The 72,089-nt window shown below is 40.9% G+C and overlaps 2 protein-coding genes across 5 annotated transcripts; one reads left to right on the forward strand and one right to left on the reverse strand.

The window, feature by feature from the left end:
* Positions 1-20,834: 20,834 nt before the first annotated feature.
* On the reverse strand, positions 20,835-39,922 carry LOC104117803 (suppressor protein SRP40-like). 4 transcript variants are annotated; one of them, XM_018778126.3, is made up of 13 exons: positions 39,068-39,917; positions 35,368-35,472; positions 35,225-35,267; positions 34,833-35,008; positions 34,464-34,562; positions 34,085-34,375; positions 33,880-33,993; positions 33,696-33,725; positions 33,254-33,343; positions 32,911-33,177; positions 32,713-32,826; positions 32,380-32,506; positions 20,835-21,116 (listed from the first exon to the last, which is right to left on the reverse strand). In XM_018778126.3, the coding sequence occupies exons 1-12, from the start codon at positions 39,785-39,787 to the stop codon at positions 32,504-32,506; spliced, it is 2,052 nt and encodes a 683-aa protein (XP_018633642.2). In that variant the 5' UTR covers positions 39,788-39,917; the 3' UTR covers positions 20,835-21,116; positions 32,380-32,503. The 4 variants fall into 4 exon arrangements, with proteins under 4 accessions (XP_018633642.2, XP_018633646.2, XP_070052725.1 ...); XM_018778130.3 differs by lacking the exon at positions 32,911-33,177 and having other exon boundaries at positions 39,068-39,922; XM_070196624.1 differs by lacking the exon at positions 33,696-33,725 and having other exon boundaries at positions 39,068-39,920.
* On the forward strand, positions 22,457-24,594 carry LOC138906929 (uncharacterized). The gene is made up of 3 exons (XM_070196593.1): positions 22,457-22,622; positions 23,400-23,680; positions 24,019-24,594. The coding sequence occupies exons 1-3, from the start codon at positions 22,457-22,459 to the stop codon at positions 24,592-24,594; spliced, it is 1,023 nt and encodes a 340-aa protein (XP_070052694.1).
* Positions 39,923-72,089: the final 32,167 nt, after the last annotated feature.

Genomic DNA, 72,089 nt, shown 5'->3' on the forward strand with positions numbered 1-72,089 from the left:
TTTGAAATGTCACACCTTATCTGTTAATTAAAGTGCCTACAATATATTAAAACTTTTTAGAGGAATTGTGAAAGATTGTTAATGGAATATGTACTACGTTGTGTGCTAGCCTTTAATAACGTTAAGTCAAATGCTTACAAAGTATCCTCTCTTCTTGTGGAGCGGGCCGAACGCCTCGGCAGTAGATAGATGCATTTATGGTTCGTGCCACTCGACCCTCGGCAGTGTACACATTATTCTGGATCGGGCCATACGACCTCGGCATAATCGTGAGTTTAATTATATATTTGATATCATTTCATGGCTTGAAATGTTAAAATTATACATGATGGAATTAATCTAGGACTTACCATGTGTGAAATAAATTCATTGCTTCTTTATTGTTATTTAGTTATTATCTTGATTACATAACCCATGTTATTTAGAACTTATGTACTTTTATTGGTTGCCCATAGTAAGTATCGATGTCGACTACTCGTCACTACTTCTTCGAGATTAGACTTGATACTTACTGGGAACATGTTGTTTATGTACTCATGCTATACTTCTGCACTGACCGTGCAGGATCTGAGGCAGGTGCATCTGGCGGTCCTACCAACGCGCGTCCCACATATCCTAAGGCCTAGTGGTGAGCTGCTTCCCGAGCCACTCTGCAGCCCCTAGAGTCTCTCTTTTGTATTTATATTCTGTCTACTTTATTTCATATAGCAGTTAGAGTTTTGTACATTCTACTAGTTGCTCATACACGTGTGACACCAGATCATGGCACACACTCTAGTAGACTTTATGGTTTTAGGGTATTTACATATTTATGCTTGTATTCAGACGTTTTTATTTTAATCATTTAACTCTCAATTATTAAAATTTCTAAAACCAATGGGAATTAATTACTTGGAAATTGTTTAAATGAAGAAATCATGTAGTAAATTTGTCATAGGCTTACCTAGCGGCGACGTTAGGCGCCATCACGACCTATAAGAGAAATTGGGTCGTGACAACATGGCATCAGAGCCCTAGGTTCACGTAGGTCTCACGAGTTATGAGCAGGCCTAATAGAGTCTTACGGATAGGTGCAGAGACGTCCGTACTTATCTTTGAGAGGCTATATGGTGTTAGGAAACTATTCTTTCTTCATATCCTATCGTGCAGTTGATGTAGTACTAAGTATTTTTCTATCTTTCTCTCACAGATGGTGAGAACGTGCACGGCGGATGTACCAGACCATGGAAGAGCTGCTCCCCTTGTTGCTAGAGGCTGAGGGAGGGCTCTGGTTCATGGTGGAGGATGAAGGAATCCTAGAGTTGCTCCAGTTACACCACCAGTGGATCCAGTAGAGGATCCCATTATTGAGGAGCAGGGCGAGGTGCCTGCAATAGGACAAGCCCTAGTGGATTTCATGTCCGCACCAGGATTCCAGGAGGTCATGGGCCGCATGCTACAGTTCATGGATTCTATGACTCAGACAGGTTTATTTCCAGCAGACCCTGTCACTTCTCAGGCGGGAGGGGGAGCACATACCCCTACCGCTCAGACTCTAGCGCACACAGCTGCCGTATATTAGACCCCGGGCGCACTACCCGTGGGCGGAGCTCAGCCAGTTGCAACAGCTATACCTGAGCCCATACCAACTGCGGTTGGCAATTCGCATAGGCTATTGGACAGATGGACCAGGCTACAGCCTCCTGTCTTTGGAGGTGAGCGACACGAGGACCCCCAGGACTTTATTGACCGGTATAGGGGCAGACTGCACAACATGAGGATACTGGAGTCTCATGGGGTGGATTTTACCACTTTCCAACTGGAGGGCAGGGCCCGTAGGTGGTGGCAGTCATATCTTCTCGACATACCAGCAGGTTCTCCTCCCATGACTTGTGTCAGGCCCCGAACCTAGGAGCGAGACAAGCACCCGGTGCCTCACCTAACCTAGCGTACCAAATTGCGACTAAGGGACTCTGAACACATAATGTCATACTTTGGCCATGGGGCCACCTTGCAAGACAATTTGCGAAGCAAAATATAAAATTGAATGGAAACTAGCGCTAACTAAACATCAATATAAAGCTAGGCTGAAAAGGCCGTCATAGCTACTACAGCTGACAAACCACCAAATTATACATACCAGGCCTACAAACCCAACATACTGCACTAACCAACAGGATATGTCTACAAGCCTCTACTGATAGATATATTGTGATCGGAACAGGGCCCCGACCTACCCATATTATATATATAATTACATACATAAGATGCACACAAAAACTTAGACCCGATAACTCCGAAGGATGTGGAGCTTACCGATCAGGCTAAACTCTGGAAACACCTACTGAGGAGGTCTACTCGTCTGTCTATCTGAACCTGCATGCATGAAATGCAGCGTCCCCGGAAAAGGGACGTCAGTACGAAATAATGTACCGAGTATATAAGGCGATAACATAACTGAAAGTTGAAACTGAACTGATAATATAATAACTGAAAATAATTGGGAGTCAAAGATGATCTGGAGATATACTTACCTGTTGATACTGACTCAACTCCTTCAATATAGTAAGTAAAATAATTGTACGGCCTTATAAGGCTCGGTATATATAACTGCTCTGCCGTAGTAGGCTCGCTCATAGGCGCTCGGCCATACTAGGCTATGTATCTCGACCATGCTGGGCTCGCTCATAGGCGCTCGGCCACAGTAGGCTCGGTATATAACTTTCCATCTGATCAGAGGTTGCCCAATAGGGGCCTGCCCATCGATTATAGCTCGATGGTAATGAAAATACTGTAATACTATATATATAGGCTTGCTGCTCTCTTGACTGGAAGAAGACAATACTAAATTGAATATAGAATCTCGATAAGGAATAATATTGTAACTTATGAGACTAGAATAGTGTGAATAAATTCATGAATATGAACTTCTCTTTTTGTCTCATTACTAACACATGTAGCTACGAGATCATGCCAAAATGAAGGAAGGCTTAGCCTTAACATACCTTATCACAATCTTTCCAATCACCAAGTTGAACTCACCTCTTCGCACCTTAATCTACAAGAATGATAATAATACTATCGTTAAGTTACGAAAGTTACAACTATCGCACAACGAACGACAAACTTATTTTGTATTAAAACGGGCAGCATCTCACCTATAATCCTTACTTCCTCCAAATTCAAGATAACACCAACAATACAAGAACAGAACAATGACAACATATATACATCATTTTCCAGCCCTATATACACCATCAAATACTACAAAACAGCCCAACACACCCCAATCTCTTCATACACAAAACGACCACCGTAGTAGTGTCAAACGACCCGAAAATGTTATGACGAACGACCAGCCAACCACCCTACATTTATATGGTGTTTCTACACCCCCTTCCTCCTCCAAAACTCCACAAAATAGTAGTAAAACACGCAGCTCAACAGCAACACAAAACAGTCCACAAAACAGTCCGTTACAAGTGAATAACTCGAACTCACGGCTTTCGATCACCGTCCCGTGAGTTCTCACAAGTATAGAACGACTTACCATGAATTTATAGAAGAAAAACTGGATGAAAGAGAGCAGTAAACTCACCTTATTTGTTGGATAACTCAGCTCCTATCTTGGTTCTTCAAACTCTAGGTTTTACCTCCAATTAGAACTTGAAAGGGAGAGAAAATCAATTAGGGTTTGTGGGAAATTTTTGGGAGGATTCTTTGCAGAGCTTATGTCTGGTTATTATGCTCTATTTTAAGTCTAATATATGAAGAAAATAGGCCTTTAAAAGGCCTCTTTGGACGACCCGAAATGGCCCATTTTTGGGCTTTCATTTAAGCAAGTAGGTGACACACCTACTTGTCACCTAGCAGCTTGCGCAGTATCGCAAACATGCCCATATCTCACTACTCCGATGTCGTATTGACAAACGGTTTAATGCATTGGAAAATAGACTCATAGATCTTTAATTTGATGGGTGGAACACCCCATAACTCTAAGTATATTGGGAGAAAATTGCAGTTAGATTTGACCTAAAGTTTCAGTAAAACTTATGAGTGTAACTTGTGATGACTTTCATCGACTTTTGTTCCACAACTCGCTTGACATTAAAACATAACACACGGATGTCATACGACTAATATAAATCATAACATAATCTCCTTATCATGTTAATCACCCTAGTCTCACCCCAAAGGTACATATTATAACATTCCCAACTTGTCGACTTTCGACGAAACATTGTTTTATTCAATTGCTTTAGCTTCTGAACTGTCCAACCCTCTTTGTACTTGTTGTTCATGATCTTCAATATTTGTAACCTCATAGGTAACATGATTAACTTACTTTATATACTTTTAAATATTATCTCATTTTTGGTCCTTACATTAGTTTGCTTACGACGCATTTTTACGTACAAAAATATAGGGTGTAACATCACTCCCCCCTTGGGAACATTCGTCCTCGAATGTTTACTCTTAGAGACTTTGGAAAATTTTGCCAGAGTATCCTTCGTACACTAGGTTAAAACCAACCTGCACGCAGCCAGAAAACATACTATGCATGCCACACATGGCCAATCTTTATAAATAGCAGCAATTTGCCTCACCGACCGTAAATCATAAATATTGAAAGTGAAAAATAAAAGCTTACCTGATGACCTGCTAGCCTACATAGAGCTATGTTGTAGCATCCCATCTCGAACCATATCTTCAGTTTGAAATAGGTGGGGGTATTTAGACTTCATTTCTTCCTCCGATTCCCACGTCATCTCTTCTACATTCTTGCTCCTCCATAAAACCTTCACAGAAGCTACCTCCTTATTTCGTAGCTTGCGAATTTTTCGGTCTAGGATGGCAACTGGAATTTCCTCGTATGACAAGTCCTCTGTAATCTGTACATCATCTGTGGGCACCACTCGGGTAGGATCGCCAATGCACTTCCGTAGCATAGATACGTGAAAAACCGGATGGACAGACTCCAATTCTGAGGGCAACTCTAACTCATAAGCTACTTGGCCCACTCTCCGAATGATCCTATAAGGCCCAATATACCGTGGGCTAAGCTTGCCTTTCTTGCCAAACCTCATCACGCCCTTCATAGGTGATACCTTTAAGAATACCCAGTCATTAATCCTGAACTCTAAGTCTCGTCGCCGCATGTCAGAATATGACTTCTGATGACTCTGAGCTGTCAACAGTCGCTCCCGGATAAGCTTTACTTTCTCTATGGCCTGTTGAACCAGGTCTGGCCCATGTAACCCAGATTCTCCAACATCAAACCACCCTATAGGAGATCTGCACTTACGCCCATACAAAGCCTCGTATGGAGCCATCTGGATACTGGAGTGGTAACTGTTATTATATGCAAACTCGATAAGAGGTAGATGTTCATCCCAACTTCTTTTAAAATCCAACACACATACTCGTAACATATCCTCGAGCGTCTGAATTGTGCGCTTGGCTTGTCCATCAGTCTGTGGATGAAAAGCTATGCTGAGATTCACCTGAGTCCCTAGACCTCTCTGAAATGACCTCCAAAAATGTGCTGTAAACTGAGCCCCACGGTCAGATATAATAGAAACCGGTACTCCGTGTAGCCGCACTATCTCCTTAATATATAACTTTGCATAATCTTCTGCTGTATATGTAGATCTGACCGGTAGGAAGTGAGCTGATTTCGTGAGCCTATCGACTATCACCCATATGGAATCGAACTTATGATTAGAACGAGGTAAACCCGTGATAAAGTCCATGTTTATCGCCTCCCATTTCCATGTCGGGATCTCTATAGTCTGCATTAGCCCTCCGGGCTTCTGGTGCTCTACCTTCACTTGCTGGCAACTAGTACATTGGGCGACAAACTCAGCAATGTTCTTCTTCATATCGTTCCACCAGTACACATCCTTAATGTCATGATACATCTTCGTCGATCCAGGATGGATAGAATACCATGAATAATGTGCCTCTGACATAATCCTGTCTCGTAGCCCTGCTACATCTGGAACACACGAACGACCCCTGTATCTGAGAACCCCATCTCCCTTGAGCTCTAACAATGGCTTCTTCTGCTGCGGAACTCGCTCTCTCAACTCGACCAACTCTGGGTCCTCATACTGCCTTTCCTTGACTTCAGCTATGAGGGATGATTTTGCAGTGTTTTGGAGTACAACTCCACCATCCTCAGAATCTACTAACCGAACCCCCAACGAAGACAATTGATGAATCTCTCTAGCTAATTGTCTTTTCTTGGGCTCTACATGTGCTAAGCTACCCATAGATCGGCGACTTAAGGCATCTGCTACAACATTAGCTTTCCCTGGATGGTAGAGAATGTTAACATCGTAATCTTTCAATAACTCAAGCCATCGCCTCTGTCGCAAATTCAACTCTTTCTGCTTGAAGATATATTGTAGGCTTTTATGATCAGTAAATACATCAACATGAACACCATATAAATAATGCTGCCATATCTTAAGTGCATGGACAACCGCAGCTAACTCGAGGTCGTAGGTCGGATAATTCCTCTCGTGCTTCCTCAACTGCCTTGAAGCATACGCAATTACCTTCCCATGTTGCATCAGGACACATCCTAACCCGACACCTGATGCATCACAATACACGGCATAACCCTCTAGACCCTCTGAAGTGTTAGAACTGGAGCTGAGGTCAACCTGTTCTTAAGCTCTTGGAAACTCCGCTCGCAAGCCTCTATCCATTGAAACTTAGTTTCTTTCTGTGTCAACTTCGTCAATGGTGCCGAAAGGGAAGAAAAACCCTCTACGAACCTCCGATAGTATCCTGCTAAGCCTAGAAAGCTACGAACCTCTGTCGGAGTGGTAGGTCTAGGCCAAGATTTCACGGCCTCAATCTTCTGAGTGTCTACCTTTATCCCTTCATCTGATACAATATGCCCCAAGAATGCTACAGACTTCAACCAGAACTCACATTTAGAAAACTTAGCATACAACTTACGATCACGGAGGGTTTGGAGTACCGCTCGCAGGTGGTCCGCATGCTCATCCTCTGAACGGGAATAAACCAGAATATCATCAATAAATACTATCACGAACAGATCTAAAAATGGCCGGAATAGGCTATTCATCAAGTCCATAAATATGGCGGGTGCATTAGTCAACCCGAAGGACATGACAAGGAACTCGAAGTGGCCATATCGGGTCCTGAAGGCTGTCTTTGGAATATCTTTTTCCCGAACTCTGACCTGGTGGTACCCCGACCTCAAATCTATCTTTGAAAAGCATCTAGCCCCCTGCAACTGATCAAACAAGTCATCGATCCTTGGAAGTGGATACTTATTCTTAATAGTTACCTTGTTCAGCTGCCTATAATCGATACACATCCTCAGCGAGCCGTCTTTCTTCCGCACAAATAGTACCGGTGCACCCCAAGGTGAGGTACTGGGCCTGATGTAACCTTTCTCCAGCAAATCTTTTAACTGCTCCTTCAACTCCTTCAATTCAGCAGGTGCCATTCTATACGGAGGGATGGATATTGGTTGAGTTCCTGGAAGTAAATCGATGCTAAAATCAATCTCTCGCTCTGGAGGAATACCTGGAAGCTCATCTGGAAACACATCTGCATACTCTTTGAATACGGGAATAGACTGAAGTGTAGGTATCTCAGCATCTGCATCTCTAACTCGCACAATATGATAAATGCACCCTTTTGCGATCATTTTCCTCGCCTTCAGATAGGAAATAAACCTACCTCTGGATGTTGCTGTATTACCTACCCATTCAAGGACTGGCTCACCCGAAAAATGAAATCTGACTGCCTTTGCTCGGCAATCAACTGTGGCATAGCAAGCTGCCAACCAGTTCATGCCCATGATAGCATCAAAATCCATCATCTCTAGCTCAACTAGGTCAGCTGAGGTCTGACGACTACAAATTGTCACCGTACAACCTCGGTAAACCCGTCTAGCAATAATCGATTCTCCGACCGGTGTAGATACTGCAAAAGGATCACTTAGTATTTCAGGCACTATACCAAACTTCCTCGCGACAAATGGGGTAATATATGATAAAGTTGATCCTGGGTCTATCAAAGCATAAGCATCGTGAGAGCAAATGGTTAATATACCTGTCACAATGTCTGGTGAAGACTCCTGGTCCTGTCAACCCGCTAAAGCATAGATACGGTTCTGATTACCACTTGAACTGGAACCTCTACCTCTGCCCCGACCTCTACCAGCCGAAGATTGAGACTCGCGCCCTGAAGGATGCACAGACATAGATGATCCTGTTGCTGAACTCGCTGGTTGTGCCATTCCCCCCGAATCTCTATTTGGGCAATCTCGCATCATATGCCCTAGACGCCCACATGTATAACAAGCATCAGAACCTGCTCGGCATTGGCCCAAGTGTCCTCTACCACAGATGTCACACCGTGGAGGAAATGACCATGTCTGCGCAAATCCTCATTGTCGCTGCAAACCCGACGCCCGTGAGCTCTCACCTGGTCCTGACTGAGTATAGCGGTCATACCTGTAACCCTGTAACTGAGGTGGCGGAGGCCTAGGTGGCCGTCCGAAGTACTGGGTCCTATAACTACCCTGAGATTGCTCCTGAGACCTGGGAAATCTCATCCTCTTACGTTGCCCTTGCTCAGCCCTCTCTGTACCCTGCTGCCGACGCCTACCCCTTTCTATATTCTGGGCGAATGCCTGAATCCGGGAGATATCCATACTATCCTGCAATGCAGCGGTGGCACATGCCTCGGTTAACTCTGGGGCTAACCCTGCTATAAACCTGTGAATCCTGTCCCGCATAGTAGCAACTATGGATGGTGCATATCTGGCCAATGAGTCAAAACGGAGACTATACTCTCGAACACTCATATTACCCTGCTTGAGGGCTAGAAACTGATCGACTCGAGCCTGTCGAATCTCCCGCGGTAAGTACTGGTCAAGGAAAGCATCTGAAAAATTCTCCCAAATAGCTGGAGGTGTATCACGTCCCCTGGACCTCTCCCATCCCTCATACCAAAGGATGGCTATATCTCGGAGTCGAAAAGCTGCTAGCTCAACTGCCTCTTTCTCCGTGGCATGCATAACATGAAAGATCCTGTGAAGCTGATCTATGAAATCCTGCGGGTCCTCCCTCTGATCTGTCCCCGTGAACTCTGGGGGACTCAAAGCAATAAACTCTCGGACCCTTGAACTCCCAGACCCCTCAAAAGTTCCTGCACTAGCTGATGCCCTAGCCTGTTGCTGGGTAGCTACCAACTGTGTCAACAAATGCACCGCACTTCTCAAGTCTTGATATGATGGAAGTGGAGGGGGAACTGGATGTGCGGTTTCCCTAGGAATCTCCGTAGTCAGTGGAGGAGCCGGTAATGGCTGAGTAGGGTCTCACCTTGAGCCTCAGACTGGGCCCCATCTACTGGGGGTACCCTGCTGGTCCCCTCACCTACTGCTGTATCTCTCCTCTGGCTAGCCGTAGTCTTCCTAGTCACCGTCATCTGTGCATGCAAACACCAACACATAAGTTTAATTCAAATTTCCTATAACTCAGTTCTGTAGCACGATTTAGATTTCAAAGAAGGGTAACCAACTCCTAAATGCCCTGTAGTGCCCTGCTTATATAATGTGGTGCACAACACATCTATAAACAAGACCCTACTAGACACGGCTTGTAGACTCCCTAGGACAGAACTGCTCTGATACCAAGTTTGTCACGCCCCGAACCTAGGAGCGATACAAGCACCTGGTGCCTCACCTAACCTGGCGTACCAAATTGCGACTAAGGGACTCTGAACACATAATGTCATACTTTGGCCATGGGGCCACCTTGCAAGACAATTTACGAAGCAAAATATAAGATTGAATGGAAACTAGCGCTAACTAAACATCAATATAAAGCTAGGCTGAAAAGGCCGTCATAGCTACTACAGCTGACAAACCACCAAATTATACATACCAGGCCTACAAACCCAACATACTGCACTAACCAACAGGATATGTCTACAAGCCTCTACTGATAGATATATTGTGATCGGAACAGGGCCCCGACCTACCCATATTATATATATAATTACATACATAAGATGCACACAAAAACTTAGACCCGATAACTCCGAAGGATGTGGAGCTTACCGATCAGGCTAAACTCTGGAAACACCGACTGAGGAGGTCTACTCGTCTGTCTATCTGAACCTGTATGCATGAAATGCAGCGTCCCCGGAAAAGGGACGTCAGTACGAAATAATATACCGAGTATATAAGGCGATAACATAACTGAAAGTTGAAACTGAACTGATAATATAATAACTGAAAATAATTGGGAGTCAAAGATGATCTGGAGATATACTTACCTGTTGATACTGACTCAACTCCTTCAATATAGTAAGTAAAATAATTGTACGGCCTTATAAGGCTCGGTATATATAACTGCTCTGCCGTAGTAGGCTCGCTCATAGGCGCTCGGCCATACTAGGCTATGTATCTCGACCATGCTGGGCTCGCTCATAGGCGCTCGGCCACAATAGGCTCGGTATATAACTTTTCATCTGATCAGAGGTTGCCCAATAGGGGCCTGCCCATCGATTATAGCTCGATGGTAATGAAAATACTGTAATACTGTATATATAGGCTTGCTGCTCTCTTGACTGGAAGAAGACAATACTAAATTGAATATAGAATCTCGATAAGGAATAATATTGTAACTTATGAGACTAGAATAGTGTGAATAAATTCATGAATATGAACTTCTCTTTTTGTCTCATTACTAACACATGTAGCTACGAGATCATGCCAAAATGAAGGAAGGCTTAGCCTTAACATACCTTATCACAATCTTTCCAATTACCAAGTTGAACTCACCTCTTCGCACCTTAATCTACAAGAATGATAATAATACTATCGTTAAGTTACGAAAGTTACAACTATCGCACAACGAACGACAAACTTATTTTGTATTAAAACGGGCAGCATCTCACCTATAATCCTTACTTCCTCCAAATTTAAGATAACACCAACAATACAAGAACAGAACAATGACAACATATATACATCATTTTCCAGCCCTATATACATCATCAAATGCTACAAAACAGCCCAACACACCCCAATCTCTTCATACACAAAACGACCACCGTAGTAGTGTCAAACGACCCGAAAATATTATGATGAACGACCAGCCAACCACCCTACATTTATATGGTGTTTCTACACCCCCTTCCTCCTCCAAAACTCCACAAAACAGTAGTAAAACACGCAGCTCAACAGCAACACAAAACAGTCCACAAAACAGTCCGCTACAAGTGAATAACTCGAACTCACGGCTTCCGATCACCGTCCCGTGAGTTCTCACAAGTATAGAACGACTTACCATGAATTTATAGAAGAAAAACTGGATGAAAGAGAGCAGTAAACTCACCTTATTTGTTGGATAACTCAGCTCCTATCTTGGTTCTTCAAACTCTAGGTTTTACCTCCAATTAGAACTTGAAAGGGAGAGAAAATCAATTAGGGTTTGTGGGAAATTTTTGGGAGGATTCTTTGCAGAGCTTATGTCTGGTTATTATGCTCTATTTTAAGTCTAATATATGAAGAAAATAGGCCTTTAAAAGGCCTCTTTGGACGACCCGAAATGGCCCATTTTTGGGCTTTCATTTAAGCAAGTAGGTGACACACCTACTTGTCACCTAGCAGCTTGCGCAGTATCGCAAAAATGCCCATATCTCACTACTCCGATGTCGTATTGACAAACGGTTTAATGAATTGGAAAATAGACTTATAGATCTTTAATTTTATGGGTGGAACACCTCATAACTCTAAGTATATTGGGAGAAAATTGCAGTTAGATTTGACCTAAAGTTTCAGTAAAACTTATGAGTGTAACTTGTGATGACTTTCATCGACTTTTGTTCCACAACTCGCTTGACATTAAAACATAACACACGGATGTCATACGACTAATATAAATCATAACATAATCTCCTTATCATGTTAATCACCCTAGTCTCACCCCAAAGGTACATGTTATAACATTCCCAACTTGTCGACTTTCGACGAAACATTGTTTTATTCAATTGCTTTAGCTTCTGAACTGTCCAACCCTCTTTGTACTTGTTGTTCATGATCTTCAATATTTGTAACCTCATAGGTAACATGATTAACTTACTTTATATACTTTTAAATATTATCTCATTTTTGATCCTACATTAGTTTGCTTACGACGCATTTTTACGTACAAAAATATAGGGTGTAACAACTTGGGACTAGTTCACACGCCTCTTCTTGGACAAGTATATTCCACCCTCTCAGAGGGAAGAGTTGCGATTTCAGTTCGAGCAACTCCAGCAGGGCCAGATGTCGGTGACCGACTATGAGGCGAGATTTTTTGAGTTGTCTCTCCATGCACTTATGATACTTCTAACCGATGCAGAGAGGGTGCGATGTTTTGTTGCAGGTTTGCACTGGGCTAGCCAGGCCACTATGACCCGAGAGGTTGAGATGAGGACTTCTTACGAGCTAGTTGTAGAGATAGCTCGAAGGATCGAGGGTGCACGTCAGCGTGGTAGGGAGCGGGATAAGCGGTTCCGGTATTCTGGAGGGTTCAGTGGTGTCCCGGCTGGGGGAAAGGGTCAGTTCGTGAGGGGTCAATTTAGCAGGCCCACATATTCAGCACCACCGCCACCTCGGGGTACTCCAGTGCAACTTTATTTCAGTGCCATGCCAGAGAATTCTTATCATCCGCCAGCTATTCAGGGTTCCTCTAGTGGGTATTCATGCCATCAGGGTCAGACTTTAGGTCAGTAGTCCATCGTACCGAGAGGTTGTTTTGAGTGTGGGGATCTTAGTCATGTGCGGAGTTTCTGCCCCAGGCTTCGGGGCAAGGCTGTACAGCAAGGTCGGCAGCCTATTCTTCCAGCACCAGCTCACCGTATTCTCCGCACCATGGGTATTGTAAAAGTGAGAGGAGTTGCCTTTACTACATTTCAACTGTCAGGCGCATCGTATCGGTGGTGGCAAATCTATGAATAAGGTAGACCAGCCAATGCAACACCACCAACTTAGGCTCAATTTTCGGAAAGGTTCTTGAAAGAGTTTCTTCCCCAGACTCTCTGAGATGCGTGGCGCACAGAGTTTGAATGGTTGCGTCAGGGCACTATGATAGTGTCAGAATATGCTATCAGGTTCAGTGAGTTAGCCTATCATGCACCTATCTTGGTTCCTACAATCAGAGAGCGGGTCTGCAGATTCATTGAGGGGCTCGAATATTATATTAAAATATGCATGGCTCGAGAATTGCAAACTGATACTCCATTTCAACAAGTAGTGGAGATTGCGAGAAAGATGGAGGGTGTTTTAGGCGAGGAAAGAGAGTCTAAGGAGGCCAAAGGTTCTCGAAGATCTGGAGGGTTCAGTGGATTTTACTCTTCAGCTAGGACCCATTATAGCAGAGGCTCGATCAGTCGGCCAGCTCAGTCCGCATATCAGATTACTCGGAGTGCTCCAGTAAGTTCTTACAATGCACCACCGACACGAGATTTCTATAATGATTATTTCAGTTATCTGGCATAGACTTAGTACGAGCAACCGCGACCTCAGAGGGGTTGTTATGAATGTGGTGATACTAGGCACATCATGAGAGATTGTCCCAGACTTGGGAGGGGTGGATTTCTTCAGAGCACTCAAGCTACAAGCTTTATTCCAGTTAATACTCCACGTACACAGTCAGCTAGAGGTGGAGGATAAGCGGGTGGAGGGCGCCTAAGAGGTGGAGGCCCGACCCGTTGATATAATTGCTATGATTTGGCTGAGGCCGATACACCAGATGGTGTCGTTACCGGTACGATACTGATTTGTTATAAAAGAATATTTTCCCTTAATTTGATTCGGTTCTGAATATTGAGGTGAGTCCTCCTATTATGCTCCGCTTATGGGTGAGATTCGTAATTTTTGTGACCCACTTATATGTTTATCCCTGTTGGGAGATTTGAAGATGTGAGCCCGTGTCTGTCATTTTATTTTTGTACACTATTGAGGGCTATAAGTTCAAAAGTAATTTTTATTATTCATTACAGTGGGTTTAAAGTGTTTTGGAATAATTAATTCCAATTTTTATGAATTATATACCCTACCAGTATGAGGGTTCATTATGGGTTGTGAAAATTGTTTATGAAATATATTGAAAAGAAAAAAGAAAGGAAAATGACATTTCAGTTGGCACAATGTGCAGAATACTTGTGATATGGAGTTGAGGACGAGATCCTCGTATTTATTTTTATGATATGAAATGATTAAACCGGGCTACAAGCTACGGTGGAAGTTATATAAGGACGAGGTACTTGTGGTGAAATATTTATGAGTTTAAAATTCTCCATTTGTGAAATTTAATTTGTACAATAATATTAATAGGTAGTCATGCCTGTTAGGCTTATTTGATAATTCTTGTATATTTTCTGTACATATTCAGCCATTTTCTTGCTGTAAACATTGACTTTTAGCCTATGAGATGAGTGCCCAGGTGGCGTTAAATGTGACTCATTAATCTGAGTAAGTAATCATGAGGTCTTCATGCCTCACATTCTGTTGTCAGTGTTGTGAAAATTCGAAATGAGGTGGTAGTTAATATGAGGTTAATTGATGATGCTGGAATTAATTATGGACAACTTTTAAGACCAGAGATGTGGTGATGAGCATACATATGATGTGCTTCATGTCCTGATATCATTATGATAATGCAGTGCTTGTAATGCTGAGATTAGTGTTATTGATGTATACATTGTGGTACCTTGTTGGATTGTGGATGTGTTGTTAGGAGTTGTTTTGATGTTACTCTGGCAGGTGGATAGGCCCAATTACAGGGGAGACTTTGCCGAAAATTCTGAAAAATTTGGGAGTTAGTGAAAATTTGGGGGATTGAGACGTGCAAAAGAAGAGATAAATTATGTTATGTGTTTGAGGGCGAATGATCCTAAGCGGGGAAGAATGAAACACCCAAATTTTTTTTGAAGTACTTCGACACTACCAAAAAAGTTGATGTGTGCGTAGGCACGAATTGCTATAGCCAGTTGAGACTAATACCGTGCGTTGTTGTAAAAATTAGGCCTTTTAAAAATGTTGGAGTGTAAGAAATTGATCTTAAAGTTTACAAATATGGATAAAAGAAATAATCTCAAATGAGATGGTGTTGTTGGGCTTATCTCCAATGCAGTAATGAATCAACTGTGAGTATATGTGTAAAAGTAAAAATCATCAATTTGGTAACCTCAGAATAATTCTTAGCACGTTCGAGGACGAACGTTTGTTTAAGAGGTGGAGAATGTAACGACCCGACTTGTTGTTTCAAGAATTTAAGTCCCGTTCGGTGGCATAAGGCCCTGAGCAGCTTCGTATTACGTGTATTGACTTGCGTGTGTGGTTGAATTCAGTTACCGGATGATTCAGAGTGATTTGGGACACTTGGTTCCTAAAACGGAAGCTTAAGTCTTACGATTTTGACCGTAGTTGTAACTGTGTGAAGACGACTCCGGAATGGAGTTCTGTCGGTTCCGTTAGCTCTGTTGGGTGATTTTAGACTTAGGAGCGCGTCCGGACTGTGAATCCGAGGTTTGTAGCTGATTTAGGCTTGAAATGGCGAAAGTCGAATTTTTGGAGATTTGGACCGGAAGTGGACTTTTTGATATCGGGGTCGGAATCCGATTTCGAAAGTTGGAGTAGGTCCGTAATGTCAATTATGACTTGTGTGCAAAATTTGAGGACAATCGGACATGATTTGATAGGTTTTGGCATCGATTGTAGAAGTTGAAGTTTCAAAGTTCATTAAGTTTGAATTGGGGTGCGATTCATGATTTCGATATTGTTTGATGTGATTTGAGGTCTTGAGCAAGTTTGAGTTATGTTATGAGACTGGTTGGTATGATTGGACGGGGTACTGGGAGCCTCAAGTGTATTTCGGATGGGCTACGGGCCATTTTCTTATATTTTTGAACTGCTGAATCTGTCATCTAGTTTCCTTCATCACGGCCGTGTCATCTCCTTCGCGTTCGCGAAGTGTTATTGTGTAGGAGGAATTATTTGTTCTATGCATTCACGAGCCTCCATCCGCGATCGCGAAGGTCTTCCTTTCCCTTCTTGGCGTTCACAGCTCCACATTCGCGTAGTAGAAATTGTGAGCTGGGGAATGGTGATCATTTCCTCTATGCGTTCGTATTCTTCTGTCTGCGAACGCGTACGTATGCCTTTCCCTATTTCGCGTTCGCCTGCTTCTTTACGCGTTCACGTAGCTCAGTTCGTGGGCACCAGATTTTCCTTCTTCGCGATCACATGAATCTGTCCGCGATCGCGTAACACCTTTTGGGCAGTAGCCACTTTCCTTCTACGCGATCGAATTCATTCTTCCGCAATCGCGATGCTTTGATGCCTGGGCAGAATTAAAAGTCCCAAAAATGGGGGTTTGAGTTCATAACACAAAAATCAAATTGGGAGCTCGGTAGAAAGTGATTTTTGGAGAGATTCTTGCGTGTGGGTTTGGGGTAAGTGATTCTTATCCAGTTTTGATTAATTTCCATAATTATGCCTTTGTATCCATCATTTAATTCGGATTTAAATGGAGGAAAATCAAGATTTTTGTAAAACCTTCCAAAAACGAAAATTTAAGATTTGGAGGTTGAGTTGTTATTGGAATTAGATAAAATTGGTATGTTTGAACTCGTATCGGAATGGGTGTTCGGATTTCATGAAAAGTATGTCGGGTTCCGAGAGGCGCGCGCCCCGTGTTGACTTTTGTTGACTTTTTGAAATAAATTTTTAAGTCGACGTATTATTATCCGGAATTATTTTTGATGAATTTTAATGAAGTTATACAATTAATTTGGATAGATTTGAGCTATCCGGAGGTCAATTCAAGCAAGAAGCCTATTTTGGAATATCGGCCTAACTTCAAAAAGGTAAGTGTCTTGCCTAACCTCGAGTGGGGGAATTACCCCTTAGGCATCGAGTCTTATGTGCCATTTGTGAAATGTGAAAAGCCGTGTACGCGAGGTGACGATTACGTACTCGGGCTTATATGTGCAAAATTCATTGAGATAAAGTCTTAGGCATATTGTGTAGTAAATTGGATAATTATTGGCATATATTTAATCATCTATTTGTCGTGCCTAAATCCTTGTTGTTAAATCTGTTGTTATATGATAATTTGATGTGATTGTTACTTGATTATTTGTGTAACTCCGTGAATTTGTTGGTTTGATAATTATTGAAATTTAATTTCATTATGGATTTTCCCTCTGCAAATAATTAATTAAATGAGCTTAAGAAGAGGTGTTTATATAATTATTGAGAATTTGGATTAATGAAGGCTTTGCTTTATGCTGAGTAATTTCTATCTCTGTTGATTATTTTTGGGGTGTTATACACATTGTGTGGAGCCTTCGGCTATTTATTGTGAAATTAATTGACTTGATTGTATCTTTGGAACTTTGGTTGTGGCCATTGGCAAATTGTAAAATGAATTAATTTTTGTTATGTTGTCGTGATAATTTCTCGTGTAAATTGTTGTGTTGTGTGAGTTATTATTTTGAGGAGATAAGGGTGGCATTTCACCGTTGATATTATGTGGGTATAAGGGTGGCATTTCACTGTTCTTGTGTTTGTTGGAAAATTGTCTGGGTGGAGCGATAAGGGCAACTATATGAGCGATAAGGGTGGCAATATGAGCGATAATGGTGGCTATTGGTATTGTCAGAGCGGAGGGATATGGGTGGCTATAGGAGATATAAGGGTAGTTATTGTCAAGGATGGTATGTGATGATGAGGAGTGGTTGCATTGGTGATTTTTATGTGATGTTGTGAGTTTCCTTGTGTTTATTTTTATAACTTGTGCAATTTATCTTGTTGTTGGTAAATTGAAAATAATCTGATTTATGTTGAAATTGGGAGCATGTGGCTATGCCAGGCGGATTATAAAATAAAATGTGGGCACGAGGTGCCGTGAGTAAATGATAGTGATACTTGGCACGTGAATTGTCCGTGCAGTTGTGATATGAAATGAGGGCACGAGGTGATGGGAAAATATGATGATTTAATTATGGGCAAGAAGTACCGTGAAAATATAAAAAATGGGCCGAGACCCGTATTTATGAAAAAATATAAAAATGGGCTGAGACTCAGTGATTGAATGATTATGAAATGAAGTGTCACATGGTAACTTTTTAATTGAAAGAATTATATTCAAAATATTTAATTGGAAGGATTTTTATGCAAAAAGATTTATTGGAAAGGATTACATTCGCAAGATATTTATTTAAAGAAAATATATTTGAGAGAAATTTATTTAAAGGAAGTATATTTGAAAAATGTTTACTTGAAGAATTTATATTTGAAAGACATTTATTTGAAGGATTTGATTTAATTGGGTATAATTATAATTATTAATTGTTGCGCGATATTAATGGTGTTCTTGTTGTCTTGTTGTACATATCACTAGTTGTTTCATGTTGCCCTTATTGTTATCTGTTTCCTATTATTTTGTATATCATATTGCACCGGCTATTAGACTAGTGAGTGTCTTGACTGTACCTCGTCTCTACTCCACTGAGGTTAGTCTTGATACTTATTGGGTATCGACCGTGGTATACTCATACTACACTTCTGTATATTTTTGTGCAGAGCCATGTATTGGAGATATCAGACTTGAGCAGAGCTAAAGCGGGATCTTAAGGATTCAAGGTAGAGATGCTTGGTCGTCGCAGTCCCTTGGAGTCTTTTTATTTCATTGTACTGTTAATTTTTAATCAAACAGTATTGTATATTCGGTCCTCGTGATCATTCCATGTATTCGGTTAGAGTTCGTGACTCAGTACTACCAGTCTTGGGAGGTTGTATATTCATATTTATTTTGCTGTTAGTTTTGATTACTTATTTAATTCAAAAACCAAAAATGGCTTAAAAATATAATTGAAATCGGCTTACCTAGTCTTAGAGAGTAGGTGCCATCACGACGCCTGTGGTGGGATTTTGGGTCGTGATAAATGTCCTTGGATTTTTGGATTGCCCTCTTCTCCTTGACTTTGATCTGCCACGACCATGACTTTGTCCTCTTTGGTTGCTCCTCCCACTGCTTTCAGTATTAAAAGCAAATCTTGGGGAATCACTTAATTCTCTTCGGCGAATATCTTCGGTCAGAACTAAGTCTCTAATATCATTCAATTTGAGTTTGGTACTTCCCGATGAACTGCTAACTACAGTTACCGTTGCAGACCAGCTCTCCGGTAGAGATGCTAGTAGAATCAATGCCGTGACTTCATCATCAAATGTTATATTAACAGAACTCAACCGAGTTAATATTATATTAAACTCATTGATATGTTCCGTGACAGATCCACCTTGTGTCATCTTTAAGTTGAACAATCGACTCATCAAATAGACTTTATTTGAAGCAAATGGCTTCTCGTAAGTATTTGATAGCGCCTTCATCAGGCCTGTAGTGGTCTTCTCGTTAATGATGTTAAATGCCACATTTCGTGTTAGCGTCAAACGAATTACACCAAGAGCGTGGCGATCTAATAGATCCCAATTCGCTTTGGCCATATTCTCTGGTTTGACCTCGGTCAGAGGTAAGTGTAATTTTTTCGGGTACAAATAATCCTCTATTTGTATTTTCCAGAATCCAAAATCTTTGCCATTGAACTTGTCAATCTTAACCTTCCCTTCTTCCGATGCCATTTTTCACAAAAAAAAAATGTGAATAGTGCCTGTGAATAGTAACAATGAATACTATTCCGTGTAAGAAAAAAATATCCCAACAGATAGATAAAAATCACTATTGGTGAACAGAACTATCATTATGAATGAATAGTACTTTACTATTGTGAATAATGTTAGTAATGATGATTAATAGTGCCACACTATTCTTGTGAATAGTACATGCACCAATATCATACCTTTCTACCAGAATTACACTGTCTGTGCTCTGATACCAGTTGTTAGGAGGCGTGTCAGGCTAATAGAAGGGAAAAATATTCAAAAGAGAAAAGCAATCAATTGCACAAGATTTACGTGGTTCGACAATTTTTGCTTAATCGACGGTCACACAAAGAATAACTCTTTATTAATTGAAGAGAAAGAAGAAGTTGAGGGATGATTTACAACTAAAGGAGGGGATGCCTATTTATGGGCAGAACGTCTGCTGAAAGAAATTTTTCAGTGAACGTGAATACGAAGAAGACGGCACTGCAAATCGCTAACCGAAATCTTCTTTCAAATTTGCAGCCAGCCAATTTTGACTTGGTGGGGTGAGAGAGGCTGCCCAAAAATTTTTCCACGTTTTCTTTCTTCTCTTTTTCTCTTTGTCTTCTTTTATATAGCTTTTATTTTCTTTCTTTCTTTTACCAAGAAAGGGGTTTTTTCCCATCAAGAAGCCTATATTTAAACAACTTTTAAAAACGGGGAAAAAGTTTGAATATCAGGCTCAGCGGGTCTGTCACGCAAATTCTTACCTCCAAAAGGAAAGCAAAGGGATGAAAAATGGTCCAGAATTAGTTGTCTCCTTTTTGCCCATTTAAACAATCTCAGGCCCTTGAGTATTATTGTAGGTGAGATGATGACTGCTTTGAAAAACAATCAATATGGGGAACCCACAAAATTGGGATCTTGATGAGGAATTGAAGCCTTATGTTGATAGCAATAGATTGGCTGACCTGAAGGGTGTTGACGAATGACGAGGTGCGAGCTATGAGAAATTGGAGAGGCAGAAGTCATACTTATGTGATCTTATATTATTCGAGTGCTAGAAAACTAGATAATGGGAAAAAAGATGTATCGATGAAAGTTGAGGGTGAAGCTGAAAACTTTACAAAATATTGTCAAAAAGGTGTTCATATATAACTTCAGTTAGAACAAGCTTTTCATATATAAGATAACATAGGCCTGTAAAGTTCAGTATGAAACCCATGTCATCTACAAAAACAAGCATCCAAGAGCCAGTCTTGAGTCATAAAAATAAGTCTGTAAAAATATAAACAGATATAGTATGCTACTAGACACCACATCCAAAAAAGCTAGTTGTTATTGCTTTCAAGAACACAAAAACAACAACATTAGTTTGTCATATCCTGAACAACCCGTAAGCTTTAGCCATTAATAGCAATCACGCTGCATCACCAAGATCCTACAAGATGGGCCAGAAAACCAAAAGGAGAAAAATAAGCGAGTATAACACTCTGGAAGAATATATTTTGAACTTTCAGATGGATCATGTATAATAAGATATCAGTAGCAAAACTGAGTAACTATCGGGCATCAAGAAGCAACATTGCATATTATCCGTACAAGTAGATAATCACATCATCGTACACTCGTTCAGAGAAACATCAAGAGCAACAAAGTAAAACTAACAAAGTGAACAGAATTTGCTAGAACTGAATGCAAAAACAAAATACAAGCGAAGAACCAAATTGCATCAATTAATAGAATGCAATTATCCATGTGTTTACCCGAAAAATCGGATAAAGTTAAATTTGAGTATGGTTCTAAAGATATGTGATATAATTTAATACAAACCATATAGAGAAATAGTAATATCTATGTTCTTGACTATGAGAATGAGAATAGTAAGCAAGAAGAATGAATATGATAAAGTAAAACGAGCACAAGGGGATATCTTTCAATATGAGAAATGATCTATTGTTACAGAGTGTGAGAATGCCCTATGCTTACAAGGATTCCCCCTTTTATAGTAGAGGGATCCTACTTTACTTACAATAAAAAAATATATAGTGGAGAACTCATAATGAATTGACTCTTACTCGATTCCCGCCAAGATTCTCTCCCGTAGTGCGGTTGTAACGGCTCTTGTCTGCGAGCTCGATACTGGCTCAAACTCGTTATTGGGTCGAGCCCTCGGCTTTGGCTTGAATTCGACCTTCGAGGTGGGTGTAGCGCATTTCCCCCCACCCTCACGTTGCCTTGCGGATCGATTTGGTCATGGGCTCGATAATAGTATCGAGCCGACTCCTCGATCAGTCTTTGGAACTCGAGGCTCGTTTGTACTGTCTTCAGAACTCATCCCAAAATCCTACTCCGGTTGCTTACCATTCGAACTCGATCGAACGTAGGAAGGCCGAAATCTATTTCGACCATATATAGATAGTCCCCTCGTTTCTCAAGAAGGATGTGGTGAGAATCAATATGATTTTCGACGGTTCGATTGAGTTATAAGCTGACGTTTTCACAGGGCTTGATCATGACGTATGTGATAGCTTTCCCATCGATTTAGTCTTTCAAGGTATTTAATGCATGTCGGACAGTGGTCAGCCACAACTGATACTGGACCGCCACAATGTAAGCCTATAAATAACCCCTCCATCTAACATTTACCACTTTTACGTCTTCACTCTTCCAAATTTTCTTACTCTCTCTCTCTTTATTTCGCCGCTCGCAGAGCCATCTACACCAGCGTTTGGCATCATCAACTTTTCATCTTGCTTTGCCTTTCTTTCTCTCATATCAATGGCCAAAACTTCGAAAGCTGTGCCTCAAAAGGAGAAAGCTTCCTCATCACGGCCGTCCGGCGACAAGGCGCCGGTGGAGCCGCCTCCCTACGAGTATGTTCCCGGCCCGTGCACTTTGAAAATCTATTTTAAAGTCGAAAATCCTTCGTCGGTTCCGGGCCGATGTGAGCATGTGTCGATGTACATGTGCTCGATAACAGTGGGCCATCTCGAGGCTGTGAGGAAAGACTGCAACTGGGGTCCCGAGGTTATGTTGCAAATCCCCTCTTCCGAAGAGAGCATTACCACTCATGTGAAGGGGTTTTTAAATGTTTATACTTACCCTTTCACGTTGGGTCCCGTCGACCCAATGATCATCGATTTTTTCAAAAGATATCAGGACACCATCGGTCAAATTCATCCTTCTCTATGGCGCATAGTAATCTTACTTCGCTTCTTCTCTAACAAGGCCGGGGGGCTGGATTTTACCCTAAATCACCTTATATGATTATATCGGCCTCAAATCTTTCGAGGTCTAATCATGCTCCATCGTCGGGCATCGAAAGCTTTAATGTCGAGCATCGACGAAGACAAGGATCAGGGTTGGATGGGCTGCTATATTCGGTGAGGACCCGTGACCTTATCCCGGAAGAGAAGCTGCCGTTCCCCGAGGAGTGGAATTTCGACCGTAAGTGATTTTCATAAGGCGTTGCTTTTTGTATCTTTCTTTGATTTTACCTGATATCTTCCTCCGATATACAGCCGCCCCTTGGATGCCACAAGCGGTGCCCGACCTCTAGGATTGGGTTCGGAAGTTAGCCTCGACTTCCTCTTATGCCAAACGCGCTTGGCGTGATTTGGCGAAAGGCAGGTGGGAGGCCAAGAATCACGGTAAGGGTCTCTTCTTATGTTTTTCGAAACACTTTTTATGCTCCATTCGTTACTGACTTTCTTTCATGCAGGCGTAACCAAGGATGCCGTTTTGAGGCCTCCGAGTGGTGAGGAAAGAACCAAGTCCCCGGTCCCGAAACCGGGGAAAGATAAAAAGCGAAAGGCTGCCTCTCAGTCTAAGGAACCCAAGCCCAAAATTCGAAGAGTGAAGAGGAAAGCAATCGCTCTTTTGATGGACTCGGTCCAACGACTGAGGGAAGAAGAAGAAGAAGAAAATGCTTCGGCTTTGGTGGTTCGATCTGCAAAAGCTATCGAGATCACCAGATCTTCTGAGCCGATGATAGCCACACCGGTCGGGGCCGGTTTCAATACCCCGATCCTCGATAAGAGTGCCCCGAGCGATTCGCTCGGTACCATGATAGTGGGTCGTTTGCCTTCTCTTCCGACCTTCTCTGAGGAGGCACTAAAAGAAGCTTGAGAATTGAAGACCCCCGATATGGGCAGAGGCTCTAGTGCAGGGGATCCTTTTCGGGATTGCTTCGTTGGAGTCGATGATGCCTCCGATATCGATAACGCTTCTTTTTTCCTAGAAGAGGCCCAACGTTTCATTTCTCGGGTAATGACTTTACTAAGCTTGGTTTCTTCGTTCTTTTCTAAACATGACTAGTGTTTTTTTTTCCTTCTGTGTAGGCCATTAGCAAGTTTCGAGCTGACCTCAGCCAGTGTGAGATCGAGCTTCAGAAAGTCTCGGGGGAGAGAGATGCTTTGAGGCTTCTCTGCGGCCAAAAGGATGAGGTTATAAAGGACCTCCAAGAAGATTTGGCTAAGGCTCGAGAGGAAGAGGCCGAACTAGATAAGCAGGTGAGCCTTGTTCTGTTAGAGTATGGGTTTGATCAAACTGTGGAAGCTGACCCTTCGTTATCTCAGCTGCAGCAAAAAGTGGAAAAGATTGGATTGCTTCGGGAAGAAGTTGATCAAATCAAAGCCGAATATGATCGGTGGAAGGAGACTATCGACCGTCTGGCTGCAGAAAAGGAAACTATCTTGGCCAAATTATTATCGGCCGATGTTCAGCTTCGAAACGTTAAGCAAAAAGGCTCGGCTCAGGCTAAGAGGATCGGGGAGCTTGAAGCAAGGCTTGCTGAGGCCAAGGCGGAGGTCGAATCATCGAAAGTCATGGCAGACAAGTCTATTGCTGTTTATCGGGCCGATGCCGAGGCTGCTCAAACGGAGGCAAGAAAGGCAGCGGATGCTGCCGACACTTGAGCACATTGGGTTGCCGAACTTGCTAAGTGTCGATCTCGGAGGGAGACCCTTGAGGAGATACACGCTCGAGGTTTCGATCTTGCCGAAGAGATAAAAAAGTCCAAAGAACTCGAAGCTGATGCTGAAGCCTTAGTTTCCGATGGCGATGATGATGACGATAGCAAGGGTGGGTCCGATGACGAAGGGGAGCCCGGTGGAGAAGAGACCGCTCTTGATGACAACCCAACAACTTAGCCCTTAGCTTTTATGTCGCTTTTATTCATGTAAATAATCTTTGTATATTTATACATATATCTTTTTCTTTTACTGACTTGTTTCGTCTTTCTTGCCTTGTGAAGCTTTCGTTCATGCCTTGCGAATGCTTTTATATGCGATTCCATCGAATTAGGTCTTCTTAGCTTTTATAGCCGAGTGAGAGATTGTTTCGAACTCGAACTCAAAATATCTTAGTCCGTAGACCTTTTATGATCGAGTGAGTGATTGCTCGAACTAGAAGTAAGATAGCCCTTAGGCTTTAATAATTGAGTGAGTGATTTTTTCAAACACGAACTCAAAATATCTTAGCCCGTAGGCTTTTTATGATCGAGTGAGTGATTGCTCGAACTCGAGGTAGGATAGCCCTTAGGCTTAAATAATTGAGTAAGTGATTGTTTCGAACTCGAACTCAAAATATCTTAGCCCATAGGCTTTTTATGATCGAGTGAGTGATTGCTCGAACTTGAAGCAAGATAGCCCTTAGGCTTTAATAATTGAGTGAGTGATTGTTTCGAACTCGAAATATCCTGTTTGAATCATGAAGCAGGAAAATCTTTTCAAAGTGTGAGATATCTGAAATTAGAAGCTCTCCTTTATGTCATTATACATGTGTTTGTATCTTATGCCAGGGTTCGAGCAAAACTACGTGGGCATGGTTCGTTTTGACCATTTGGCCCTTACACTTATCTCTATCAAGACCCTGTTCGACAAGAATTAGATATGAAAACAACTTTCTTGTGCCGAACTTGATTTACTCGATTGGTAGCCCCCCCAGTATTCGAGGTTGATTACGAAGGAGCCTCGAATACTGCTGGTTTTGTCCTCGGGTAGCACATAATTGTTTCCTTGTTAAAAACCTTGCCGGAAAAAAACCATTTGGGATAAAAACCGAACTAAGGGGAAAAAGAGTACAACGCGTGCTTTGAAACCGGAGGTCTTGATGTTTTTAGTCAAATTCCTCGCCCAATGAACGTATATAGATGATAGAGAGGAGAAAATCATACCTTAATAGTAATATCGTTTGAGAAGCGATATGTTCCAATTGTTTGGTAGTGGTTTTCCATCCATTTCCCCAAGTTTATAAGACCCTTTCCCGACTATATCGAGGACTCGATAGGGTCCTTCCCAATTTGGGCCGAGCTTCCCTTCATTAGGATCTCGAGTGTTGACAGTGACCTTCCTTAGGACCAAGTCCCCGGTCTTGAAATTGCAGAGATTGGTTCTTCTGTTGTAGTACCTCTCGATTCGTTGTTTTTGTGCAGCCATTCAAACCAGTGTCGCTTCTCGTTTTTCGTCTAATAATTCGAGGCTAGTATTCATTGCCTCGTAGTTCGATGCATGTAGAAACCTTGCACTTGGCTCCCCGACTTCGACCGGAATTAAGGCTTCGGAGCCATATACTAGGGAAAATGGAGTTGCTCTTGTACTGGATTTAGATGTTGTCCGATATGCCTAAAGGACTTCGGGCAAAATTTCTCTCCACTTTCCTTTAGCTTCGTTCAATCATGTTTTGGATGATAGTTTTGTTCGTTAATTCGGCCTATCCATTCCCACTAGGATGATATGGTGTTGATAGTATCCTTTTTATTTTATGGTCTTTGAGAAATTTTTTGTCACTTTACCGCCGATAAATTGCTTACCATTGTCACATGCTATTTCTGCTGGTATACCAAATCTACACACGATGTGATCCCAGATGAAATCTATAACCTCTTTCTCTCTTACCTTTTCGAACGCCTGTGCTTCAACCCATTTAGTGAAATAGTCAGTCATAAACAAAATGAATTTAGCTTTACCTGGGGCCGATGGTAGAGGGCCGACGATATCCATTCCCCATTTCATAAATGGCCATGGAGAGATAACTGAATGAAGCTGCTCTCCTGGTTGATGGATCATTGTGCAAACTACATTTATCGCATCTTCGAACGAACTCCTTAGTGCCCTTTTCCATGCTATCCCAGTAGTATCCTGCTCTGATGATTTTGCGAATTAGTGATTCGGCGCCGGAGTGGTTTCCACAAGTGCCTTCATGGACCTCCCGTAAAATATAATCGGTGTCCCCTGGCCCTAAGCACACTGCCAGTGGTCCGTCGAACGTCCTTCTGTACAACGTTCCATCTTCAACCAACGTGAATCGAGCAGCTTTGGTTCGTAGAACTCTAGATTCTTTAGAGTCTGATGGGAGTTTTCCATTTTTTAAGTATTCAATGTACTTGTTCCTCTAATTCCAGGTTAAGCTTGTGGAATTTATTTCGGCGTTCCTATCCTCGATTATAGATTTCGAGAGTCGAACGACAGTCCCGAGTCGATCTTATCCTCTTCGACCGATGACCCCAAATTTGCGAGTGCGTCGACCTCACTATTTTGTTCTCGAGGTACATGTTGTAGGGTCCATTCTTTGAAACGGTGTAGAGTTATCTGTAGTTTGTCCTAATACCTCTGCATCCTTTCTTCTCGAACCTCGAAAGTTTTGTTCACTTGGTTTACTACTAACAAAGAGTCACATTTGGCTTCGATGACTTCTGCTCCCAAGCTTTTAACTAGCTCGAGACCTGCAATCATGGCCTCGTACTCGGCCTCATTGTTAGTTAATCTAGTAGTTTTGATGGATTGCCTAATAATGCCACATGTGGGAGGTTTTAGTACGATGCCAAGCCCGGAACCCTTCACATTTGAAGCACCATCCTTGTAGAGGGTCCAAACCCCCGTCGATGTACCTAATTTTAACAAGAGTTCCTTTTCAACTTCGGGTACAAGGGTTGTTGTGAAGTCGGCCACGAAGTCGGCTAGAATTTGGGACTTGATGGCCGTCCGAGGCTGATATTCAATATCGTACCCACCGAGCTCGACGGCCCATTTGGCCAGTCGGCCCGATAGCTCGGGCTTGTGCAAAATGTTTTGAAGTGGGTAAGTGGTTAAAACGCATACGGGGTGACATTGAAAGTATGGTCTTAACTTTCTAGAGGCGTTTATCAATGCAAGCGCTAGTTTCTCTAAGTATGGGTATCTAATCTCTGCCTCTCCTAAGGTCCGACTTACATAATAAACAGGAAACTGCATACCTTGCTCTTCTCAAACTAGGACACCACTCACAACGATTTCTGATACTGCCAAGTATAGGTAAAGCTTCTCATCTGCCTTCGGAATGTGAAGTAATGGTGGGCTCGATAGGTACCGCTTCAGTTGTTCTAGTGCCTATTGGCATTCCGGGGTCCAGGCGGAATCGTTCTTCTTTCTGAGTAGAGAGAAGAATCTGTAGCTTCGATCTGACGACCTTGAAATGAATCGGCCTAAGGCAGCTATCCGTTAGGTCAGCCTTTGCACTGCTTTCACACTATCCACGACGGTGATGTCTTCGGTGGCTTTGATTTTGTCGGGGTTGATATCGATCCCCTTATCCGACACCATGAAGCCGAGAAACTTTCCCGATCCGACCCCGAAAGCACATCTTTCGGGGTTGAGCTTCATGTTGCATTTCCTTAGAATTTTGAACGTTTCTTGCAAATGAGCCAAATGGTCCTCTGCGTGCAGGGACTTAACTAGCATGTCATCAATGTAAACTTCCATTGATTTACCTATTTGTTCTTCGAACATTTTATTCACTAGGCGTTGGTACGTAGCCCCTGCATTTTTTAGCCCGAACGACATTATATTATAACAATAGGTTCCATACTTAGTGACAAACGAAGTTTTTTCTTAGTCCTCCGGGTCCATGCTAATTTGATTATACCCGAAGTAGGCGTCGAGAAAAGTGAGGATCTCATAGCCGGTCGTGGCGTCGATCAAGCGATCGATGCTAGGCAGTGGAAAGGAATCTTTGGGGCATGCTTTGTTTAGATCTTTATAATCTATACACATTCTAAGTTTGTTCCCTTTCTTAGGGACTACAACCACATTGGCCAACCATTTGGGATATTTCACTTCTCGAATTGACCCTATTTTGAGAAGTTTAGTTACCTCATTTCTTACAAATGCGTGTTTCACCTCGGATTGGGGTCTTCATTTTTGCTTCACCGGTTTGAATCTAGGGTCCAAGCTCAGCTGGTGCGTTGTTATCGATGGTGGGATCCCCGCCATGTCTAAATGGGACCAAGCAAAACAATATATGTTATTAATAAGAAATTGAATGAGTTTTTCTCTGAGTTCGGGGGTCAACCTCGTACCCAGGTATACCTTTTTCTCGGGCAGATGTTCGATTAATATAACCTGCTCCAGTTCTTCGATCGTCGACTTGGTGGCGTCGGGGACGATGAGAGCTCGAGGTGTCGGAAATTCTTTCTCGTTTTCATCTATTTCCTGTTTCACCGATTCGGTCGAGACCGGTTGCTGTGATTGCTATTTGGTTCCTCGCCTAGTTTTTATGCTCGACCTTTCCGAGGCTGACGACGTTGGTATTGATGTTATCTCATCAACCGCAAACATCTCCTTCGCAGCATGTTGCTCCCCGTACATTGACTTCATGCCGTCCGACGTATGAAATTTCATTACTTGGTATAGAGTCGAAGTTACTGCCCTCATATTGTGGATCCATGGTCTTCCAAGTAGGGCATTGTACCTCATATCGCCTTCGATTACGTGGAACTTGGTGTTTTGGACGGTTCCAGCCACATTTATGGGCAGGATAATTTCCCCTTTAGTTGTTTCACTGGCCATATTGAAGCCGTTTAAGACCCGAGCTGCGGGCACGACTTGATTCTGTAAATCGAGCTCCTCCACTACCCAAGATCGGATGATATTTGCAGAGCTACCTGGATCCACTAAGATGCGCTTAATTTGAATTTTATTTAATAGGATCGAAATTACCAGAGCGTCGTTGTGAGGGTGAGAGATGCCTTCGACTTCTTCGATTCTGAATGATAAAGTGCCCTCGGGTGCATAACCTCGGGTTCGTTTTTCCCCTGTGGCTGGTATCTTGCCGTATTTGAGAACGGGTTCCTGTGGAATATCGATCCCACCGACGATCATGTGAATGATATGCAGGGGTTCCTCCTGTTTATCTCTTTTGCCGGCGTCCCTTTCTCTGAAGTGATTCTTAGCTCGGTCACTAAGCAACTCTCGAAGGTGGCCCTCATTGAATAGGCGGGCTACCTCTTCTCTCAATTGTCTGCATTCCTCAGTCCTGTGGCCATGCGTACCATGATACTTGCACATCGAATTCGGGTTCCTTTGGGAAGGGTCGGTTTGCATGGGTCTGGGCCACCTAGTATCTTTGATTCTTCCGATCGCCGATACAATGCCCGATGCATCGACGCTGAAATTGTACTCCGATAGCCGAGGTGCCTCCATAGGATCGGCATATTTATCAAAGCCACTCTTGCTCATAAGCCCCCGAGAATTTTGCCCCCGATCACTCCTTCGATTGTTCCGAGCGGTATTGCGTGTTGAACCGTTGTTCATATGATCTGCGACGTACGGTTGATATCGGTCTCTGTTCGACCTTTATTCTCTGTCGATCTCCCTTTGGTTTTTAATAGCTGTCCTGTTCTGATGCATGGATCCAGACGGAGCTCCCAACTGGTCATCTTCGACCCTAAATTTCGATTGATATCAGTTGTGCATATCCGCCCAAGTTATTGCTGGACACTCGATCAAATTTTGCTTCAGCCGACGTGATGCTATTGAACTTTGCTCGTTCAACCCTTGGGTGAAAGCTTGGATGGCCCAATCGTCTGTGACCGATGGCGATTCCATGCGTTCCATTTGAAATCAGGATACGAATTCCCTCAGCATTTCATTACCCCTTTGCTTTACTTTGAAGAGGTCTGATTTCCTTGTTGCAACCTTTATGGCACCAGCATGTTCCTTTACGAACGAATCTGCTAACATGTCAAAAGAATCGATGGAATTCGGCAGTAGATTGTGATACCAAATCATCGCTCCCTTCGAGAGGGTCTCCCCGAACTTTATCAACAATACAGATTCGATCTCATCGTCCTCTAAATCGTTACCCGTGATGGTACATGTGTAAGAGGTGACGTATTCATTGGGATCGGTCGTACCATTATATTTGGGAATTTCGGGCATACGGAATTTTTTGGGGATTGGTTTTGGGGCCGCACTCGAGGGAAAAGGCTTTTGTATGGATTTTTTCGAATCCAGCCCTTTTATCATTGGTGGAGCTCCCGAGATCTGATCGACCCTGGCATTGTATGTTTCCACTCTCTTGTCGTTGGCTTTGACTCGTTTTGTGAGTTCCTCGAGCAATTTAGTAATTTCGGGAGTGGTCCCCGATTCTTGCTCGTTTGACTTCACTATGGCGGGCTCCGTTCTGGGGGTGATTTCTCGAAGCGGATTGGGATCTGGCCTGCTTTGTATATGAGTTTGGCTCTGCAATTGAGCTATCGCTACTTGTTGGGCTTGTAACATATCGAAGATCATACGTAAGCTGACTCCGATTTCCTCCATGTTATGGGTGTCTCGAGCTACAGATTGAGTACCGCCCTGAATGCTTTTTTCCGGTTCGGAACGTTGGTTTGCCTCAAGAGCCACTTGCGAATTGACATCTAGTGGTACTTCGGCTCGAATTTCAGGTACTTCGATTCGAGCTTCAGTGCCATCATCAAGTGGCCTTCTGGCCCCGGGTACCAAGTTGTTGGTTTCATCTTAAAGGCCTGCTTCGTGGTCGATAGGTAAAGCCATTGTTGATTTAAAGTTGTAAACTGGTGTGTATTGCTGATTTATATCAAACAATCACTGTTATCCTTAGCCCCACGGTGGGCGCCAAACTGTTTACCCGAAAAATCGGATAAAGTTAAATTTGAGTATGGTTCTAAAGATATGTGATATAATTTGATACAAACTGTATAGAGAAATAGTAATATTTATGTTCTTGACTATGAGAATGAGAATAGTGAGCAAGAAGAATGAATAAGATAAATAAAACGAGCATAAAAGGGTATCTTTCAATATGAGAAATGATCTTTTGTTGTAGAGTGTGAGATTGCCTTATGCTTACAAGGATTCCCCCTTTTATAGTAGAGGGATCCTACTTTATTTACAATAAAAAAAAATATATAATGGAGAACCCATGATGAATTGTCTCTTCCTCGATTCCCGCCAAGATTCTCTCCCTTAGTGCGGTTGTAACGGCTCTTGTCTGCGAGCTCGATACTGGCTCGAACTCGTTATTGAGTCGAGCCCTCGACTTTGGCTTGAGTTCGACCTTCGGGGTGGGTGTAGCGCATTTCCGACCACCCTCACGTTGCCTTGCAGATCGATTTGGTCATGGAGCCGACTCCTCGATCAGTCTTTGGAACTCGAGGCTCGTTTGTACCATCTTCGAAACTCATCCCAAAATCTCACTCCGGTTGCTTACCATTCGAACTCAATCGAACATAGGAAGGCCGAAATCTATTTCGACCGTATACACCATATTTTTACGGACAAATAACCCAAACTAGTTGATAGAGCTTAGCTGTTTATCGGTTCAAGAAAATGCAGGTGGTGATTTAGCATCTTTAAGATTCTTTTTTTTCTTCATCTGGCAGCATGCATCAGACTAACAACTTTGTTACGGAGAAAATAACTTACCTTCTGTGCAGTGACAAATTCAACATGAGCCCTCAAAAGAACCATCCTCAACCGAGTTGGGTAGATTTCCAACAAAAATTATTTTTGATCCCGGAGTTTGAGCTTTAGGAGTAATAGGGGTCTTTTACTGCATTATGAACAACATAGTTTTAAGTAAAAAAACAAAACGCAAATATAATTTTGTAAAGCAACGAGACATAATAAATAGTGCAGCTCAACCAATTGTAAGAACGAAGTTGTAACTAATTATGAAACCCGCTGGAAGAGATGCAGATCATCTAGTTATGCCAAAAAGGAATATTCTGATCAACCCAAAAGATACGAAAATATTACCTTCTTGGGAGTTCTCGATGGTTTTTCATCCTCTTCTTCTTCAGAGGACTCGTCTTCATCAGAAGATTCCTCAGAACTACTCTCCTTCTTTGAGACAGCTGGAGTGCTAGAGGGCTGTGAAACATAATTGTGAAATGATGAACTAAAACGAAATACAAGTTGGAATATTTGCATTTATCACTTAGCATATGCCCTTACATCATCATCTGAACTAGACTCGTCGCTGGGTTCTTCCTTTTTAGAGGTAGCGGCAGTACCATTTTTAGGTGCAGCAGCATGTGCCTTATTAATGGCATCCTCCTCCTCCTCTGCGCTGCTATCATCCTCAGAACTAGACTCATCACTTGACTCGTCTTTCTTCGAAGCTGCAGCTGAGCCATTAGCAGGAGGTATCTTGGCTGCAGGAACATCTTCCTCAGAACTACTCTCCTTTCGAGTATTTGAGACAGTTGGAGTGCTAGAGGGCTGTGAAACACAATTGTTAGACAATGAACTAAAATGAAATACAAGTTAAAATATCACGAATGAAACATATCCAGACCTTGATCTTTTTCTTTTGAGGCTCTTCTTCATCACTTTCTTCAGAAGTATCATCCCTACTCTCATCATCACCGCCTGCAGATGAAGGAACCTGCAAAGGATGGGGAAAGCAATGAACTACAGAATGTAAACCGAGGCTAACAAATTACTAACATCAAGTCAAAGAAATGGAGATAGATTTTTGTGTTGGTTAGAATGATTCATCGTCGAAGATGATATATCAGAAGTAAAGGGATGTAATGTCATTTCACCTATACAAAAAAATAAGCTTTTTTAAGAAAACATTGATTACCGTAGATGTTTATTTCTGAATTGCACGAACGAAAGGGAAATGTTCATTATATTGCCAAGTAGAACATTATGAAATACAATTAAAAAGATGATGAAGACTTATCAAAGTAAATAAAAAATAAAAGTAGAAGATGAAGATTTTGCCAGCCTACCTTCTTTTTACATACAGCAGCAGCCTTTCCCTAAAGTAAGAAAATTATCAGACAACATGCAAATGCAAGCAAAATATGAGAAGATACTCAAAAGGCAAGTAAAATACTCACTTAAGTAAATAAAGGATTTCATGCGATAGCAAGAGGACAAAAATAACACAAATCAAATATCAAGTGGTCAAACCTTGTCCGAATTAGAATCATCTTCATCAGAGTCGGTTTCTTCGGAGCTGTCACTATTCTTTTTCACGGCTTGAGGAGCTTTTGTTGGTTGAGAAACTACCTTAGACGGAGGCTCCTGTCAAAAAGAAAATCAACTACAGCATCAAGGAGTAACATTATTAAAATATCAATATAGCACCAATTTCATCAACTCCATATGCCCTTACATCATCATCATCATCACTGGACTCGTCACTAGATTCTTCCTTTTTTGAGGCAGTAGCAGGCGCCTTCTTAACAACATCCTCCTCCTCATCAGAGCTGCTGCTATCATCCTCAGAACTAGACTCATCACTCGACTCGTCTTTCTTAGAAGCTGCAGCAGAGACATTAGCAGGAGGTTTCTTGGCTTCAGAACTGCTATCTTCCTCAGAACTCGAATCATCACTCGAATCATCATTCTTCTTAGCAGCAACACCATTCTTACTTGAAGTTGCAACAGCCTTCTTAGAAGGAGCCTATACACCAACAGAAGCAGAGTTAGTAACATCACTGGCCAAAATATATCAAAAATATGCTAGATTCTGCTAAGTTAAGAGATACTACTTCATCCTCGCCTGAAGAATCTGAATCATCCGAACGGCTGGCTAATTTTCCATTCTTGGCAAGAGTCACTTTCTTAGGAGGTGTCAGTGTTTCAGTAAGCTGCATATATATAAAAAGAACTAAGAATGAGACCCCACATTATCAATTATATGACTACATATCTAGATGAATTCAACAGACATACTACACAATACAATAAAAAAAGCAGCCCGGTACACAAAGTATCCGCGTTTACGCAGGGTCCGGGGAAGGGGCGCACCCCAAGGGGTGAAATACAGACACCCTACCCTAATACTACGCAATACAATATAAATCAAAATTCTGCACTCAATAACTTGGCTAGACGAAAACAGTCAGTGCATGTATTACCTTCTCGTCTTCTGGCTGAGAGCTATCGTCACAGGAACTGGTTTCTTGTTTCTTCTTCTTCTTCTGAGCCTTTGCATCGCTCTTCTGTTTCTCAGCAGCTTGTGCTGCGGCCAAATGTTTCTTTTGCTTCTTTGTACTCACTAACTTCTCAATTTCATTCTCAGCTTCTCTCTTCCCTGTAAACACACACGAATTAGTCACACTGCCAACCAAATATCTCCTCCTCTACCAAGAACCAGCAAAAAACAATCCTTTGAATTTCCTATGGTAAAAGGGTACATGAAAAAAGTATTTTTGTGCTCATACAACATGAACTCTAAGATCCGTATACAAACAAAGCAAATAGAACAAAACCTTAAAATCCACAAACAAAAAGAGGCAAAAGATCAAACCTTTCTTCATGGGTTTGGTCGGAGCAGCTACAGCAACATCAGCCTTGCAAAAAACACACACACACACAACAAAACAAAACAAAAAAAAGGGAAATTAATTGAAACTCAGGATACTGTTGAACCAAATGAGATAAAATGGTTACCTGAATGAAAGTATTATAGGCATTTGAAACTAATTGTGCGTGCTCTATCTTTGCTTCCAAGTAGGCTTTTAATATCTCTTGTTCAAGTAGTTCAGAAGAGTGTCTCTGAAATATAATTCAAACACGGTCAAAGATCATAGAAGTCACCGAGATTTTTAAATTTTATTTAAAAAGAGAGGACTTAAATGTAACGACCCGACCGGTTGTTTTGAGTATTACAACCCCGTTTCCCCATTTACTGCTCAAATTGGGTATTACACTTGTTGTGTGACTTGCTTGGGGCAATTGGTTCGGGTCCGATGAGGTTTTGGAATGAATTGGAACACTTAGTTCCAAGGTTTAAAGCTTAAGTTAAAATAGTGACCGGATGTCGCCTAATATGTAAACGACCTCGGAATTTAATTCTGATGATTTCAATAGCTCCGTATGGTTATTTTGGACTTAGGAGCGTGTCCGGAAAATTATTTGGAAGTCCGTAGTGGAATTAGGCTTGAAATGCCGAAAGTTGAATTTTTGAAAAGTTTGACCGGGGTTGACTTTTTGATATCGAGGTCGGAATCCAATTCTGAAATTGAAATATGTCCGTTATGTCATTTATGACTTGTGTGCAAAATTTGAAGTCAATCGGACTTGATTCGATAGGTTTCGGAATCGAATGTAGAAGTTGGAAATTTCATAATAGACTAAAGTCAAGTGAGTTCGCATAAGACCTAACTTCAAATGAGTATAACTCTAAGGTCACGAAGTGTTATATGGTGAATTACCTATCAAATTAAAGCTCTTTGAGTCTAATTTCTAACGCTTCAAACCGTTCATCATTTGGACATTCCTACAAGAAGTTATGACCAAATTACCAAAGACTGGAAAAATGCAATTCTGCGACCAATTATGCGATCGCAAAACTGCTTCTGCGACCGCAAACTGGTCGCAGAATGGACCAGAAGAGCCCAGTTCTGGGCACCGATTTTGCGATCAATTTTGCAGTCCGCATACCCATTCTGTGGTCCATTATGCGACCGCAGACCTGCTTTCGGAGGGTTAATTTTTCTATTTTCATAACCCGACCCCATTTTGATAAATAGGCTTTGGGACTCATTTTGGAGCAAAAATCTGACATTTTTAGAGAAAAGGGAGAGTGTTCTAGAGAGAGGAATAAGCTCAAATGCTTTGTTCATCAAAATCTTATTCAAGCTTTGAAATCTAACAAGGAAATATCACAAGATCTTCACCCAAGAGGTAAGGTTCTAACCCCTAGTCTTCAATTTTGAGATAGGGTAAAGATGGGTGATTAAGAGTATGATTCTTGAGTGTAATAGTATTATTTATACATATCAATAAGGTTTATGGAAAGATTGTTAAGTTCAAATGCGTAAGAATTGGGTTGAAAATGATAGAAATCTTCGTAGACTTTAATTGAAGATTTGAGGGTCGAGTTGGTGTCGGATTTTGGTAAAATTTGTATGGTTGAACTTGTAATTGGATGGGTTATCGTATTTTGTGAGTTTCGTCGGATTTCAAGACGTGGGCCCCACGGGTGATTTTTGAGGCGTAATTTCGGGTTTTGTGGAAAATATTAGCATTTTGATATGGAATTAATTCCTATAAAATGTGTGGACTGAATCAAATTAATTGTGGTAGATTCGAGCCATTCGGGAGTTGATGCGCGCATAATGGGATTTCTGGAGCATTGTTTAGCTTGCTCGACATTGGATTCGGCTTGTTTGAGGTAAGTAACTCTTCTAATCTTGGAGTTGAGGGTATGAACCCTGATTATACGTATTATGTGAATTGTTTGGAGGTGACGCACATACTAAGTGATGGGCGTGTGGGCGTGCACCGTAGGAATTGTGATTTGGTCAAATTCCATGAGATTGTATAGTTGAATAATCTGTTGATATCCGTACATTCTCTATGTGTTAGAGAAAATTGAGCTGAGACTCATATTAAAAATCATGCTTAGGCATATGTTGTTATTATTGGTACCCATTGGGGTCATTTTTGTGGTTGAATAATATGTTCAAATTGTAATTGTTCACTCAGTCATGTTTATTCATTTCATATCATACCTCAGTCTCTCTTATTTATTGTTGATGCATCATATCATTATTGTTGGGCTATTTTTCATAACATTGTGAGCCCGAGAGACTGGAGAGATTGATGACTAAGTGAGGCCGAGGGCCTGATTATGAGGATGAGTGTGGATCGGGGCTTCCCGCCTGCAGCATACTTTATTATTATGGCACGTGAGTTGTCTGTGCGGATTTTGATATGATATTATAGCACGTGAGTTGTCCGTGTAGATTATAGCGCTTGGGCTGAAGGAGCCCCTCCGGAATCTGTACACACCCCCAGTGAGCGCATGTACCTACTGAGTGCGAGTGCCGAGTGCCGAGTGATGAGTGACTGGGAGGCATGAGTGATTGTGAGGTATGCCCGATAGGTTGTTTACGAGTGATTGTGAGGTATGCCCGGGGGGCTATTTACGAGTGATTGTGAGGTATGCCCGAGGGGCTGTTTACGAGTGATTGTGAGGTAAGCTCAAAGGGCTGCTTATGATTTTATCACTGAGTTGCATCGCATTGACATGCACACATGACATACAGGCATATAGATGGATTTTTTCCTCATGTTGTACAGTATCACATCATTCATGATTTCTCATACATGTTGACAGATGGGCATAGTGATGCAATTGTTTTATACGGGTTATTTGAAAAGAAAATGAAACATCCCATTTATTATTGAAAGGATTTTGGGAAAATTACAGTTTTCAGACTTACTCATATTTTGGTGATTTTAGTGAAAATAATTGAGTTTTACTATTGTATTTGAAAAGAAAAATATTTATTTTTCTGGAACTGTGAACGAACTGAGCACTTTATTATTGAGTTATTCATTGTGTTGCCTCAATTCTTTTGTTATGAGATTTATTTTCTGGATGTTGTTGTGCACTATTGGTTTTGGACCCGACCTTGGTAAAAACTCGTCACTGCTTTCCACCTAAGGTTAGGTTTGTTACTTACTCATTACATGGGGTCGGTTGTACTGATACTACACGTGTGCACCTTGCGTGTAGATGTTGGCTGTTGCTGTTGCTGTTGCTGTGCTCGATGGTTGCGGGATTTGAAGATGTACATGCGTTCCTGTTGTAGCTGCCTCTTGTTCATGGTAGCCTTAGATTTATAAAAGCTCTGTTTATGTATTATTCAAACAGACTATGTATTTATTTCATTTTCGCTTGTATACTCTATTCTTAGAAGCTCATGATTTGTACTACCAGTTCTTGGGAGATGTATAAGATTAAGATCTTTATTCACTTAAATTGCTTTAATAATTGTTATTGGAATTGGATAATTGAAAGTTGGCTTACCTAGCTGGTTGAGTTAGGTGTCATCACGACTAGTTAGATTTTGGGTCGTAACACTAAAACAGCTCATTGAGATGAGAAGTACAACAAAAAGCGACAATCAGCTTAGCCTACCAAAAAAAGAAAAAAAAAACTATAGATGCTTACCATTTAAAATCAAAATATTTAAACAAAGACAAGACGAGTTTGAAATGTTAATAAGAATAAGAATTAGTTTCACATAAGACACAGAAATTGCAAACTCTATAAATGCTAAATAAGGCATGAGAATAATATGATTAAATTTGCTATTGAATCATAGGAAATGAATGAGAAAACCGAGCAAGATTTTACCATTTCTGGTTTCGCTTTGATCTCCTTCACCACTCTCCCAAACTTCACAAGTAAATCCGTGCTTAGAAAATAAAGATCCAACCGTTCTCCATCAACTTGCCTTTGCGAACGTGACATAGCATTTGCTACAAGTTCTACATCTTCTGCTATACGCCTTAGCAATGCTAGCAGATTTTGCGAACCCAGCCCAATTTTCGGTATTATTTCCTGTATTGGCTGTTCAATTTCTGGAATGTGTTGCTGCGACAGCCAATTTTCCAGCAAGTTCTTTTTTACTGGCTGCCTGGGTTCCGATGTGTTTGGGGTTTCCGATTTCCCGCCTACAAACTCTTTTTGGTGTTCGGATTCTTTGGCATTAACCATCCATATTTTTTGAGACAACTGGAACAACTCCACCTCATGTGGAGTTTTTGGACTCTTTTTACCGCTAACATTTTTCTCATATTTTTTCCTCAATGCTCTAACTTTTTCTCTTAACTGAGTTAATGTTGCTCGAAGCATAAGAGAATCTATAATGTAATTATAGAATGCAAACATATTTGTTTGTATATCAAGTCCTTTTTCCTTACGGAACTTGATAATACCTGTAAGTATGGATACTTCGTCTTCATCGCTCCACACTTTAGAAAAAGGAGTAAGTTTAGACTTGTTCTTTTGAGCTGTTCGCTGATTTTGTGCTTGGTCCGTAGAGCTGGAGCCGGAACCTGCATCATCCGCCATTGTTTGTTTAGAGTGAAAGAAGAAAATTAAAGAAGACACCTATAGTTGAGAGAGAGATGTTTGGACTGAAGAAGAATTTAGGAAACTGAAGAGGCAGGATATGGTGAAAGAAGGAAAGAAAAAATGAAGAGAGATGAAGCAATTAGGAACTGAAGAAGTGGAATAGGAATTGAAAGAGGCAAAATGTAGGAGATAACAGAGTACAAAAACGTTTGTACAAATAACTAAGGCGCGTGATTTTGGATTTTGAAGGTCTTGTCTAATTAATTTGTCAGGTAGCACGCACGCAGCCTAAACTCAAACTTAATTACTGTAGTCCTTATACAAGTCTGTGAATTAGTAGACTGTAGCTTTTTCTAGGACTAGTTTTACTTTCTTTTCCTATTATAAGTAGTTTCTATATACTATATTACTCCATGCTTTTCAATTTAGATGAACTAATTTGATTCGATACAGAGTTTAAGAAAAAATAAGGAGATATTTGAAATTTGTGGTCTTAAAAACTTAAGGGGTAAAAGTTTTGTGAGTTATAATATTTGTGTAGTTATAAAAGCTTCTCACTAAGGATAAAATGGATAAATAAAAAGTTTAAAATTGAATTCTAATCATAAAAATATGTCATTCTTTTTTAAACAGAATAATTAGGAAAGTGTGTCGAACAAATTGAAACGGAGGGAGTATTATTTTGGTGTATATATATATATATATATATATATATCTTTGCTTACACTTTCTCTTCTTCATTTCGTTACTCTACGCTACTAAAGTAAAGGAATGTGGAGAATATCCTTTTTTTTTTAAAGAAGAAAAATGGGAAGATAGAATTTTTTATTAAAAAAATATTTTAAAAATTAAAACAAAATCTGAAAAATTTCGAATTTTTTTCTATAAATAGAAGAGAAAAAATAGAGGAGAAATTGAGAGAAATTATTTTTCCTTTTCTACGCTAAGAGAATTTCTGCTCATGTCATTCTTTCTTTCGAAAAATTCAGTAATTCATCACCAAAAACCCAACAAAATACTTCAAAATATTCCTTTTTACACGCCAAACGGTGGAGTCGATAGTCAAGATCGAGGATTACGTTGGAGCTCCATTCACTAGCTTTGATGTTCTTCTTCGCTTATGCTTGTTCGGTGTTCGTCTGAGTTATTGTACCTGTTTTTGGAGACTCATTTAATTGAAAATTTTGCATTAAAGGTTTATTCTTTCCTCTATTCTTTTTATCTTATTTTATGTGATTTTATTCATTTGCCTTTAGACTTTTTAAATAATAATGTGAATTAGTCCTTAAATGTTATATGCTTAATCATGTTTCTGGAAATATAGTATTCAAACTTGCTTTAAAGTTGGGAAGATTTGGACCCTAATAAGTTTGGGCTTCAATTGTTGGACTGTAGGGTATTGGTATACGATGGTTTATTTATTCAAATATCTAAAATCATATATTTTTTCCACAAGTAATTCCATAATTCATGATCTTACAATAATCTCAAAATTTAGGAAGAATAATGAACACCGATAGAGTGCTTTAGGCGCGCTTTTAATTAGTTTATCGCGATTATGTATACGTTCGCGTTGCATAATTATGATTTCCAAAATTAAAACTGAAGTATGTGTTCGCGCAACTTTGGCCAAAACAATCTTAATATAATAAATTGCTATTAATTGTGTACACATACACGTGACATAATTTTGGCACAATAAACAAAACGGATTCACACACGTGATTCGTTTCAAAGATAATTCCATATTTTAATAATTAAAAGTGGATAGATAAAATATGGAAACCAATAAATCACAGTTTATCCAAAATTAACTCAAGCCAAGTTGTAGTCAATAAAGCGACCGTGCGAGAACCACGGGACTTGGGGAATGCCTTACACTTTCTTTCCGGTCAATAAAATTCCTTATCCAGACTTTATTTTCGCAGACCAATAATAAAAGAGTCAAATCTTTATTTGAATAGGGATTCAAATAAAAGGTGACTTGGAACACCCAAAATCAAATTTCAAGTGACGACTCTGAATAATAAAATAATCCCTACTTCAAAATTGTCACTTTAATTAGAAAAACTCTTTAACCCACAACAATCTATAACATTATATATTTTGGGGGGTAAAAAGGGGTGTGACACTAATATATTATAATCAGGCATATTTTATCTCGACTTTATATTTTTTATTTTCTTTATGTGCAATACTATTTGTTCCGACTTGTATATTTTCTTTTTTTAGGTAAAATCTATATTAATAAAAAAGAAATTGACTGAAACTCCAATATTTTAGCAAGATAAAAAGTTTTAGCCAAATATTGAAGTTTCAAGTGTGCAATTATTTTATTTCTTTTTTAGATGCAATAAACTGTTTATTTTTATTGTGTACTTAATTTTTTGGAGCAAAATCTTAGAAATTGGCGTGAGCCCATTAATATTTGTTGTCAAGATAATGGAGTTGTTTACCCGTGAAACGGTACAGTTGAATTTATACGTGGTTTATAGACAAGTGAATTAATTTGATCCAAGAATAATAGACGAATTAGACTAAAATGTGAGACTTAGCCTTGAAATTGAAATGAAACGACAGGTATCTTAATCCCGGGCGCAAAGCTACCGTGGGCAGTAAGAAAAGTATAAATAAGCAAGAAAGTAAAATGTTATTGAGCTTTTGATAGAGTATAGTGTATGCTTGTCAGAAAATTCGTGTCCTTTACAATGATAATAGAGTTCACTATTTATAGATGCACCTAAGAAACAAGGTCCTAGGTCAAGCCCCTCTTTAATGACAATTATGAAGGCCATTGAAAAATATATAACGGCAGGCAGTGAATGCCATATACTTTGTAACGGGTCGCGTACTTAATATTGTAGAATATTCTTCATAAAATGATATCGGGTGGCAGGAATTTATTTCACTTTTTTGAATATCTCCGGTAACAGACGAGATTGTTGCCTCCGGATTTGGCTGCCTTCTTGATCCACGTCCAATCCACACTTAATAGTGAGTGGAAACGGTCGTTGAAATAATAGTACCCAACAAGAGTCGGGGTCGATTTTCACAGGGAGTTACTAGGGGTGTTAGGAGTAGACACTTTACGAAAGCGAAAGGAATAGCTAAATTGTACTTCCACAAAAGGTTTTGAGTTCTAATTCTAATTTTACTCTAGCAATTATAAGCTAAGAAAAGAAACTAGAAGCGAATAATTATTTTTGGTATTTTTCCAAGTAATTAAAAAGCCTAGGGATGAAACCATAACCTAGGTGTTCACTTAATGGGTAAAATACGTTAATACTTATTTTGTTGATTGGAGTGTATTATAGCTCTCATCTCTACGTTACCCACTCAATACCTCTCGGTCAAAAAATAATTTTGCCCAATTTGGCTTTCTCAAGTCCAAATGGGTATCAAACAAAATAGTTGATATGAGCTCAAGTCGGGTTCTCACTATCTATAGTTTGAACCCTTTAATTAGGCTAATCAGACCCTCAATTAGCCCAATTCCTTGTTAGCCAAGTTATCATATACTAGGTCCCTTGTTCTCAAGTAGAGACTAAGTCAAAAAGGAATGAATCAATATTTGCAACCATTAATTCTAAAATTGAAGCATAAACTAAGCGAAATAATCAACACCCAATCATAAATAAATATTAAATAAAGTACCCATAAGGTTTACACACTAGGGTTGGGTCACAACCCTAGTAGCTACTCATAGTGAAAATTGAAGAAAATAAAGAAGAAATGCAAATTAAACCCATAATCTAAGATTAAAATGATAAAATATAATGTTTAAACAGTAAAATAGTCACAAACTTCCTAAAATGGCAAAAATGTAATGGCTACAGCAACTCAAACTTCAAAACTTGACCTAAAAATGTGAAACTCGTTTATTTATAATGGCCCAAAATTCGTTGACAAAAATGCCCCTTGGGAGGTTCTGCGGCTGCACAATTCCATGTGCGGTCCGCAAATTTCTCTAGTTGCAAGATCTTGGATTCTGCAGCCGCACAATTTTGGATTGCGGCAGCGAGGCATCTTCTGCGGCCGCACAATTCTTGTGCGTTCTGCACTTCAGCAAGGCTTCAGGACTTGGTCTTTTCACACTCTCTGAACTTTGAATCATTTGTTAGTGCAGACCCTGTTCAGCGGTCACACAATTCATGTGCGGTCCGCACATTGGCCAAATTCCTGCTGGGTTCTTTCACTTGATCTGCGGCCGCAGATGGAATTCTTCGGTCCACACTTTCTTCTGCAGACTGCACTTCTTTAGTTATGCGCCCTTCCTTGCCTTGTGATTCAGAATACTCCTTTTTCAGTCGGAATTCATCATGGGAGACCAAACTTTTAATATTCCTGCAATTTGCACACTTTTATTAGTTTCGGGAACATAAATCAATACTTTCGGACTAAAACAAAAGTAAAAAGGTGCTAATAAATAGTCAAAATCCCCACTTATCAACTCCCCCAAACTTAAGTCTTTGTTTGTCCTCAAGTAAATAAATTAGTTCCCACCTCCTAGAGTTAAGGGTCATTTCAGCGAGTCAAAGGTGAGCCATTCACTTCAGTTGGAACCAACAATTACCCACACTACTCATGCATTATTAGTAAGGTGACAAGTCAAATATTCATGCACATATAGTTCCAATGTGGCATTTGAACTTCAATAATTAACTTTACTCATCAAGAACTCTTGTTTTATCATGTGGGTCATGGTAGACTCCAAACTCTTCCTCCTCTACTTTTCATTTGTCAAGCTCACTTAAGAAATTAGCACTAAATCTTAGGATTCATGAAAGGTTCACTCGTCTCTCACAAGAGAATGTCACAAGTGCGGCTACAAGTACCATAGGCTTGCCCCTCATGTAGATCGCCACTAATATAAGCTCACTCGGTTTGAAATAAAGTAGGACTTCTTTCGGGTTGTAATGAAGGCTTTTGGATTAGGGTAGGATACCATATGGGCAAGTGGTTACACCTTTACTTAAGCACTCCACACTTTCATTTCTCAGCTCACAATTGCCAATTCTTATAGGCATTTTCTTTTCATTGGGGACTAGAGAGACTTAACATCACTCTTTCTTGTTCATTTCATTCTTCCTCATCTTCTTTACTTCCTTTCCCAGCTTCTGAATCGCTGACTCATATTGTACCAAGGTATCCATGATTGTCTTCTGGTTCTCTAAAATCTTCTCAATATCTTATCAATGTCAGAAGGAGCATGTGGTGCATGAGAAGTGTACTGCACTGCAACAGTACTAGATGGATCAGATAGCTTAAAAGTAGCTGTTTGTATCCAGTTGTTGAGACTCGCCAATGTCTGGAAGACTCGCAGAGCAGATAAGGGAAATGTGGGCACGTGCACTAGATTTAGAGTAGCTCTGGGGGCTGTGGTAGGAGCTGAAGATGATGGTGGAGGCATATTAGTGGCACTGGTGGAAGGCTCAACAAAAGTGGATAGAAGATCAGCTGCCTCAGAAGCTATAACTGTTGGCTCATCAGACTGGCCTGTGGTGGTAGAAGGCTGAACTTTCTTCTTTGGGTTGCTCGCATCCATCAGAGAATACCAATCGAAGGGATTCTTTTCCTTTGCCTTGGTGTCAAAATCCCTCGGCTCTACCTTTGCATCGGTGAGATACTCTTTGATAGTGTTGGGATAGGGGTATGCCGACTTGTCCTGCCGTACAATCACTGAAATGTTGACTGACATTACATCACCCACATTGATTGGCTAACCGGCCATGATGGAAGCCACAAGCACCGCCCGAGGGATAGGAATGTGAGTCTCGTTCTGGCATAGATCTAGTCTGCTGCAGACAAAGGTTTGCCACCCTTTTGCCTAAAAACTCAGAGTGTTCCAGTGAATGGGAACCCCAACAGCGATCCATGGTGGTGGTGGCCCTAGTGGTGCTAGAATCTCAGCCAACCAAGGTCGGACTTCATCCTTTAGTGCGTATTTCTCCAGATATTATTTTGTCTCAACATCCTTAAAGCCCAAATATGCATTTAGTGTATGATTATCAAACCTCACCTTGAGGTTTCACACTTTGGTCACCTTTGTCCCTTTCTTGATATGAGCAACATTGGCATAACATTAGTCGCGTTTACCTCGTTGTAGTTATTTGCATCCAGCATCGAGTGCATAAGCTGTACGACCGCACCGGAGTCCGATCCTTTCATTTTTGTAGATGATACAAGGTTAGCTAGTGCGTTTTCTTCCCCATTGTCTTCCCCTGGGATATGCGTAATCAACCACTCCAGGAACCGAGCAAGAAGAGCTTGAACCTTCACCACGTATTGTTGCATCCGTTACTCTTTATCTTCGAAGATCTCATAGACTTGATTTACCACTAACTGGGAGTTGCATTTGATTTCTATGACCTCGGAATCCAATCTCCGGGCCAATTCGAGCCCTACAATTAAAGCTTCATACTCCATCACATTGTTAGTCAAGGGAACAGTTCTTATGTCCTACCTTAGGGTTTCTCCCGAGGGCATGGTTAATACTACGTCGAGCTCGGACCCTTTCACATTGGAAGCTCAGTCCGTGAACAAGGTCCAAACTCCTGATGTCGATTATGACACCATTATTGCTTCTTTAATATCCAGAGGTAAAAGTCCCGGATTGAACTCTACCACGAAGTTGGCCAAAACTTGTGACTTAATTGCAGTCTTGGTTTATATTCTATGTCAAATTCACTCATTTCGACGGCCTACTTGGCCAGCCTACCCGAAAGTTCGGGTTTATGAAGGATATTCCGCAGGGGAAAGGTAGTCACTACAGCTATCAGGTCACATTGGAAATAAGGCCTTAGGTTTGGGGCGGCGACCACGAGGGGTAAGGCTAACTTTTCCAGATGTGGGTAGCGAGTTTCTACTCCCGTTAAAATTTTACTAACGTAATAAATAGGCGATTGCGTACCTTTTTCCTCACTGAGTAAAATGACACTTACAGCTACCTCCGAGACTGCAAAGTAGATCAACAATTTTTTGCCTTCCTTTGATTTTGATAGTAACGGAGGACTTGACAAATACCTTTTCAAATCCTTCAAAGCCTGCTGACATTCTGGGGTTCATTCAAAGTTCTTTTTCTTTTTGAGTAGCGAAAAGAAATGATGGCATTTCTCTAAAGACCGGGAAATGAATTTGTTGAAAGCGGCCGATCTCCCAATTAGCCTTTGAGCCTCTTTTACGCTTGATAGCTGGTCCGGGATGTCTTCGATGGCTTTGATTTTATCGGGGTTAACCTCGATCCCCCTTTGTGACACGAAGAATCCCAAGAACTTACCGGAGCTGACCCCGAACACGTACTTCTCGGGGTTAAGCTTCATGTTATGCTTCCTTAAGATGTCAAAAGTTTCTTACAAGTGTTTAAGATGATCACCTGCATTCAAAGACGTAACAAGCATATCATCTATGTAAACTTCCATAGTTTTCCCTATTTGCTTTTCAAAAGTTTTGTTCATGAGCCGTTGATAAGTGGCTCTGGCGTTCTTTTACCCGTAAGGCATCACATTGTAACAATATGTGCCAAAGTTTGTTATAAACGAAGGCTTTTCCTAATCTTCCGAGTTCATCTTGATTTGGTTGTACCCCGAGTAAGCATCGAGGAAACTCAATAACTCGTGCCCGGTCGTTGCATCAATCATTTGATCAATGTTTGGTAATGTGAACAAATCTTTCGGGCACGCCTGATTAAATCTTTGTAGTCTATGCACATGCAAAATTTATTACTCTTCTTTGGAACTACTACTACGTTAGCTAGCCAGTCAGGATACTTTACCTTCCGGATTGAACCGATATAGAGCAAGCGAGTTACCTCTTCTTTGACAAATTTATTTCTGGCCTCGATAATAGGACACCTTTTCTATCTTACCAGAGGGATGCTAGGATCCAATCTTAGCTTATGTACGGCCACTTCCGGCGGGATACGTATCATATCCGCATGCGACCACGCAAAATAATTGACATTAAATTTGAGAAATTCAATAAATCCAGACCTGAGTTAGGGGTGCAATCCTGTCCCCAAGTGGAACTTCCTCTCAAAGAACTCCTCGAATAATGAGACTTGCTCAAGTTCTTCCTTTGTGGACTTTGTTGCGTCTGTATCTTCTGGTACCTGGAAGTACCTTGGCACCTGATAGGGTCCTGACGACTCTTCCCCTGGTTGACTTTTTTTGACTCGGGAGCAAGTGCCGGTTCATGTAATTTTCATGTCGCAAACTCCTTCCCTTTTCTATAGGAGACTGAGACTGTGTTCATCTCCCTTGCTGTCGATTGGTCACCTCTTATTTGTTTAATTCCCTCGGGAGTTGGGAATTTCAGCAACTGGTGATATGTTGATGGCACAACCTTCATCTCGTACAACCACGGTCTACCCAGGATAATATTATAGCCCATATCACCGTCCACCATCTCAAAAAAGGGTCGTCTTCATTACCCCTTCAAGATTCGTAGGTAGAAGAATCTCTCATCTAGTCATCACACTTGCTAGGTTGAACCCGGAAAGGAGTTTTGTGGCCGGAATAATGCTTCTGGTGATCTTGACTTGCTCCAATACCCTCCATTGTATGATATTGGACGAACTTCTTGGATCCACCAGAACACGTTTAATTTTAAAATCTAAGACATTTAAAGAGATCATCAATGCATCATTGTGTGGTAGCAGCAATCCATCTCCATCCTCCTCCGTGAAAGTAATGTCGTCTTCAGTGACTTCCCAAAGTCTCTTGTTGTGGGTTACTGACATCTTCATCTTTTTTTCCACCGAGAATGTAACCCCGTTAATCTCGTCCCCCCAGAAAATCATGTTGATCTTGAGGCGCGGGGGATCTTCTCTTGCTTTTGAAGGTACTGCATTATCATGATTGCGTCCGTAGTTATTTTTAGCCCACTTCACGCAGATGCTGGCAGTCCCTAGTCCGATGACTGTTTGTCCTGTGGCATTTGCACCACAAGTTAAGATCCCTTTGGTTGGGATAGGATCTCATTGGCTTCAGGAACCGTGCTTCTTTAATGTTCCTCATTTTCGACACCAGCTCCACTACGTTGACATTAAAGTTGTATTCACACAGCCTAGGATAGGAAGAATCTCGAGAACCTGAGATTTCCTTGCCCTGTGACGACCTGTTATTTCGGCCGCGATCAGTTCTCTTATCGGTAGCAAATCTATCTGCCGATCGGAAACCTCTGCGGCATCCTTCGACCAGTTCATAGAGCAAAAATCGACTCTTTGAAGATTATCAATCTGTGTCGAAATCATCTTTCGATTTCTCCTTATTCTTCTCCAGGTCCCGACCCTTGACCGATGCCGGGAAATCGAGCTGGTCATCTTCAATTCTTATCTTTGATTCGTACCAGTTGTGAACATCCGCCGAAGTCATTGCCATGAACTCGAGCACACTTTCTTTCAAATTCTGGGAAGCTTCACAACTTCTCAGATTCAGTCCTTTGGTGATCGCTTCAGTCGCCCATTCGTCTGGTATGACCGGTAGCAACATCCTTTCCTTCTGGAATCTGGTTACAAACTCCACGCAGCAACTCAGACTCTCCTTGTGCAATCGTGATATATCGGCCTTTTGACATGTACTTTTCTGGCCCGGGCATGGGCCTTGATGAAAGAGTCCGCGGGCATCTCAAAGGAGTCTATGGAATGCTCGGGCAAAAGCGAATACCACGTCAGAGCTCCCTTCGTAAGAGTATCTCCGAATTTCTTAAGCAAAACTAACTCAATCTCGTGGGGAGCTGAATCGTTCCCCTTCACCGCCATTGTATATGTGGTGATATACTCCTGAGGATCTGAAGTCCCATCATACTTCGGCACGTCTGGCATTTTAAACCGCTTAGGGATCAATTCTAGTTCCGCCCTTGGTTTGTACGACAATTGCATGTACTTCTTTTAGTCCGGCCCTTTCAGCACCGGTGAGCCTGTAATTTGATCCATTCAGGAGTTTACTTCCCTCATAAACCGCATGAGTTCGATTTTAAAGGGATCACTCTTATTGTTATGACCGGATCCGCTTCCCCCGGCCCCATCGAAGCCGACCTCACCCCTCAGGATATTATTGTCGACCCTCTGCGTTGTTTGATTTGTGGGAGCACCGGGAAAAACTGGACCTCGTCCACTCACGTTGTTGTAAGCATCCAACAACGCCTGCTTCAGCTCCGTCATGACCTTATCATGTCGTGTGAGATGGATTATAATGGCCTCATGTTGCTCTTGCAAGACCCTTACTGCTTCGACGATGTGCTCTTCTTCAGCATCATTAGGAGTCGCCCCCCGAGCATGTCGCGTATATTGGCCGCGTGGACCGGCATGGTCTCATTCACCTCATTGCGGGTATCGCTGATAGAATCTTCGTTCTGAGGCTGATTTCCTTGGGCCTCAACGTTGTGTGTGTTGTTAACACCATTATATGTCATTTTTAATGATTTTTGCTAAGGACAAAGAATCAAACAAGTTAGTAATAGATGCAGGGATCAATTCAATTACACAACTGTGTATGCCCCACGGTGGGCGCCAAACTGTTTACCCATAAAACGGTACGGTTGAATTTATATATGGTTTATAGATAAGTGAATTAATTTTATCCAAGAATAATAGATGAATTAGACAAAAATATGAGACTTAGCCTTGAAATTTAAATGAAATGGTAGGTATATTAATCCCGGGCGCGGAGCTACCGGGGCAGTAAAAACAGTATAAGTAAGAAAGAAAGTAAAATGTTATTGAGTTTTTGATAGAGTATGTTTGTCAGAAAATTCGTGTCCTTTACAATGATAATTGAGCTCACTATTTATAGCTACACCTAATGAACAAGGTCCTAGGATCAAGTCCCTCTTTAATGATAATTATGAGGGCCATTTAAGAATGTGTAATGGCAGGTAGTGAATGTCATATTCTTTGTAACGGGTCGCGTACTTAATATTGTAGAATATTCTTCATTAAATGCTATTGGGTGACATGTATTTATTTCGCCTTTATGAGTGTCGTTCTCTCCAGTAACAAACGAGATTGTTGCCTCTGGATCCGGCTGCCTTATGTTTTCGGCTCCACGTGTCACTTTCTTATGCGATCATTTAATATAAATATATTTTACCCTATATAGAAGACTAATTGTGTATTTTCTTTTGTGTCATTTTTAAATGCAATGATGATTTATTTTCACTATGAATTCAAATGTTGGATCACATAGATATCCTACCTATGTAATTCATTCCCTTGACATTTAGTAAAATATGCTCCTATCAAAATCAGTAAGTTTGGACCTATGCCGTATTTGTTATATGTTCTGTGGTTGTTTCAAATGTCCATAAACCTGAATTGATCGTTAAAAATTATGCCGTTATGAAGTAATAATCAAATAGAAAATTGTTTCTATAGCAAAGTCAATCGTATTTTTTTTTCCGGCTCAAATCAGTTAAAAGAATTGTTTAACTAAATTAAAAAATTGACTAAATACTGGAGTCCCATATTTTTTTCCCTTCAACTTCTAACCCCAAAATTATGAATTTATAAATGTAAGAAATAAATTTTATTTTAAAAAAAATTAACATATGGACAAAAAAATATTTATGTGGCAGCAAATGCATTACCCTTCCATGTGAAGTATGCCAAGTAGCAATATATGGGGAGCAAAAATAGGTAGGGGTGGGCATAATACCGACCGAACCGTAAACTTTGGTTCATTCGATTTCAATTTTTCGGATTATTCAGTCGGTTTGCGGTTTATATTTTCTATAATTTCGGTGTTTGATTCAGTGCTCGGTTTTGCAACTTCAATTTTGGGTTAAACCGAAAAACCAAAGTTTTCTAATACGGTCCTAGCTTCTGGGTTCCTTTTAAGTTGTCTAGCCCAACTTTTTCACATATTTACATTATAAAACTTGAAGTCCAAACCCAAATAAAGTCCCACATTCTAAAAGTTATCCCTTTTTGTTTGCTAATGCATCTTTCATCTTTGTTTGCTTGTGAATCGCCGATGTTGCTGTCTACGAGATAGTTATATTGTAAGTAATATTTGTTAAATAAATTTAAATTTCCTACATCAACTAAGTGATTTGTTTAATCATATAATAAGTATCGCATTTTCGAGTTTTAGTTGCACTAAAACATAATATAAGTCATATTTTTAGTAGAAAAAGTCTGATTTAAAAGTTCAATACGACAACACCTAACCGACCGAATTGAACCGAAAATCGACCTAACCGAATTAGCAAAAATTGAAGATACCAAACTAATTTTGGTTTGTTTATTGGTGTACCAAATAGAAAATCGAAACCGAATAAACCGAATCGAACTTCATGAAAACCGAACCGAACCGGCCAACGACCACCCATAAAAATAGGCGTTCTTAGGCCATCTCCAACACTGCTGCATTTTGCCATAATGTAGTCAATTTTTGGAGAAATTTGGCTCCAATACTTGTCACGACCCAAAATTCACCTAGTCGTGATGGCACCTAACTCAACCCGTTAGGTAAGCCAATTAACAACTATCCAATTTAATGAGATTTATTAAGATAAGAAATGATAATACACCGCTTTTAGGCAAATTTCATCACACAACTTGGGGTAAGTGTTCTTGACTCCCTTGTGATTATATTTCATGAATTAATCTCCGTTTTCAGTGTTAGATTATTGATTTTCAAGAGAAATCAGAGGAATTTTCTACAATTCCATAAAATAAATTTTCGAGATTTGAACATCGATTCGGAGTCAGATTTGAGTAAAATTAGTATGGTTGGACTAGTAATTGAATGAGTTATCCGATTTTATGAGTTTCATCGGATTCCGATACGTGGGCCCCATTGTCGACTTTTCGAGCGGAGTTGGAAATTTTTGTAAATTGTTAAATTGTAAGCATTAGAGTAAATTGTGATTAATTTGCACGTTGTTTGAATAGATACAAATCGTTTGGTTTAAACTGAGGAGACATGAGGGCGTATGGAGGTTGATACACGCGGACTAGAATTTTCCGGAGTATTGTTTATCTTGCTTGGCATGGGATTCGGCTTGATAGAGGTAAGTAACACTTCTAAACTTGGTGCTGAGTGTATGAACCCTAAATATACATGTTATGTGTTTGGTGTTGAGTGAGCACATGCTAGGTGACGGGCGTGTGGGCGTGCACCGTGTGAATTTTAACTCTGTTACTTTTGTGGTACTGTGTAATTACCTGATCTTATCTGTAACCATGAAATCTCTACGTACGAGAGCTATTGAGCTGCGATCCATGTTAGAAACCATGTCTAGGCTATATGCTTATTCTGTTGAGACTCACTGAGGTCATTTCTGCTGTTGAGTTATCTGCTTACATTGCATTTACATACTCAGTCATACGCATTCATATGCATATCATATCTCAGTCTCTGTTACCATTTATTGATACATCATATCATTATTTTTGGGTTGTTTCTTTTCATGACACTGAGAGCCCGAGAGACTGGAGAGATTGATGACTGAGTGAGGCTGTAACGACCCGACTTGTCATTGTAAGAATTAACATCTCGTTCACTGACTTAAGGTCACGAGTAACTTTGTGATGTGTATTATGACTTTTGTGTGTGATCAAGTTTGGTTTTCAGATGATTTGGGATTTAATTGAAAGAACAATTTTTATTTTTTAAGTTTAAACAAAAAGAGTTGACCGGAGTTGACTTATGTGTAAACAACCCCGGAATAGAGTTTTGATGTTTCCAATAGCTCCGTATGGTGATTTTAGACTTAGGAGCGTGTCCGAAAAATTATTTGGAAGTCCGTAGTTCAATTAGGCTTGAAATGGCTAAAATAGAAAATTAAGTTTGGAAGTTTGACCAGGGAGCTGACTTTTTGATATCGGGGTCGGAATCCGATTCTGAAAAATTTGAATAGGCTCGGTATGTCATTTATGACTTATGTGCAAAAGTTTAGGTCAATCGGACTTGATTTATTAGGTTTCGGCATCGAATGTAGAAGTTGAAAATTCTTAAGTTTCATTAAGCTTAAATTGGGGTATGATTCGTGGTTTTAGCGTTATTTGATGTGATTTGAGATTTTGTCTAAGTTCGTATGGTGTTTTAGGACTTGATGGTGTATTTGGTTGAGGTCCCGGGGGCCTCAGGTGAGTTTCGGATGGTTAACACATCAAATTTGGACTTAGAACAATTGAAACTTGTTGTTGCCTACTGATGCAATCGTACCTGCAGAAATTGGCTCGCAGGTGCGAGCCCGCAGAAGCGAGCAGGGGCTGGTGAGGCAGTGTGCGTATGTGCGAGCATTTTTCCGCACCTGCGAGGTCGCATGTGCGAAGGGAAGAGCGCAAAAGCGAAAATGGAGAGGAGGTCGGGCAGCGCAAGTGCGAAATTTTGGGCCGCACTTGCGAGGTCGCATGTGCGAAGGGAAGAGCGCAGAAGCGAAAATGGAGAGGAGGCCGGGCAGCGCAGGTGCGAAATTTTGGGCCGCAAATGCGGCTAATTCAGTCACAGGTGCGAAAAGCGCTGGACAGAACATATAACTCGGGGGTTGGCCATTTTACCCATTTTTGGATTTAAAGAGCTCGGGTGAGGCGATTTTCAGGCGATATTTCAAGGAAAACATCGGGGTAAGTGGTCTTAACTCAATTTTGGTTAAAGTGCCCGAATCCATGGGGTTTTTTTAAAACATTTAATTGGTGATTTAAGTTGGAAAATTGTGAAAACCCTCTTGGTTTAAATTGAAGGTTTGAGGGTCGAGTTGATGTCGGAATTTGGTAAATTTTGTATGGTTGGACTCGTGGTGTAATGGGCGTTCATATTTTGTAACTTTTATCGGGTTCTGAGACGTGGGCCCCACGAGCGATATTTTATTTAAATTTCAGATTTTTTTTGGAAAATTAGTATTTTCATATGGAATTAATTCCAATAATTTGTATTGACTTAATCAAATTAATTGTGACTAGATACAAGGCTTTCGGAGGCCAATCCGTGAGGCAAAGGCATAGCGGAGTAAAGAATTTCACGGTTTGAGGTAAGTATCTTGCCTAACCTTGAGTGGGAAAATTACTCCTTAGGCATTGAGTCTTATGTGAAAATTGTGTAATTGAAAACCATATACGCGAGGTGATGAGTACGTACTTGGTCTATATGTGCAAGGACTGGTAGTACAAATCATGAGCTTCTAAGATTAGAATTTACAAAATCGGTATGAAATAAATACATCATCTGTTCGAAATGTACATAAACAAATTCTTATAAATCTAAGGCTATCATGAACAAGAGGCAGCTACGACCAGAACTCATGTACATCTTCAAATTCAGCTCTCGTCGATCACAACAACATCAACATTCAATATCTGCATGCAAGGTGCAGCAGTGTAGTATAAGTACAACCGACCTCATGTACTCAATAAGTAACAAACCTAACCTTAGGTTGAAAGTAGTGACGAGCTGGAACACAAGTCGGGGTCCAACACCAATAGCCAAAAACATTTCATAACAATATAATTTTAAGCAGCACAAGTAATAATTCAACAATAACATGCTCAACTTAATCATGATTTCTGAAAATAGCTCTGCCTTTCAAGTGTATCAGTGAAAACTCAAGTCTTTTACCGAAGTTGCCAAAAATATGAGTAAGTTTGAAACAGTAATTTTTCCAAAATTCCTTTCAATAATAAATAAGATGTTTTATTTTCTTTCCACATAGCCAGTGGAAAATGCACCAATATGCCCATATGCCAATATGTGTGAGAAGTCATGAATGACGTTATACCGTACGACATGAGGAAAATGCATCTCTATGCATGTATGTCAAGTGTGCATGTCAATGCGATGCACTTCAATGACAAAATCATATGCATACTCTCAGAGTATCATTTCACTCAGTCCTCCCAGTCACTCAATCCTCTCAGTCACTCAGTCCTCCCAGACACTCAATCCTCATAGTCATTCAGTCCTCCCAGTCACTCAATCCTCACAGTCACCCATGCATCACAGTCACTCAATCCTCCCAAGTCACTCGGCACTCGCGCTTGGCACTCGTACTCGGCACTCGCACTCAGTAGGTACCTACGCTCACTGGGGGTGTGTACAAACTCCGGAGGGGCTCCTTCAGCCCAAGCGGTATAATCTGTACGGATAACTCACGTGCTATAGTATCAATATCTGTATCCGCACGGATAACTCACGCACTATAATAAGCCAATCTGGCCTGCTGCGGCGTGCAACCCGATGGCATAATTAACCTCACAATCAGTCCCTCTACCTCACTCAATCATCAATCTCTCCAGTCTCTCGAGCTCACAATGTCATGAAAATCATCCCAAAATGATGATATGATGAATCAATAAATAGCAACAGAGACTGAGAGATGATATGAAATGAATGAATATGACTGAGTTTTAAAATTTTAATTTAAACAAATTCAACAACAATATGACCTCTGTGGGTCTCAATAATACTGGCATATAGCCTCAGCATGATTTTAACATAATTCTAAGCTCAATAGCTCTAGTACGTAGAGATTTCCATGATTTCAGATAAGTTCAGGTAACTACACAGTACCACGGGAATAAAAGAATCACAGTTCACACGGTGCACGCCCACACGCCCGTCACTTAGCATGTGCGTCACCTCAACACCAAACACATAACACGTATAATTCAGGGTTTATACCCTCAACTCCAATATTAGAAGAGTTACTTACCTCGGAAAAGCCAAATCCAATACCGAGCAAGCTGTACAATACTCCGGAAATTCCATTCCGCGCGTATCAACCCCCATAAGCCTTCCTATCTCCTCAATTCAAGCCAAACGACTCGTATCTATTCAAACAACGTGCAAGTTAATCACAACTTACTCTTATGCTTACAATTTAACAATTTACAAAAATTCCCAACTCCGCTCGAAATATCGACAGTGGGGCCCACATCTCGAAATCCGACGAAACTCAACAAATCCGAACACTTGTTCCGATACGAGTCCAACCATACAAAAATTATCAAATTCCGACATCGGATTGACCTTCAAATCTTCATTTTATATTTTTGGAAGATTTTATAAAAATCTGATTTTTCTTCCATAAATTCACGGATTCATGATGTAAATAAATATGGAATCATGAAATATAATTAATATAGGATAAGGAACACATACCCCAATATTTTCCCGTGAAAATCGCCCAAAAATCGCCTTCACCTAGCTCCCCAAACTCAAAAATGAGTAAAAATGGCAAAACTCCCCATTTTATGGGATTTCAGCTGTTTCGGGTGCCATAGGTAGTGTGGGGCGCTGCCTGTGGCGTAGTTTCCAAAATTCCAAAATTTATCAGCGCCAGGGCTAGCACCCCACGCTACCCTAGGCGCTCGCGGCGACGGAAAATCGTTCAAGACACGAAAATAGGCATAACTCTCTCATACGATGTCCGAATTCGACGATTCTTTTTGTTATGGGTCCATAATTTCAATACGATCTAATTCTTCAATCAAAACTGAATTTGGAGCTTATTTTCTTAATGTGATACCACTTAAATCTTGAAGAAACGACATCGAAACCGACTAGAAATATCCAACTTCTACATTCGATGACGAAATCTATCGAATCAAGTCGGTTTGACCTCAAATTTTGCACACAAGTCAAAAATAACATAACAGACCTATTCAAATTTTTCAAAAATCAGATTCTGACCCCAATATCAAAAATTCAACTCTCCGGTCAAATTTCCAAATTTTAAATTTCCTATTTTCGCCATTTCAAGCCAAATTTAACTACGGACTTTCAAATAATTATCCGGACACACTCCTAAGTCCAAATTCACTATACAGAGCTATTGGAACCATCAAAACTCTATTCAGCAGTTGTTTGCACAAAAGGCAAACTCCAGTCAACCCTTTTCATTTAAGCTTCCAACAGGAAATTCATTCTTTCGAACAGATCTCGAAACACCTGGAAATCAAAACCGGCGATTCACACACGTCATAATACATCATATGAAGCTATTCAAGACTTCAAATAGTAGAAAGGAGAGTAATTACTCAAAACGATAAGAGTAGATAAATACTATAAAGGTTGGGACTGGTTCCCTCCATACCAATCAATACATGTCCTAATTATACTGACCCAATAAGCAATTCCGAAGCAAATGAAGCGCACCAACACCTCCCGTTGAGCTGATAGCCTACTTGGAAGACTCTCAACCTGTCTATCGGGACTTGCGGGCATGAAACGCAGCGTCCCCAGGTAAAAGGGATGTCAACACGAATAATGTACCAAGTATGTAAGGAATGAAAATCAGTAAATAGTAGACATGAGAGAAACATGGAGTAAAAGACTCAACATGTATGTCTGAATAGCTCTGTGAATCATTTCATATTATAATTTCATGCATATGCCTATAAATGTCATACCATGCATAGGTATATGCGTTCATAACATCATGAAGCCTCTGAGGGCATCCCATCATATCATCTCGGCCACTGTGGACAAAATCATCAAAGTATACCAGCTGATCAGGTGGTGGTGCGTATATAACGCCATAACCTTTTTTCATATTCCATATACATATAATTTACGCGTATATAACGCCATCTGGTCATGGGTCAATATACATGTATAAATGCATGAAATGCATAAGAAATACGTTAATAAGATTTCTCGGAATATCATAAAATCAATATACCTTTCGGATAAACTTTATCAAATACTTATTTTTCTGAGACCCATGAACAAAGGATATAATAATAATTCACATGGGGAATCAAGAATATAGACACCCCTAGTATTTCTATGAATAGAGTCATTTATGAAAGTTGCGTATTTTGCTCGTTTTGTTTGTATAATTTGGATCATGCCAAAAAGAAAGAAGGGATAGCCTTAACATACCTGAGCCGATTCTCTTGACAATACCTCTAACACACGTCAATTGCGACAACATGTAACGACGGATCGAAGTAGGGAAAAATTCGTATGATATTCTTGAGAAAGATTGCACCGCACTCTCTTAGAATTGCAAACTCCCGTTGCTATTATGCTAAGAAGTCTCGTATGAATTCTTGTTGAAGTAACTCACATTACTATTACACAAAATAATTTCGTATGACTTTGCTAAAGTTCCCCTTCACTTTATTGTAGAGATGCAAGCATCTTCTTAATTGATTTAGAAAGGTTTTTAAGCCTTGGTGGTGTGGGTCCCACTTTGTAAGGCTTGGCCACCAAAATTCTTCTAACTATGCCACCTTGCAATGTGATTTAAGAGTCATATATATGGGCATAGTGGGCTGCCACGTTGGAGCTTATCCAAAAGCCTTAATCACCCACCAATTCCTTAATCAACTAGTTAATCTCCTATTAATCAATAATTAACCAATTACCCATATAATTAAGAATTATCTCAAATTACTTAAAATACTACTTACTTTTAACACACTTTATACACCTTACTATCATGGTCATATGGTACCTTGTAGAACTAGTCCATAAATACCGAGTATTATAGCTCGGACCGTATTTTATCTCAAAATGACAACCTTCGACGAAACTCATTTTCTTCGATTCACTTACCCTCCCACCTTCTTAAATTTACTTATCACTTGTTTGATATAGCATAATACTTGTAACTTCAAAATAATCTCATTTTCGAGCTTTTATCAATTTACTTATGGCGTACTTTCATGTACGAAAACATGGGGTGTAACATCATCCCCCTCTTTGGAACATTCGTCCTCGAATGTTGATTGATGCACTTATCATCATCATAACCTATAGCTGTTGTGAATACTTTATTACTCTCCTTGCCATCTAGGCAATTGTTATGTGAATAAATCCAATCTCGTAACTCTTGCTACCTTCTGTCATGCAGCTTGTAACTTTTTCCTTGTATGTGCGCCTATGGGACTCTTCCCTCCAGCTTTTAGCCAATCTCTAGGCTTCACTTTGTGAACATATGCAGAGCTTGACAAGATGTCCCTCTGGGCATCTATAGGTATACTGAAGTTCTTTGTTCGATACTTTGTTGAACTCACAAATATTGCTATATCTTATCTCATAGTCCCGGTCATCTATCCGTATGACTTTACCGCATCTAGGTAGGTCATACTATACCGTAACTCTTACTTCGATTTATCGTTGCTGAGGTCTGCTACCAAATTCCAACTTACTCTCGTTGTTTATCCTATATGTATAAATCTAAGTCCTTTAATGCTTCCTCATTACTGTTCATCTTAAGAATGACGGCCTAATCTCATCTCATACTTTGTAACTTTTATCCATCCATTGTTGATTCACCTCAATATTGATCTATAATCTACCACTGATAACTTGACCTCTTATGTAACACTGCCGCTAGGGCTCACGTCTCATCAGAGAACATCTGAAATGATTAGACTGATCCGCCTGGGGTGATACCATGCTTCCATAGACATATTTCATAGCATCCTAATGTGATTCACCTTACGTGGGTATTTTAATCTTGTACAACTCATGAAATTCTCCTTTTTTCTTCAAATCATAACTCAATCGAAGGCCCGAATGTCATCATTTATGTACCACAATTACACCCTCATTCTACTACCAGGGCAGCATTCCATCTCTTCTAAATGCTATTAGTCTTAGACTTATTTGAGTTCATTCAGGCTATACTGAGATTTCTATAACTTAGAGAACCCATCAGCTCTCTTGTTTTCATGGGCTTAATCCTGAGAACTTATCTATTCTCGTCACCTTCTCACTCACCTTTTCTTATCCTTACTCCTGTCTTCCTAAAACCTTGTCGCTCCACCATACTTTAGCTTGCGACCTACACATATCTATTTATACTACTTGCAACCTTCCTTCAACTTGCTTGCACCATAGATTTCCTTATGTTATTCTGGAACATCAAATGAGACATCACATCGTCTCTAACTCTTCTTTACTCTCTTGACTAGGCCTCTATATACCTAGAACCTATAGGCTGGAAGATATGCCACTGACGACGCCGCTACCATTCTTGGATACTGAATCCCAGCACTTCTAGCCTTTTATCTGCAGTATGGATTATTCGCAATCTTCTGCATTTGAGTATCTCGTACGTTGTTCACCTTTACCTTATTTACCTTAAAATCTCGCATCACATCTTCTATCTCTTTCATGACCTTTCTTTCATACATGTATAATTCACATCCACAACTTGAAGCTCTATTATAATACTTGCACATCTGGTGCATACACAATCCGGTGGGAGCTTCATACTGACTTCTTATGAGGCTAGTACTCTTCTAACTGGCTTTATCGTAGATTCGTTATAGAATATGGCTGTTGTACTATCTCTCTTGTACCTCTGATATTAAGAGTGATTTTGCTATGTTCTCAATCACGATTCCTGTAATTTTTCGGGTCCAATAATCAGACTCCTGATTTACTTAGTTGATTAAACTCTTTAGTTTCCTCTTCCTTCTTATCAGCCTTCATGTAGGCTTAAGCTATCTTCCGATCTGCGGCTCCTGGTGTTAGTTATTACTTTAGCCTTTCATGGGCACTATGGAATATCCATGATACAATCTTATGACAATTCAATCCTTTGTCTATTCCCTGGGCTCAATTCTTTCTTTTAACTTATACCAGAGTCTTCTACGGATGTATGATTGTCAACATATATGATGCATGGGTAATACTTCGAAATCTTGAGTGCATTCATAACGTAACTAACTCTGGATTATCGACCGAATAATTTCTTTCGTTTCTTCTCAACTTTCTTTAAATGTAATCAATTGCTTTTCCTGGTCGTTATGCCACTTGTTGCATGAATACTTGGTTTATCTTAGTGCCCACATATATTGGAATTCCATACAACCCATATGATCTTGAATATCACCTTTTGATTTTTTTCCCCATTCATTAGCCACGGTAGGTGCCACTTTCTTATGGATTGCATACAATTTTGTAGTGAGACTGTTATTTCAAGACCATTTCCTCTTTAGGTCACTGTGCTTAGGTTAAAGCCTTCTTCCTTATTTCCTCAGCTGGTCTTTCATTGTAGTACTTAGGGAGGACCCTCTGACTCTTGTAAAACTGCGAGCTTATTACATCGAATACTCGACGAAATTTTTGATGTTCTTCCTCGCCTCTAATTATCCGTAGTTACTTACCTCCACACTCATGTGCTCGTACAGTTGCTTCTGAACTAGTATTTTGACTATTTTTCTAGTGGCACTCTTTTTTTTTCCGTAACACTCATACGGTACCTTTAACTATCCCAACTCCTATATGAATATTTCTCAAGTATTGCAATGTCATATCTGCGAGACTGCATTCCCCATGCTGGGGTTCACTACGTTTATCTTGCACGATCTGCTGATTTGTTTGTATACTCTTATCTAGCCATAACTAGGCTCTTCCTGAATCAACTACTAACTACTCGTTGGCCCATTCTTATATCAATATTCCGCGTAATCTTTCTTGGGTTATTTCCTTTATTTTAACTTACGTCTCGCACTGGATCCTTATTTATCAATAACATCTCGGGCAGAAACCATTACTTCCTCTCCTTGACGTCGTGCTTGCATAATGTTTTGGAATCGTAGCATATTTGTAGGATTTAAAAAAGTGCAAGCTCATTCCTTTTTCATTTTTTTTATCGCATTCTTCCTTTACCAATCCATAATTACTAGAACCACTTAATTCTGACTTAATGCCACATCACTACATATTCCTCCCTTTAGGGGAGCACTAAGATTTAGAGCTACTACGATCTTCCTATAGATATTTTACCTCTTCATCTTTGGCATTTTTTCACATCATCGATGACCCTTACTCGCCTTGCGATAATCCTTTTGTGCCAAGGATAACAAAATTCATTACTCATGAGGGTGACACTTAGTATAACTGGCACACATAGTCCCTTAAGCTTAACTTTGCTCACATTGCTTGCTTTAGGGAAGCGTCTTCCTGAATGACCTTTCTCTGAATTTCTCATGAATATTCTTTTGTTGTCCATTCTATTATCGTTGGAACGCAATATGAAATTCTCATGATACCTACTATTATCAAATCGCTTAGTCCCTAATTCATGTTTAGTTTATCTTGTTCAACAGTCCATACTGATTTGTTTTACTCTGGGGTCTAACTTTTTCTTCTGGTAATCACGTTAGAGTCACGAACTTATTTCTCTAAATGAGGATATGACTTTATGACCTATACTCTTTTGTTGTCTCAAGGCTTGTCACCTCTTGTCTTTTCCTTCACTTGACTATAGACTCTGTAATACTGTCATTTATTTTCTACCGTTGTCATCCATGTATCACATCTTACTCATAATGCTTCGTTAATTCTCTTCTTATTTCCCTGCTAACATTTCTGTCTATCACTTTATTCTAAAAATTTCAACAAGACATTCTTTTGTTTTTAGCTCCCCTTGCTCCATCTACTGGCTCTTCGGGTTGCCTAACATTCTCCCTCTACTAGGGGCGGGAGCCACAGTAAGGTAATATTTATCCCTTCCAGGATTCTAATGCCTATCTTTGTAGTACTCATATCTAGCTGTACTATTTTAGAGTGTACCATCTGGGTGTCTCACAAGGAGATCTATTAGCATATTTGCAATATCCTTCAGAAATGTCAGCTAACGCTAACAATCCATCCACAATTTTGGGTTACCCTAACCCCAGCTAGATCTTGATAGCCTACCTTCTCTTATACTACTTATGTTAGCCCCCATAAGGCATAAATGAGATGGGTGTGGCCAATTGTACATACCTCTGTTATTGTTGAAGGTAACTCAAAAGGCTTATGTTCCTCTTCCTGAATTGTAAATACTAATAATCTTCATTAGCTGGGTACCTCGTACCCTTTTTCATCTTGCTTCTTTTACTTGTTGAAATTTGTATCTATCTTCTGAATCTCTCATTGACTTTCACCATAGGGGTGGATAGATATTATTACCTTAAGTTTCCTTATCAAGAAGCTTACATGTCTTAGTACACAAATGCTCTGCTGAAGACCTCACATTTATCCATCATAATAATGACCAAATCGAGTTCCTCTGACTCAATTCTTCCATAGCTACATTCAATTTCTTACCAACTGTCTTTCTGGATGTATGCATTGTCGTATTATGAATAAGATAGAGTTTAGAAAATTGAGTTCTTACAACTGAACTCTACCACACGATCTAGAGTAAGAAGAAAGAGTGACAATCCTAAATGCCCTGTAGCCTCCTGCTTATAAATGTGGTGCACAATACACCCATAAACAAGACTCTACTAGACACGACTTGTAGACTCCCTAGGACAGAACTGCTCTGATACCACTTTTGTCATGACCCAAACCGATGGGCCGCGATGGGCACCGGTACCTTACACAACCGAGTACCAACGTAACGTATCTTTTCATATCATACTATCATAGGTAAATGAGACGGAAAGGCTGCCATGGGATAACTAGAATAAAACATGTAATAGCAACTTATACATAAGACATACGAGCCTATAAGACCAAAATGATCACTCATATACTGAACATAGGCCGATAAGGCCATACAATCTTTTACGTACATGACATATGTCTACAAGCCTCTAAGAGTAGATAAATACTATAAAGGTCAGGATTGGGCCCCGCCATACCAATCAATACATGTCCTAATTATACTGACCCAATAAGCAATTCCGAAGCAAATGAAGCGCACCAACACCTCCCGTTGAGCTGATAGCCTACTTGGAGGACTCTCAACCTATCTATCGGGACTTGCGGGCATGAAACGCAGCGTCCCCAGGCAAAAGGGATGTCAACACAAATAATGTACCAAGTATGTAAGGAATAAAAATCAGTAAATAGTAGACATGAGAGAAACATGGAGTAAAAGACTCAACATGTATGTCTGAATAGCTCTGTGAATCATTTCATATTATAATATCTTGCATATGCGTATAAATGTCAAACCATGCATAGGTATATGCGTTCATAACATCATCAAGCCTCTGAGGGCATCCCATCATATCATCTCGTCCACTGTGGGCAAAATTATCAACGTATACTAGCTGATCAGGTGGTGGTGCGTATATAACGCCATAACCTTTTACCATATTCCATATACATATAATATACGCGTATATAACGCCATCTGGTCATGGGTCAATGTACATATATAAATGCATGAAATGCATAAGAAATATGTTAATAAGATTTCTTGGAATATCATAAAATTAATATGCCTTTCCGATAAACTTTATCAAATACGTATTTTTCTGAGACCCATGAATAGAGGATATAATAATAATTCACATGGGAAATCAAGAATATAGACACCCCTAGTATTTCTTTGAATAGAGTCATTTATGAAAGTTGCGTATTTTGCTCGTTTCGTTTGTATCATTTGGATCATGCCAAAAAGAAAGATGGGATAGCCTTAACATACCTAGGCCGATTCTCTTGACAATACCTCTAACACATGTCAATTGCGACAACACGTAATGGCGGATCGAAGTAGGTTAAAATCCGTATGATATTCTTGAGAAAGATTTTACCGTACGCCCTTAGAATCGCAAACTCCCGCTGCTATTATGCTAAGAAGTCTTGTGTGAATTCTTGTTGAAGTAACTCACGTTACTATTACACAAAATAATTTCGTATGACTTTGCTGAAGTTCCCTTATGCCACCTTGCAATGTGATTTAAAAGTCATATATATGGGCATAGTGGGCTGCCACGTTGGGGCTTATCCAAAAGACTTAATCACCCACCAATTCCTTAATCAACTAGTTAATCTCCCATTAACTAATAATTAATCAATTACCCACATAATTAATAATTATCTCAAATTACTTAAAATACTCTTTGTAACGACCCAACCGGTCGTTTCGAGAGTTATAGCCCCGTTTCCCCCATTTCTGCTTCTTGATGTGTTATTTAGCTGCATTGTGATGTATTGGGTTGGTTGGTTTGGGTCCAGAGTGTTTTCGGAGTGGAATGAGACACTTAGTCTCTTATTTAGAACCTTAGGTTGGAAAAGTCAACCGAATATTGACCTATGCGTAAATGATCTCGGAATTTAATTATGATGGCTTCATTAGCTTCGTTAGGTGATTTTGGACTTAGGAGCGCATCCGGAATGTGATTTGGAGGTCCGGAGTGGAATTAGACTTGAATTCGCGAAAGTTGGAAATTTGGCGATTTCGGTCGGCAATGAAAAATTTGATATCGGGGTCAGAATGGAATTTCGAAAGTTGGAGTAGGTTCATAGTGTCATTTGTGACGTTGGTGTAAAATTTGAGGTCATTCGGATATGGTTTGGTTGGTTTTGGCATCAGTTGCCAAATTTGAAAATTTAGAAGTTCTTAGGCTTGAATCCGAGGGTAATTTGATGTTTTATTTTGTTTTGAGTGATTCGAAGGTTCTACTAAGTTTGTATGTTGATATAGGACTTGTTGGTATTTTTGGTTGAGGTCCCGAGGGCGTCGTGGTGATTCTGGGTGGTTAACGGATTTGTCGAAGTTGGAAAATGCAGTTGAAGCTGCTGCTACTGATATTTCTGCACCTGCGGAAAGGGAGTCGCAGGTGCGGTGCCGCTGGTGCGCATGGGGGTTTGCAGGTGCAGGCAGTGCTGGGCTAGGTAGGATGCACAGGTGCGAGAAGGCTATCACATCTGCGAGCCCGCAGGTGCGAGACCTGGGGCGCAGATGCGGAAGGAAGGAAGAAGGCTATCTTCGCAGATGCGGCGTGTCACGCGCAGGTGCGCGAGCGCAGGTGCGACAGGTGGGACGCAGATGCGGAACCTGGGCTCATAAGTGAGTTCCGCACCTACGACGGATTTTTCCACAGGTGCGGTTGCGCAGAAGCGAGAAATGGTCTGCAGGTGCGAAAAAGCCTGGGCAGAAACCATAAATAGAACCCTTCGCGAATTTTGTTCATTTCCACCATTTTCAAGTCGGTGTTTGGAGCTTTTGGAGTGATATTTGAAAGGAGATTCAGGGGCTATCAGTGAGGTAAGTTGCTTGAGCCCTAATACTCGTATATATGGTGATTTCCCGTTGTTTAATCATGTAATTAGTGAAAATGAGGGGTTAGAGCTTGAATTTTTTGGAGAGTAATTTAAGGATTTGAAGGACCAAATGATGTCGGATTTTGATGAATTTGGTATGGTTAGACTCGTGAGTTAATGGGCTTTCTAGTTTTGTAAATTTTGTTGGATTTCGAGACGTGTGCCCGGGGGCCGGGTTTGAGCCAATTTCTGGATTTTGGTCTAAATTGGTAGTTTTTCTTGTGGAATTCATTCCATTAGCGTATATTCATGGTATTGTATTGATTGTGAATAGATTTGAGTATTTGGAGGCCGAGTCCATAGGCAAGGGCATTACGGGGTAGTGATTTGACCGGTTTGAGGTAAGTAACGATTGTAACTCTAGTCCTGAGGGTATGAAACCTCGAATTTCGTATCATTTACTATTTTGAGGTGACGCACATGCTAGGTGACGGGCGTGTGGTCGTGCAACGTTGGGGATTGTGACTTGGTATATCTCGTAGCAACTGTAAAGTTGCATATTTTGTTGAAACTATATGATACTTATGAGTTTTAGAAATGAGTTTTTGTAATTTGGGTTGAATGCCATGTTTTGGCCTTGTGCCAATGCTATTTGGACCCTTAGGGGCCTTTTCTTACTATCTTATCGCTGTTTTCGATTTAAAAAATCTATACTCAGTCATGGTTATACATGTTTACTGCATAACTCAGTTTTCTTACTCTATTTTGATGTATATAATTGTTGTTTTGGGCTGAGTACCCTATTTTTACTGAAATGGCCGAGTGGTTTGAGAGGTTTATGACTGAGTGAGGTCGAGGGCCTGATTTGTGAAAATATTAATGGGATCGGGCTGCACGCCGCAACATGTTTGATATAGGCCGAGGGCCTGAGTGATTTATGCCATGATTTGGCTTGATATAGCGCTTGGGCTGAAGGAGCCCCTCCGGAGTCTGTACACACCCCTAGTGAGTGTATGTACCTACTGAGTGCGAGTGCCAAGTGCCGAGTGCTGAGTGACTGGGAGGCATGAGTGATTGTGAGGTATGCCCGAGTGGCAAGAGTGATTGTGAGGTATGCACGAGTGGCACGAGTGACTGTGAGGTTTGCCCGAGGGGCTGTATACGAGTGATTGTGAGGTATCCCCGAGGGGTTGTTGTTCATAATTTTATTATTTTTGCTCACCTTTGCATTGAGCCTCTGTTTGAAACTGTTGAAAAATATCTTTAAATAACTTTTGCTGGAACTGGGTTTTAAACGAGATGATTTGATTCAAACACTGATTTTTAAAGCATGTTATATTTTACCGAGATTTCATGATATGAACTTTATATGCTTATTGCTCGTCACTACTTCTCAGTCTTTATTTATTGTTGTTACTTATTGAGTTGGCTTACTCACGTTACTCCATGCACCTTGTGTGCAGATCCAGGTGTAGCTGGACACGGTAGCAGTTGTTGATTATTCTAGTTGCAGATTTTCTCGGGGATAGTAAGGTAGCTGCTTGGCGATCGCAGCCCCTGCTCTTCTCCCCTTTATCTTCCTTTAGTTGTATTTAGCTATTTTCCAGACTATGTTAGTCTTGATATTTTCAGAGAAATGGTAGTAGATGCTCATGAGTAGTGACACCCTGATGTCGGGCTTTTCTTTTTCGCACTTTTGTTTTGATTTGAACTCCTTTACGAAGGTTTTTATGTTAAATAGCCTTGAGATCTTTGAAATGAAAATATCGATTTATTTTGGAAATGAGTCGGCTTTCCTAGTTCCACGATAGGTGCCATCACGACAAGGGTTAGTTAGGGTCGTGACATATTGGTATCAGAACCTAGGTTATATAGATCTCACGAGTCATGAGCGGGTTTAGTATAGTCTTGTGGATCGGTATGGAGACGTTTGTACTTATCTTCGAGAGGCTGTAGAACCTTTAGGAAACTCCACATTCTTGATTTTTTGTCGTGCGAATCTGTTGATTCTAATAACTAAGCATCTGTTGTTTCATTCTCTCACAAATGGTGATGACTCGTGCTACCGGTCAGGAGGTCCATCCACCAGTACCACCAGCCAGGGCCGCGAGAGGCCGAGGCCGCGATAGAGGTCATGGTAGGGGCAGAGGTGCAACCCGTACAATAGCTGGGGCAGTACCTGCAGATCTACTAGTTTTCCCAGACCAGGACCAGGTTCCAGTTGTTGATGCACCAGCTCAAGCACCACCTGTGCCTACTGTGATTCCAGGCCTCCAGGAGGCCCTAGCTCAGATTCTGACAGCGTGTACCGGCCTTGCTCAGGCGGTCTCTATCTCGACGGCCGCAGCCACTTCTCAAGTCGGGGGAAGCACTCAGACTCCCGTCGCTCACACACCCGAGTAGGTTGTTCAGGGACTTCAGACACCGGAGGCACCACCAACCCAGCCGGTTATAGCTGCACAGGATTATGTGGTTCCTGCTATGCCTGAGGATGATCAGCGTAGGCTGGAGAGGTTTGGGAGACTCCAGCCACCACCTTACAGTGGCACAGAGAGAAAGGATGCTCAGGACTTCTTGGACATGTGTTAGAGGATACTCCCAACTGCTGGTATTTTGGAGACTTGTGGGGTCTCATTCACTACTTTTCAGTTCTCTGGGGCTGCACTCAGATTGTGGGAGACTTACGAGAGGCGTTGGCCTGTTGGTGTAAAACCCCTTACTTGGTAGTAGTTCTCCGTGGTCTTTTTGGAAAAGTTCGTGCCTCGATATCGCAGAGAGGAGCTACGTAGACAGTTTGAGCGGCTTCGCTAGGGTGATATGTCTATGATGCAGTATGAGATGCGGTTCTCTGAGTTGGCCTGTCATGCTATCTGGTTGATTCCCACGGACAGGGAGAGGATCATGAGGTTTATTGATGGTCTCACTTATCAGCTACAGTTGCTCATGACCAGAGAGAGGGTTTTGGGTGCTACTTTTGATGAGGTTGTCGACATTGCTCGGCAGATTGAGATGGTTCGCGGTCAGGAGAGGGTTGAGAGGGAGGACAAGAGGCCGCGTGGTCAGGGTGGATTCAGCGGTGCTCCTTTTGGGGGTCAGTTTCAGCACGGTAGAGGTCGTCATTTCAGGCAGGCTCAGTCAGCTCGGCCATTTCACCGTGGTGCATCATCTAGCCATGGTTCTCACAGTTCTCATCAGGGCCACTCATCACTTAGTGCCCTTCCAGCTCAGAGTTCATCCCGTGCTCCACCTGTTCAAGGCTCTTCCATGCCAGGTTCTTCTACCAGTTATCCCGGTGCTAAGGGTTCCCTTCAGTTCCCGCCACCAGCACCAGAGAGTTTTTTTGAGTGTGGGGAATTTGGGCATATGTGGAGGCATTGTCCTCGTCGTCATGGAGGTGTATCTTAGCAGAGGATTCAGCCTCCGACTTCAGTACCAGATACCTCACCTCCCGCCCAGTCAGCTCGGGGTGGAGGTCAGTCAGCTAGGGGTCGCCCTAGAAGGGGAGGCAGATCAGGGGGTGGCCAGGCCCGTTTCTATGCCCTCCCTGCCAGACCAGACGTTATTGCTTCATATATTGTAATTACAGGTATTGTCTCAGTTTGTCACAGAGATGCCTCAGTACTATTTGACCCTAGTTCCACGTATTCATATGTTTCCTCATATTTTGCCCATTTTCTGGATTTGCCTCGTGAGTCTTTAGTTTCATCTGTTCATGTATCTACTCTTGTGGGCGATACTATTGTTGTGGACCACATATATCGGCCATGCATGGTGACTATTGGGGGTTTGGATACCCAAGTGGACCTTTTGCTGCTCAGTATGGTAAATTTTAATATGATATTGGGTATGGATTGATTATCTTCATGTCATGTAATATGATATTGGGTATGGATTGATTATCTTCATGTCATGCTGTTCTAGATTGTCACACTAAGTCAGTGATGTTGGTTATGCCGAGAATTCTAAGAGTTGAGTAGAACGGTTCTGTAGATTATGTACCAATTAGGGTGATTTCATATTTGAAGGCTCAGCGCATGGTTGAGAAGGGTTGCCTATCTTATTTGGCTTTTGTGAGGGATGTTAGTACAGAGACTCCTATCATTGATTTTGTTCCGATGGTACGTGATTTTCCGGATGTGTTTCCTACAGACCTGCCAGGCATGCTGCTTGACAGGGATATTGACTTCGGTATTGATTTGGTGCCGGGCACTCAGCCCATTTCTATTCCACCGTATCGTATAGCACCGACGGAGTTGAAGGAATTGAAAGAATAGCTTCAGGAACTCCTTGATAAGGGCTTTATTCGGCCTAGTGTGTTACCTTGGGGTGCACCGGTTCTATTTGTGAAGAAGAAGGATGGTTCCATGAGAATATGTATTGATTACAGGCAGTTGAACAAGGTCACAGTCAAGAACAAGTATCCTTTGCCTCATATTGATGATTTATTCGACCAGCTTCAGGGAGCGAGGGTGTTCTCCAAGATTGATTTGAGGTTCGGTTATCACCAACTGAAGATTCGGGATTCAGATATTCTTAAGACAACTTTCAGGACCCGATATGGCCATTATGAGTTCTTAGTGATGTCTTAGTGATGAACAGTGTATTCCAGCCCTATTTGGACTCATTCGTTGTTTTATTCATTGATGACATCCTGGTGTACTCTCGTAGCCAGGAGGAGCATGCTCAGCATTTGAGGATTGTATTACAGAGATTGAGGGAGGAGAAGCTTTATGCAAAGTTCTCCAAGTGTGAGTTTTGGCTCAGTTCAGTAGCATTCTTAGGACACGTGGTGTCCAGTGAGGGTATTCAGGTTGATCCGAAGAAGATAGAGGCGGTTCAGAGTTGGCCCAGACTGTCCTCAGCTACAGAGATTCAGAGCTTTCTCGGTTTGGCTTGTTATTACCGTCGGTTCGTTCAAGGTTTCTCATCTATCGCATCGCCCTTGACCAAACTGACCCAAAAGGGTGCTCCATTCAGGTGGTCGAACGAGTGTGAGGAGAGCTTTCAGAAGTTCAAGACTACCTTGACCACAACTCTAGTGTTAGTTCTTCCATCAGCTTCATGTTCTTACACCATGATTTGTGATGCCTCGATGATAGGCATTGGATGTGTTCTGATGTAGGAGGATAAGGTGATTTCCTATGCCTCATGCCAGTTGAAGACCCATGAGAAGAACTATCATGTCCATGATCTTGAGTTAGCAGCCATTGTTCACGCCTTGAAAATTTGGTGCCATTATTTGTATGAGGTTCATTATGAGATCTATACTGATCATCAAAGTTTGCAGTATCTGTTGAAATAGGAGGATCTTAATTTGCGTCAGTGGAGATGGTTGGAGCATCTTAAGGACTACGATATCACTATTATGTACCATCCGAGGAAGGCCAATGTGGTGGCCGATACTTTGA

The sequence above is a fragment of the Nicotiana tomentosiformis genome, chromosome 3 (assembly GCF_000390325.3).
Source record: "Nicotiana tomentosiformis chromosome 3, ASM39032v3, whole genome shotgun sequence".
NCBI classification, from domain to species: domain Eukaryota; kingdom Viridiplantae; phylum Streptophyta; class Magnoliopsida; order Solanales; family Solanaceae; genus Nicotiana; species Nicotiana tomentosiformis.

Coding starts and splice junctions, on each gene's coding strand:
- LOC104117803 (XM_018778126.3), bottom strand. CDS start 39,787: ATGGCGGATGATGCAGGTTCCGGCTCCAGCTCTACGGACCAAGCACAA. Junction 35,268..35,367: donor CCTATAATACTTTCATTCAG/GTAACCATTTTA, acceptor GTTTTTTGCAAG/GCTGATGTTGCTGTAGCTGC. Junction 33,726..33,879: donor ATGATTCTAATTCGGACAAG/GTTTGACCACTT, acceptor TTCTTACTTTAG/GGAAAGGCTGCTGCTGTATG.
- LOC138906929 (XM_070196593.1), top strand. CDS start 22,457: ATGGCCAAAACTTCGAAAGCTGTGCCTCAAAAGGAGAAAGCTTCCTCA. Junction 22,623..23,399: donor TTCGTCGGTTCCGGGCCGAT/GTGAGCATGTGT, acceptor TCTTTCATGCAG/GCGTAACCAAGGATGCCGTT. Junction 23,681..24,018: donor AGCCGATGATAGCCACACCG/GTCGGGGCCGGT, acceptor CCTTCTGTGTAG/GCCATTAGCAAGTTTCGAGC.